General features: G+C 39.4%; 3 protein-coding genes and 2 long non-coding RNA genes across 11 annotated transcripts in view; 2 read left to right on the plus strand and 3 right to left on the minus strand.

Annotated features, from left to right (window-relative positions):
- Window positions 1–19,163, plus strand: part of LOC123514200 (ralBP1-associated Eps domain-containing protein 2-like) — a 34,006-nt gene extending 14,843 nt beyond the window's left edge. Inside the window, exons 2-16 of one of the 4 annotated variants that reach the window (XM_045271862.1) lie at window positions 4,492–4,666; window positions 6,013–6,101; window positions 6,947–7,142; window positions 7,682–7,910; window positions 8,823–8,958; window positions 9,827–9,976; window positions 10,278–10,370; window positions 10,631–10,904; window positions 11,552–11,621; window positions 12,021–12,160; window positions 13,203–13,261; window positions 13,801–13,954; window positions 14,770–14,854; window positions 15,389–15,491; window positions 17,169–19,163. In XM_045271862.1, the coding sequence (XP_045127797.1) occupies window positions 4,492–4,666; window positions 6,013–6,101; window positions 6,947–7,142; window positions 7,682–7,910; window positions 8,823–8,958; window positions 9,827–9,976; window positions 10,278–10,370; window positions 10,631–10,904; window positions 11,552–11,621; window positions 12,021–12,160; window positions 13,203–13,261; window positions 13,801–13,954; window positions 14,770–14,854; window positions 15,389–15,491; window positions 17,169–17,231 (2,016 nt within the window). In that variant the 3' untranslated portion in view covers window positions 17,232–19,163. The remainder of the gene's footprint in view (window positions 1–4,491; window positions 4,667–6,012; window positions 6,102–6,946; window positions 7,143–7,681; window positions 7,911–8,822; window positions 8,959–9,826; window positions 9,977–10,277; window positions 10,371–10,630; window positions 10,905–11,551; window positions 11,622–12,020; window positions 12,161–13,202; window positions 13,262–13,800; window positions 13,955–14,769; window positions 14,855–15,388; window positions 15,492–17,168) is intronic. The other 3 variants (XM_045271871.1, XM_045271882.1, XM_045271889.1) reach the window with 3 other exon arrangements.
- Window positions 19,164–25,885: 6,722 nt separating this feature from the next.
- LOC123514649 (putative nuclease HARBI1) lies at window positions 25,886–30,738 on the minus strand. Its single transcript, XM_045272667.1, has 2 exons — window positions 30,006–30,738; window positions 25,886–27,962 (listed from the first exon to the last, which is right to left on the minus strand). The coding sequence occupies exons 1-2, from the start codon at window positions 30,398–30,400 to the stop codon at window positions 27,935–27,937; spliced, it is 423 nt and encodes a 140-aa protein (XP_045128602.1). The 5' UTR covers window positions 30,401–30,738; the 3' UTR covers window positions 25,886–27,934.
- Window positions 30,739–36,941: 6,203 nt separating this feature from the next.
- On the plus strand, window positions 36,942–47,940 carry LOC123514701 (uncharacterized protein DDB_G0290587-like). The gene is made up of 6 exons (XM_045272761.1): window positions 36,942–37,256; window positions 41,854–42,004; window positions 42,600–42,697; window positions 42,795–42,903; window positions 43,976–44,497; window positions 45,685–47,940. Exons 1-6 carry the CDS (start codon window positions 37,074–37,076, stop codon window positions 46,812–46,814), a joined length of 2,193 nt encoding a protein of 730 aa, XP_045128696.1. The 5' UTR covers window positions 36,942–37,073; the 3' UTR covers window positions 46,815–47,940.
- Window positions 47,941–51,969: 4,029 nt separating this feature from the next.
- Window positions 51,970–58,508, minus strand: LOC123514495. 3 transcript variants are annotated; one of them, XR_006677623.1, is made up of 8 exons: window positions 58,383–58,508; window positions 57,233–57,320; window positions 55,768–55,885; window positions 54,201–54,331; window positions 53,910–54,064; window positions 53,375–53,515; window positions 52,952–53,156; window positions 51,970–52,813 (listed from the first exon to the last, which is right to left on the minus strand). It is a non-coding gene; the product is annotated as an uncharacterized LOC123514495 (long non-coding RNA). The 3 variants fall into 3 exon arrangements; XR_006677625.1 differs by having other exon boundaries at window positions 53,423–53,515; window positions 54,201–54,335; XR_006677619.1 differs by having other exon boundaries at window positions 54,201–54,335.
- Window positions 58,509–60,912: 2,404 nt separating this feature from the next.
- Window positions 60,913–61,803, minus strand: LOC123514515. Of its 2 annotated transcripts, none has more exons than XR_006677629.1 (3): window positions 61,779–61,803; window positions 61,308–61,512; window positions 60,913–61,169 (listed from the first exon to the last, which is right to left on the minus strand). It is a non-coding gene; the product is annotated as an uncharacterized LOC123514515 (long non-coding RNA). The 2 variants fall into 2 exon arrangements; XR_006677628.1 differs by having other exon boundaries at window positions 61,731–61,790.
- Between the last annotated feature and the right edge of the window lie 1,017 nt (window positions 61,804–62,820).

Raw genomic sequence — 62,820 nt, forward strand, 5'->3', positions numbered from 1 at the left:
ACGCGGCGAGGCAGGGAAGCGTGGCAACACCGCACCTCCAGACCACGCCGTCGCAGGTCCTCGACTTGTTTGGGGTTTAGTCTACCTTGGGATGTGACGGGGAGAGGTTGTCCGCCGCGTCTCTGCTGTGTTGATACCCCCTCCCTCGCCTCTTCCTCTTCACTTCTCTATTTGGATCTTTTGTTAGTAGTGGTGGTGGTGGTTTGTGGGTGTGTTTGTTTTGGTGTGTGTGTTTGGGTGTAGTGGAGGGAGGAAAAAGTGATAGAAAAATGTACGTTTGTGTTGAATTATTACTGTTACATTAGCTCATATGAAGTCTTTCCTGTACACACACACACACACACTTAAACACTGCGTCAATATACACTCTCTCTCTCTCTCTCTCTCTCTCTCTCTCTCTCTCTCTCTCTCTCTCTCTCTCTCTCTCTCTCTCATATCCTGCTTTGTATATCTACTTCCCCTCTTCCCAGCTCTCTCCCCTCTCCTCTCACTCTCTCTCCCCTCTCCTCAAATTATTGTAATGTGCTCCTTTGTTATTGCATGTTTTGGCTATGAGAGAGAGAGAGAGAGAGAGAGAGAGAGAGATGGTTCGTTTTTGCCAATTGTAATCAACACACACACACACACACACACACACACACACACACACACACACACACACACACACACACACACACACACACACAGATTGACAGCTCAAGGGCATTTCATTTTGTGTACTTGCCAACCAGAACAACAACAACAACAATAACAGTACTATCTATTTTCTTTCTTTTTTCTTCAGTACTGACAAAGAAAACGGTAGTGGACTTGAGGGGGGTCTGAAAATTTATATCGTGAGTTGAAATTGTTTATATTCACGTGTTTCGTAGTTCAGAATGCTTTATTTATAGTCCAGAATGCATTGTTTTTTACTTCAGAATGGTTTGTTTGTATTTCAGAATGTTTTGTTTATATTTACCACTACTTTAAGGGGCTCTATTTTGAAACGTTTCGCTCACCCATCGTTACTTTTTTTTGTTTCGTTCACTCGCCACTATTTTTTGAAGCCACAGAGGCGATTAGTAGAGTTTGCGGTTGTTTCTGTAATTGGGAACGTGGAAAATCTTGTTAACCCATCCAGTACCATGTCGCGTTTCCATATTCATTCTTCCTACTGTTTGGTGACTTATACAGATTCAGAAACTTATGTAGGGGGATTAAAATAGTGAAGACTGGCCGTTAATCTTCTGACCTCCATAGACCCTTCCTAATGTCAATAAGATGGTCTAATCATCTAATGGTACACAAATCTTAAGGTAAAAATGTGTTCCAGTACTGAAGAGGTTCATGTATCACTACTACCATAAAACACTTCTAATACCCATGTAACTTCAACTAGGCTGAAAATTGTGAAAAATAGAATATGAAAGAGACTACAATGAATAATGTGGAAAATCTCGTTAATATGATCATTAGTACCATAAGAGTGACGTAAATTTTGCAGTTTCTTCAATATACCTTATCTTATATTATTTTTCCCTATGTCTGTCTAACAAGCTTGGGGACCTGGGAAAGCGGGGTTTTGGCCTGGGGAAACCAAACCAAACCTAACCTAACCTAACCTAGATTCTGTCCTGAAGTTATTAATTTTCGATAGAGTAAAATGGGATTAGAAATGCTCGTAGACCTAACGTAACTTAACCTAAATTGTCCTGAAGTTGTTTTTCATTATCGATAGTGTAAAATGGGGTTAGAAATGCTTGTAGAAGTGTGATCTAGACCTTGATAATGTGTTTAGTTACGTATCGTGTATAAGTTCAAACTGCAATAATACCTACATGTTTGCTGGGCCTACATAAAGGAAGATTGTTAAAGGATACATAAATATATAAATACAATAACAAATAAACATTTTTGGTATTATTGCACCAAGTGATGCTCTGGAAAAAAATGAACGTCAGAAACAGTCCTGCGAGTTTTTCCGTGTTTACTTCTTGTGGGTGACATTAGAAGGGCATTGCGGGTCCTGGGTTGTTTATGGTGTATAGATCACGTGTCACGAGAGTACAATGAAAGCCCTCCATGTTGGGATTTACTTCAATGACGTATCACAGCTAAACCAACCATGGCACTTTGACTACAGGACGTCCAATGAGAGCCTGCCATGTAGTTACTTGCACTACTGCATTTGTTTCTACTGAGAGAGGGATAGAGGGTTAACCACGTCAGTTCGCACTATTTACCAAGCTGTTTTCACCATGGACGCCTACTTTTGACTGATACCAGACTTTTTTTTTTTTTTAGTTCTTTTATCGCTACACCGGAAACGCAGGAGATTTGTAGAACGTATGTGTGCATCGCGGGTTGATTCTACTGGCCAAAATTGCGAGTAATATCAGACACCAGACATTGTTGTGATTGCCTTGAAGGGACGCAGCGCACCACCAACATGCTAGGCTGTGGTGAGCTGTGTTGCCAATGCTTCGCTACGTTTTGTACATAGGTTGAAATTAGGTTAGGGGTTGGTTAGTAACGTAGCGGCGGTCTGAGGGAGCGTATTTATAATGTGAAGTTTGGTTGATTAATACATTCGAGTTTTCGTTAAATTGAGCAGATGCGGCCACTAATGTACCGAGTTTTCGTTAAGTTTAGCAGATGCAGCCACTAATGTATCGAATTGTTGCCAAATTTTTTGCTCAATGGTATTTTTCCCATAGACTTTTTGAAAATAGTGAATAATGGTCTATTTTAACTTCCTCCGCCTGAAAACATCTTGTTCTGACGTTTTCCAAGCTTGCTCTTTCTGTTCTTGGTGAGGGGATTGGTGATCATGGGAGGAATGACTTGTTAATGTTTACTAAAAGAATGTGGTAAATTTGCAGTTTCAACCAATATACCCTATCTTATATTTCTTTTTCCCTGTTTTTGTCTAACAAGCTTGGGGACCTCCTGGGAAAGCGGGGTTGTAGGATGGGGAAACCAAACCTAACCTAACCCAAATTCTGTTCTGAAGTTATTATTAATTTCCGATAGGGTGAAATGGAGTTAGAAATGCTCGTAGACCTAACTTAACCTAACCTAACCTAAAATCTTTCCTGAAGTTATTAATTTCTGATAGGGTAAAATGGGGTTAAATGCTCGTAGACCCAACCTAACCTAAATTCTGTCCTGAAATGGGGTTAGAAATGCTGGTAAAAGTGTGATCTAGACCATGAGAATGTGTATAGTGACTTGTGGTGTATTGGTTCAAACTGCAATAATAACAAAAATGTTTATTTGTTAATGTATTTATAGCTTTATGTATCCCTTAACAATCTTTCTTTATATGAGAGGAGCAAAGGAGTATTAGTGCGGTGTGTGTTGGGAGCATCGTTAGACTGTTTATCTCATGACTAAATGTTTTGACTGATAAAGAAGGTCACTTACTCATTTATAGCCTGGTCTGTTTTCTTACATCTTTACATCTCTCTTGCTCTCAGAATAGCTTTTTTTTTTCTAGTTTTTTTTTTTTTTTTTTTTTTTTTTAACTTCATATTTTCTGGATTCTTGCTTCTAATCAGTTTTTTCTTTTTTCCATTTTCATATCGGTTTCTCACTTTTTTGCTTTGCTCCCAGAATAACAATTTTTTTTCTAGTTTTGCTTCTTTGCTTCTCTTAACTACATATTTTCTGGACTTTAACTTCTAATTAGTGTATTTTTTTTTTTTCGTTTTCATATCTTTGCTTTTTGTTTTTCACTTCATTTATGTTTTGCTCCGAGAATAGCAATTTTTTTTTTTTCTAGTTTTGCTTCTTTGTTTCTCTCTCAACTTCATATTTTCTGGACTTTTGCTTCTAATTAGTTTTTTTTTTCATATTTTTGTTTTTCACTTAATTTGTTTTGCTCCCAAAATAGCTATTTTTCCTAGTTTTGTTTCTTTGCTCCTCTTAACTCCATATTTTCTGGACTGTTGCTTCTATTAAGTGTATTTATTTGCCCCTCTTCTTTTTAATCTCTCTTGTTTTATATTTTTTGCTTGAGTTTTTTTCTTGTAGTTTTAATTTCTGTTTCCTGAATGTCTTTTTGTTTACTTTTACACTTTTGTTTATTTTTTATTGATTGTCTGTCTCGTGAATCTCTATATTATTTTTATTTGTGAGTGTCTAGCACATTCTGACCTGACCTCTCCTCTCCTCTCCTCTCCTCTCCTCTCTCCTTTCTTCACTTCACTTAAACTAACCTAACCTCAGCTCACTTCATTTCACTTCACTTAATCTAACCTTACCTCACCTCACTTCAATTCTTTTTACTTCCCTTCAATTAACCTATCTTACCCTATCCATAGTTAACCAAACCTCAATGTAACCTAACCCAACCCAAGCCAACTCAACTCAACCTAACCTAACCTAACCTAACCTAACCCAACTCAACCCAACCCAACTCAACCTCAACCTAACCCAACCCAACCCAAAAACCTAACCTAATCTAATCTAACCAAAATAAATCTAACCTGAGCCTATTATCAACAGATTGGCCAGCTGTGTGGGGGAGTGGGCCAGGGTTGGTACGGGAGACGGGAGTTGTTTGTGGCCCTCAAGTTCGTGGCAGCGGCCCAGCGAGGACTGCCAGTGAGGGCCGAGTCTCTCTTCCTGGGTGTTGACTTGCCCCTGCCTCGCCTGCACACTAATAACAACACTCACTATGGTAGGTGGTGGTGGTGGTGGTGGTAGTGTTGCTGTTGTTGATAATGGTGATCTTATTCTTGTTGTTCTTCATCTTTGTAATTTTTCTTTCTTTCTTTCTTTCTTTCTTTCTTTCTTCTTCTTCTTCTTCTTCTTCTTCTTCTTCTTCTTCTTCTTCTTCTTCTTCTGCCTTCTTCTTTCCTTCTTCTACCTCCTCCTCTTATTCCCTTCTTATTCTACCTCCTCCTCTTCTTTCCTTATTCTACCTCCTCCTCTTCTTTCCTTCTTCTGCCTCCTCCTCTTCTTTCCTTCTTCTTTTGCCTCCGCATCTTCTTTCCTTCTTCTTGTTTATCATTTACTATCTTTCATTTTCCATTATTTTCCATTAGATTTATTTTTCCTGCACTTTTACTACAGTTTAGTCCTTTATTTACCTTCCTTACTAAATAAAAAAGAAAAACCTGGAAAACTACTACTACTACTACTACTACTACTACTACTACTACTACTACTACTACTACTACTACTACTACTACTACTACTACTACTGACCTTATGACCTCTGACTTCTGACCTCTGACCTCTTAATTGCCTTTATCTCACTTGTCTAATGTTTTATTTTATTTATTATTTTTATGAAACAATACCTCTCATTTCCTTTTCCTACACTCTCTCTCTCTCTCTCTCTCTCTCTCTCTCTCTCTCTCTCTCTGTTTAGCTCTATCATCATCTTTCCATCTTTATCTCCATTTTTGTCTATCTTTTTGTTTATTTTTATCAAATTTTTTTTGGGTTTATTTTTTTTCTTCCCACACTCACATATTAACTCTTTCTCTATTTCTATCTCTTATCTCTCTCTTTATCCATCTCTGTTAATTTCTGTATAGGTTTTCATTTCGTTTTATCTTGCTCTCTTCTCACACATACAAACTCTCTTTTTCTTTATTTCGTCTCTATCTGAGAGAGAGAGAGAGAGAGAGAGTAAAATATCAATTGTATATTTGTTGTCGTTTGTTACTTTCATTCATGAGTGAGGTGGATGTGGCAGGTAGGAAGGACACACACACACACACACACACACACACACACACACACACACACACACACACACACACACACACACACACACACACACACACACATCAATACCCACTGTGTGTCAGAGGAAGTCCCCACATGTTTACTCTCTCTCTCTCTCTCTCTCTCTCTCTCTCTCTCTCTCTCTCTCTCTTATTGTTTATTACTCTCATCATCGTAATTATCTCAGCAGGTGTTATGTTGTGTTTCCTTGTGTTGATTCCTTGTGTTTTCTGGTGTTGATTCCTGGTGTTGTGTTTCCTTGTGATGACTCTTTGTGTTGCCTTACAGAGAACAATGTTGCCTTCACCAACAAGGACAACTGCACCTCGAGTCCTGACCTAATCCAACTCAGCGATTCAGATTGTAACACTTCGCAGGTCAGTATCTCTCTCTCTCTCTCTCTCTCTCTCTCTCTCTCTCTCTCTCTCTCTCTCTCTCTCTCTCTCTCTCTCTCTCTCTCTCTCTCTCCTCATTGTTTATTTTTTTTCTTATTTGTTTATGTTATTTGCCGAAGAAGTGGAATGATATTGTGTGTTTATATTCTCTCTCTCTCTCTCTCTCTCTCTCTCTCTCTCTCTCTCTCTCTCTCTCTCTCTCTCTCTCTCTCTCGCTATCTCATGGTTTTATTTGTATTTATTTTGTTTCCATTTTTCCCTCCCTTGATAATCTTCCTCTTCCTCTTCATTCTCTTCCATTTTCTCTTCCTTATCTTTCTTCTCTTCTTCTGTATATGTATCATGAACCCCTTCAATACTGGGACACATTTTTACCTTGAGGTTTGTACAATTAGAACATTTTATTGACAGTAGTAAGGGTCAATGGAGATCAGAAGATTAATGGCCACAGTCTTCACTATTTTAATCCCCCACATAAGTGTCTGAAGCTGTATCAAGTCACCAAATAGTAAGCAGAATGAATATGGAAACTCATGTTTTTTAGGACATTTTAAGACAATATGGCATATTTTTTAAGGCATTTTAAGGGAGCTTAGCATGTTTTTCAGAGCAATTTAAGACAGTTTGGCTATGATAAGACTTAATGACATTAGGAAGGGTCTATGGAGGTCAGAAGATTAATGGCCAGAGTCTTCACATGAGTTTATGAAGCTTAAAATCACCAAATATTAACCAGAGTAAATATGGAAACACGTCATGGTACTCGAAGCTATTAAACATTGAAAGAAAACGATGGATAGATAGAGTAACTCCCCTTCAATCCCCAGCAGATGGTTGATGGTGGGTACCGGATGATGGAGAGTGAAGATGGGGAGGGCGGGGATGAGAGGATGAGTGACCCCTCTGGCAGGATGGTCTCTCACTCCACCTCTGTGTCCTCACCTGCCTCAGACTCACCCACACCCACCAACAGTGTGCACGAAAAGACCTGGAACCAGACGCACACACACTGGCATGGATTGAGTGAGTTTGTTTGTGTGTGTGTGTGTGTGTGTGTTATGAATTTTTTTTAATGATTTTTGCTCTTTGTTATATATATATATATATATATATATATATATATATATATATATATATATATATATATATATATATATATATATATATATATATATATATATATATATATATATATATATATATATATATATATATATATATATATATATATCTCTCTCTCTCTCTCTCTCTCTCTCTCTCTCTCTCTCTCTCTCTCTCTCTCTCTCTCTCTCTCTCTCTCTCTCTCTCTCTCAATTTGTAAGGAATTGAGTTTCCACTCAACTAGCTCATATCACACACACTTCCACCATCACTAGAATCACCAACAAATAACGCAACCATCACCACCACCAACAAAACACACACACACACACACACACACACACACACACACACACACACACACACCATAAAAATCACCAGTAACAACCACCACTCCATAAACACCACATCACCTGTAACAACCACCACCACCACCACCACTAACAGCCACACTCTTGCAGTAAACGATGAGCACCGTCAACTACTGGGAACAGAGGAGGACTCATCCGAGGGGCGTTCATCAGGGGAGGAGGAGTACAATGTGTGGAGCATCACCGAGGAACAGCGTCACTATTACACGGAACAGTTTCGCTCCATGCAGCCGGACCTCACTGCTCTCCTGTCCGGCAGTGTGGCCAAGGAGTTCTTTGAGAAGTCTAAACTGCCGGTGAATGAGCTGAGTAAGATCTGGTGAGTGTTATGAAGGATGTGGAAGGTGCAAGAAGTCATCTCTGTCCACTTCTCTTCTATATTTCCATCTTCCTACAACTTGAGTTCTTTTAAGAGGGAAGTTTAAAAACATTTGTCCCAGGTTTTTAGCTAACTCTCTTTATCTTTTGGGGAACTGGCAATCAACTGGGCCTTTTCTTTTTCTTTTTTGTTGCCCTTGGTCAGCTTCCCCTATTCCATAAAAAAAGGGTTAACTAGTTCTCAATCAATAATCATTACTCTTTCCACCTCTCTAATGCAAGAGTCTACCAGTACACTGTCATTCATCCCTACTCTGTCCATCTCTCTAATGCAAAGGTTAACTAGTTCTCTCAGTCATTCGTCTCTTCTCTGTCCAGCTCTCTAATGCAAGGGTTAACTGTTACTCTCAATCATTCATCCCTTTCTCTGGCACACTCTGAAACTCCCTGTCTGCTTCTGTATTTTATCCTCCTGTGACCTGAATTCATTGAAGAGGGAGGTTTTAAGACATTTATCTCATTCTTGTAGCTAACTCTCTTGGACATGCATGTGGTGTGGCTTTTAAGTGAGCCTTTTTCTTGATTTATTTTTATTTATTTATTTTTTTTTTTTTCTCCTGTCTTTATCTTCCGTTTCTCTATATACTACTGTCTGTCTTTCTTCCATTTTCTTTTTCTTTTGTCATTTTTCTTTATTTCATTCTTTAGTTTTTTTTGTTTCATATTTTTCTGTGTACATCACTTTTTTCGTTTGTTTTTGCATGTCTTCCATTTTATTTTTATTTTTGTCATATTCTTTTTTTGTTTCATTCTTTCTTTTCATATTTTTTTTCTATCCTTCTTTCTGCATCACTTTCTCCATTTATTTCTCCATGTGTTACTCACCCCATCCCCATTTTGCATCCTCCGTCAGGCAACTTTCTGACGTGACGCGGGATGGCTCTCTGTCACTGCAGGAGTTCTTCACCGCCATGCATCTCGTGGTACTGCGACGGAACAACATTGAGCTGCCCGAGACACTGCCACCCTCACTCTACCCTGAGCTGCTGGTGAGAGAGAGAGTAGTAGTAGCAGTAGTAGTGGTAATAGTAGTAGTATATAGTCTGTCTACTCTAAAGTGTCTCCTGGGTCTCAGTCTGAATGGTGGTTGTCAGATCTTGAGGAAAACCCTGAGCTATCCTTGTAATAAGTGCATTGATCAACAGAAAACAAGTATTATTTACATCAAATCAATTATGTTATCAATAAGCTATAGTGTGTTAAATCCAGGAGCCATTTTAGAGTTAACAGTCTAGTTGTGTAATATCTAAAAAAATGGTCATTGAATATTAGTTTCTGCTATCAGTGTCAGTATTTTGTGTCTAGTTCTTTGTATCTTTTTTTTTTTTTATTGGTGTATTGTTTGTAATTCTTATCATTTGTGTGCTTTTACCTGAGTATTTCATCATTAAGTCTAAAAACAGCTGTCTTGAATGTTAGTTTTGTATATTAATGTATTTTGTGTCATTATTCTTTTATCTTTTTATTGTTGCTGTGCCAGTAATTCTCGTCATTATGTGTACTTTTATCCGTTCATTATTCCTCTTACACTTCATCATTGTCTTGTATTTATTCTTGCCATTGTTGCTTGTGTCTTTTTGTTATTGCTGTTATCATTTTAATCTTTATGTGTATTTTTTTTATTGCCTCTATATGTCATCAGTTCTTGTATTTATCACCACTTTCTTATCATTACATTTTTTTATTATCATCTGTATGTTTTGTATTCCTTGTGTATTTCATCATTTCTTGTATTTATCTCCACTATTCCTTATTACTACTTGCATCCTTTTTTTTTTTATTCCTTGTGTATTTCATCATCATTTCTTGTATTTATCACCACTATTTCTCATTACTTGTGCCATTCTTCGCCTCCAGAGGAAAAGCAGCAGCAGCGGTGTGGAGGGCGGCAACTCTGGCGCCTCCGGGAACTCCTCTGTGGGGCCTGGAGGGGGAGCAGTGACGGAGGGGGAGGCGGGGGGGACCAAAGCAACCCCAGACCCCCTCTCACCCTCCAGGAACAAAGAGGTGGGGTTGGAATGCTAAGTTAGGTTTTATTGGGTTGGATTACATTAAGTTAGGTTTTAATTATAGTTTGGTTACTTTAGGTTAGTTTTAAGTTATTTTAGTGTTAATTTGATTGGGTTGAGTTATGTTCAGTTTACTTTGGGTTAGGTTTAAGTTAGGTTTTTCTATAGGTTTGGTTTGGTTGGGTTAACATTTCTTTTTATGCCTCTTGACTTAATCTCTTTTTGGGAGGGTGATGATTTTGTGTGGGGGTTTACTTTGATGAGATCCCTCTTGTTGATGATCTCCTTCTCTTCCACAGTGGACTAAGTTTGTGGACTCCCCGACCAGCACACTCTCCTCGCCGGGACTGAAGCCTGTCAACTTCGACTTCCAGAAATCAGTGTTGGAACAGGTGAGAGAGAGAGAGAAAGAGAGAAAGATCAGATAGAAGATAGTTTTCATGTGTGTTTTAAAGCAGAGGATTAGTAGCTATTGAGATGACTTTACATAATATTGCTTTTTATTTTTATTTTTACTAATTTTGTTGGTGATTTGAAGGATTTTTTAATCATTTCCATTTTTTTTAGATAGATTATTATTACTACTACTTTTATTTGTTTTATCAGTTTCATTATTATTATTATTATTTTTTCATGATTCTTTGCCTTTCAGGATCCCAAAATCCTTCACCCCAAGGCTGTGCGACTCACCCCAGAGTCAAAAAGGCTTGAGGTGGCAGACGTGGAGGGCCCAGCATCCTTCAGCCCTGAGTCAGCCATCACCTCTGACCTCACCTCCAGCGCCCCGGCCCCTGCCTCGGGAGACCTGCAACCTGCCCCCTCCACTGCCCCGACCGGCCCTGCAGCGTCCCAGGGCAGCCCCAAGAAGACACAGGAGGGGCAGGACATCAAGCCCATACAGAGACCGCTGCCCAGGAAACCCACCGGTGAGACTTTGTTCCCTGGTGTCTTGTATTCCTGAGTATATTCCACCTCAAAATGTTCCTCCAATTATTTTTGTACCTGTCTGTCCATCCATTCTTCTCCAGATGAGGTTGTTTCTGAAGTTGCTATTGATAAATTTAACGCAAAAATTAAGACTCTTGTTATATTGTTAAGTATTTATCTTATTTCTTATTTTTACCTTTTTTTTTAATTTCTTTTTTCATATCCGTGTTTGCTCATTTGGGGGAGAGGACCCTGCTTAGGCCTATATCTTTTCTTTGATTTTTCCCGTGATGCCTTCTCATGAATTTTAATAATAACAATAATTCTCTTTATCCTATACTAGACAGAAGTGCTTCCGTTTATTGTTACTTAATGTTCCCATCTTGCTTACTCCAATCCTCTCATTCTATTACATGTTTTCTCTTTACTCCAGAGCTTTACCCTTGTTTTCATGTGTTTTCATGGACTGACAAATGAGTGTGTGTCTCAGGGGAGTGTACTGTGCTGGGATACTCTACCTTAAAAAAAATGAGCACTAACTAGCTATATAGATATTGATGTTGAATTCTCTCTCTCTCTCTCTCTCTCTCTCTCTCTCTCTCTCTCTCTCTCTCTCTCTCTCTCTCTCTCTCTCTCTCTCTCTCAGCAGGTTCCACAACAGGAGTGCTACCACCTCCCCCCCAGTCTGCTGTTACCACCCCTCCCGATGACACAGGGTGAGTCAAGCTGCTGTATTGAGTCTTTAGTGAGAGGTGTCATTGTGTTGCTGTGTGTCTGTGTTTTATATTTTGAGTTGTGAGAGAAAGTGTCATTGTGTAGCTGTGTGTCTGTTTTATATTTTGAGTTGTGAGAAAGTGTTAGTGTTGCTGTCTGTGTTTTATATCTTGAGTTGTGAGAGAGAAAGTGTTATTGTGTTGCTGTCTGTGTTTTATATCTTGAGTTGTGAGAGAGAGTGTCATTGTGTTGCAGTCTCTCTGTAGTTATAATAGCAGCAATAATAAAAACAGTAGTAGTAGTAGTAGTAGTAGTAATAGTAATAGTAGATTTTTCAGACTTAAGAAACACATACTAACATACATACACACACATACTCATGCTCTGTGTTGCCTTTGCAGGATGTTTGGCCCCATCAGCCTGCCCAGCCTGCCCTCAGGACCCCTACCAGCTGGCACAAAGAAGGAAGCACCCCCACCACCCCCACCTCGCCCTGCCCGCACCCACACCCGCTCCTCCTCCCTCGACCTCAATAAATTTAGTGAGTTCTGTGGTCCCTTGTGTTGCTTGCGGGTTCTCAAACTTTTGTGAGCGACCCCATTTGGAACATTTAAGTCATTCACAACCCATAGTAAAGAAAAGAAAATGTACATACAGTGATATATTAACTATTTTTAGAGTAGAAATTAACAATAAAAGTAATGTTATGAATGATGATGAGTAAGAAAAATTGGGGAAAAATTCAACCTAGGAAGGAAGTAAATGATCAAATGCAGTTAACTCCTTTGATACTGGGACACATTTTTACATCAAGGTTTGTGTATGATTAGACCATTTTATTGACATCAGGAAGGAAGTGTGGTGGTCAAAAGATTAATGGCCACAGTCTTCATTATTTTATCCACATAAGTTCTGAAGGTGTATATAATCATCAAATAGTAAGCAGAATGAATATGGAAACATGTCATACACTCAAGGGGTTAATAGTATTTCTCTGGTAAGATCAAGATGAAGCAGGATAGGGGAGGGAGGGAGGCATGGCTAGTTTCTTGTTTTAATTTGTAAGTACAGGTAACTCTTGATTTATGCGTGTTTAATTTGTGTTTTTGTTAATACGCGACCAAAAAATTATTGATTAATTAAATTTGCGTGATTGGTTTGCTTATACACGATTTGGACGACATCCTGCATCCCCCCTATTATCTATTGTTTCTTATGAGAATTACAAGTTTGTTTACGCAAATTTTGAAATACACAATGCCTCTTGGAACGCATCTATCGTGTAAATCGAGAGTTACCTGTACACCATTATACATTGAAATTATAAGATTTTTTTCCTGCGACCCATCAAAAGTTATTCTGCGACCCACAGTTTGAGAACCTTTGAATTTAGGGGAAGGAGTAAAGAGTTAATGTAAATTGCATGGGGATCTCAATACTTAAAAGAAAGTGCTATGTTCTTTAAATGAGAATATATTTTTGTGTTTGTTATTAGTTTTTATTTTTTTATTTATTATTTATTTATTTTTTTTTTTTAGTTCATATTTGTGCTGATTTTCTTTCCTTTTATCTGACACAAACAGGTCGGAGCAGTTTCCTTGGTGCCCCTCCTGCCGTGCCTCCCCGGGCCTCTCCTGGAGCTGTGAGTAGAGAGTTGTTTGTCGTTGTTTTGTCCCAGATGTTCAAGTCATCCATACAAGAATTATTTGAATATCACCATTTTATTTATTTATTTATTTATTTTAATTAATTAATTAATTAATTAATTTATTTATTTATTTATTTTTTTTTTTTTTTTTGTCTTGGATTTTAAAGGCATCAATACATGAATAGTTTGGATATCAATGTTTATATTTTTTGTTTTTGATATTTTCATGTCCCAAATTTTGAAGTCATAACTACAGGAATAATATATCAGTATTGTGTAATTTTTTTTATTTTGCCATTTCCTTATCCTGGATTTTAAAGGCACCTATAGACGAATAATTTGAACATCAACATTTTGTAATTTTTTTCTTTGTCATTTCTTGTCCTACATTTAAAAGGCACAAGAATAATTTCAATATCAGCATTTTACTTTTTCATATCCTAGATTTTGAAGTCATTCATATAAGAATAGTTTTGAATATTAGCATACATATTATTTTTAGATTTTGAGGTCACAATTTACCCATCCCACAGACATCCCCCAAGAAGCTGATCTACCAGAGGAGTGACGGGGACATTGGAGTGGACGGGGGTGGGGGCGGGGATGCCATCTTCCCCCTCGACACCAGGCCACCAATGGAGCGAGCCAGAACATCAGCCTTTGAGGTGTACAGGAAGCCACATCAAGGTAGGGGGATGCTGGCTTACCATTATTGTTACTAGTTGTTGTTATTGTTGTATTTATTTAGTTAAGTCAGGTGAAGTTGGTTGGTTTGGTTTGGTTTGGTTAGATTAGGTTAGGTTAGGTTACATTTAGTGAGGTTTGGTTAGGTTAGGTCACAGTTAGGTTGTGTGGTTTATGGTTAACTAGATTTTACTTGATTTGATTTGGTTGGGTTAAAAAAATTAGGTTCCAATAGGTTAGGGTTAGTTTAAGTTAAGGTTTTATTAGGTTAGGTATCTCTAAGGTTTCATTAGGATAGGTTTGGATTAAAGTTAGTTAAATTTGGTTAGATTAGGTTAGTTAGTTAATTCTTTTATCATTTGATGTGGGATTTCATAAGTACTTTTTCTGTAACTATTATGTGCAAGAGAAGCACATCAAGGGTAAAAAGAAAATTAAGGAAAGACTTGCTAATTCTTTCTGAGGGAAAAGAAAAATTAACAATGGAACTTACTGAGGTGTGTTTTAAACTGTTCTGAGGCATTGACCAGGAGGTGAAGGCTTGGTATCCAGTAATGAACAGTTCAGCATAAAATGAGGCTATGTACAGTGTTTCTTTAGTATTAATTGAGAGATATCAGTATATAAATCTGTGCATCCGATTTAAGTTAATACTAAATACAGTGTGTGTGTGAGAGAGAGAGAGAGAGAGAGAGAGAGAGAGAGAGAGAGAGAGAGAGAGAGAGAGGCTTTCATTTCATGTCATTAACCTTCAGACTTATTACTTGTTACTTGATCATCATTGCTCTTTTTGTCTGACTCGTCTATCTTGTTTACAGAGTTTGGTTCAGCGTTTGAGCGAGTGAGTGGCCAGCGGGGCGGGGAGGAGGAGGAGAGATCCCGGCACCTGTCCACTGGAGCGAGGTAGGGGAGGCACTCATCTTGCCATTCTTTGTACTTTCTAAAATTTTCTCTAAAGCAAAAAATACATGAGTAGTGAACTGCTTTATGGCTAAGAGCACCACAGATCAAGGAGGAAGTGAGGTAGTAGACACTCTCATTTTAGCATCATTTGTACTTTTAAATTTTCTTCAAATCAAAAGATACTTGAAAGCTTTACGGCTAAGAATACCATTGTGATCAGGGATAGTGTGACAGGTGAAGGTAGCTGTCTCTTACTGTCCCTTTAGCTAGGTAGGGGACACTCGTTTTGGCATTCATTGTACTTTTTAATCTACAAATAAAAAAAAATACATGACAGCTTTATGACTAAGAGTACCACAAAGATCAAGGTAGCTGTCTCATACTGCCCCTTTAGCATGGTAGGAGAAAAACTCATTTGGCATCCTTTGTACTTTTTAATCTACAAATAAAAAAAAATACATGAGAGCTATAAGTGTGAAATGTTGCAAAATATGGCATTACTTGGGCTGCTGTACATGATTCCACACTTTGCAGACCCAAGGACAAGCGAGAACTCCAAGCCTCCATTAGGACCACCACAGAGAAGAACACAATCCTCACCAGGTTAAACTCTGAACTCAATCAGGAGCTGGCTGAAGTGAGTACACCATTGTAGTGCTTCGAGTCACCAACCTTCTCCTTATTTCTGTAGTCATGGCTTGTTGGGGTCGTAGTGCTGGTTTATCTTACTTTACCTAACCTATCCTGTTTGATATCTTCCTTTACCTGTTTTGTTTATCTAACTCTACCTATCTTGTTTGTTATCTTACTTTATTTAACCTATCTTTTTTGTTACCTTGCTTTATCTTAATTTTGTTTATCTTACTTTACCTAACCTACCGTATGTAATCTTATTTTATCTAACCTATTTTGTTTGTTATCTTACTTAAATATAACCTGTCTTGTTTATCTTTCTTTCTTTATTTTTTTTTTTTTTTTTTTGTCTTACTTTATCTAACCAATTTTCTTTATCTTCACCTAATCAATCATGTTTTTCATCTTATTTTATCTAACCAACCTTGTTTATCATCTTACTTTACCTGATATATCTTGTTTGTAATCTTAATTTACTTAACCTATCTTGTTTTATTATCTTTCTTTACAATTTCTTTGCATTCTTACTTCACCTAATCTATCTTAACATACCCAGCTTAATATTCTGATTGTTACCTTTATTTTTGTATATGGAAGGATAGATTACACTTTTTTAATTTCTGGAATGGGTTTTATTGTTGTATTTTACTGTAGCATGATCAATTTTTTTTACATTATTGCTGATTAAGCCTTTCTAGCTGTCAGTGGCCCCCTTGTGGAGAGACCTAAGCAGCTCTATGTGGAAGGAGGGTTTTGTCTTGTCCAAGGAGGTGTAGGAGTCAGTTAGTGGAAGGAATGCAGTTTGAAAGATGATGTATGATAGAAGTGTTTAGAGGAGTCAGTTAGTGGAAGGAGTGCAGTTTGAAAGATGATGTATGATAGACAGGAGTGTTTAGAGGAGTCAGTGGAAGGAGTACAGTTTGAAAGATGATGTATATAACAGATCATTCCTTTCATAACCATGCAATATTTTTCTGTCGTTTCCTTTGAAAAATATAAAACTGCAAGCACTGTACTATTATTGTGCTAGTTTGTCCTTACTACTGTGAAACTATCATGGCTTTCTTGACTAACTAACTATTCAACCCTTTCTCTTAACTCCTTCATTACTGGAACACATTTTTTTTTACTTTGAGTTTTAGTGTGACTAGACGATTCTATTGACGTTAGGAATGGTCAATGGAAGTTAAAGGATTGTTGGCAAGAGCTTTCACTATTTTAATCCCGCATAAGTTTCTGAAGCTGTATAAATTGAAATGGAAAGCAGAATGAATATGGAAATGTGTCATGATACTGAAGACATTGACCCCTTCAGTACCATGACGTGGTTCCATATTCATTCTACTTCCTAATTGGTCATTTTATAAACCTTCAGAAACTTATGTGGGAGATTGAAATACTGAAGATTGTGGCCACTAATCTTCTCACCTCCATAGAGCCTTCCTAATGTCAATAAAACGATCTAATCTCACAAATCTTAAGGTAAAAATGTGCCCCAGTTTGAAGGGGTTAATATGGTAACTCAATATTTTCAAGTACTCCACTAGTTTTTCCTTATCACTAGCATTTATTTTCCTAGCTCAGTGTTCTTTGTAGTTACCATCCTGTACACTTCTGCTATCTTCCCCCCACAGCTGATGATTGTGGGGAGAAGAGAAAATAAACAATCCCTCCATTTCAGGTGATGGAGGAAAGAATTGCATTGGAGATGCAGTTGGAACAGATGAAGCCCTTCTCGAGTTAGTCCCTATCTGTGCCAAGCTATCCAGGGCCTCGTCTTGTCCAGTGAAAGCCTCTCCTCCCTCGCTCTCCTGTGGTACGGCTGAGGGAGAAAGGCAGGTGGAAGGATGGAAGGAAAGTAGTGGTGGTGATTGTGGTGCAGTTGTTCAGTCTTTTTCCTCCTCTGACTTGTATCCTCCTTTTGTTTTTGAAGTCTTGTTTTTGTTTTGTTCCTAAGGTATCACTGCAGCTCCACGTTTTCTTTGCGTGGTGTTGGCTTTATGAACTGGTTTTGTTTTCATCCTCATCAGTTTTGGTTCATCTTTTGTTATTATCTCAGTTCTCTCTCTTGTTTTTTCTCACACATTGTTCATTATGTTATTGAACCATTTCTCTTCAAGCACACTGACATTAAGTCCTTGTGCTGCTATCGCCTCCCACTTCTCCATGGTGTTTTCTTACATTCCATCATCTTCACATCACTTTAATCTTTCCTATTAAGTTTCTGTTGGTGGCATTTCACTCCCAATCAGTTTTTTCATACATTTTATTTTATTTACTTATTGACTCAATATCACGGGCATTTCAGTGCATATTTGACATTTTATTATTTTCTGTGACATTCAATTTCCTCGGCATCCTATTTTCCTTCTTTCCGAACCATTCATGTCGGACACACAGCACATCATTATGCAAAGGAAGAATGACTTTGTACATAGCCCAGTGCTTAAGGAGCAGGGCCATTACCCCTGTACAGACTGCTGGGCATTGCATGGTGCCCACAGTAGCTGCTGCCTGACGGAAGCAGGTGAGGATGGCCATGCTATCCTTCTCTGGTGTTTGAGATCTCAGAGACTTGCTGATGGACAATTTTCTGTGATTACAAAGTCTTGAACATGTTGTGGAAACCTTTACCAGTGTTGTAGAAGTGAGGAAAGTTTTGTGCTTGGTGCAGATGCTACTGGGAGTACAAACTTGAGAGTGTGCTAGACTGAGGCTCAGAAATACTGCAGTTTAAAGATGGAGCATTGGCTGAAGTGCTCACAGATGTCTAGAGGAGGAGTCAGAGTGTGAGTGCAGTATGTGTCAAGTTTTGTAGAGTGGCTTGCCAGACTCAGATGATTTATGGTGGCTTTTGATAATGGCTTTACAGAATCTGGGCATTATCCTATTGCTCCTAAACAATTCACAAAAACTATACCATATTGGTACATGGATCACCTGAAGGAGTTTGATGCTTTGTGAAAAAGGTTTGCATCAGTGTGTGTGTGCGTGTGTGTAATAGAAAATGTGTCCTTTGGAAATTAGAGCATTGACTTGTTTGGTGGGAATGCAGAGGTTGGTGTTCTGAGTGCGACTTGAGGCTGTTCTTGTGGGAGATGTTTGCCCCTCGTGCGTTGACATTATAACTGACTTCCACTATCACTCTTGTTACAGTTAGTGTTTTATGCTGTATATTTAGGGAATTATTGTAGGGTGTGATGGTGATTCGTTATTTTGTGAGGAGATGATTGTAAGAGAATATTGAGTCTGTTGAGTTGAGAAATGATCAGAGTTTATTGTTGATTTAGTAAGGAGATAGCAGTGGTAATATATGTTGTTAGTTAAAAGACTGCTGGGAAAATATGTAAGAGAAAAACAGCTTACGAATACATGTAATACTGGTGATATGTACCCTTTAAGAATTACTGAATGAAATCTCATCTGAAATCATACTTTTAGAAATGAGCGTTCATGAATGTCATGCAGAAAATTGTGTACAAATGAATGGTAATGAGAAAGAAAAGTAAATTAGTTGGTTTTAAATAAAGGATAGAGATCAGTAATTGATCAGCATATGGAAGGCAAAGAAGACCAAGAGAGATTTGAAGATGTAGACTGTCTGTCATGAGCAAATCTCACTTATTGTAGGCATAGTAAGTAGTAGTTGTAGCAAAATGAATGTGAATTTTTTTAAGAAGGCTGTGATAACCCTTGAACATATGCCTCTGTAATTTGTCTTGATCCACTTAGAAGCAGCCAGTGTGGCCCAAAGGAAGCACAGATTAAGGAAAACTCATCATGCAGTCATGCAGTCAAGTGTTTAATGGTCTTTCATAAGCGAAGCCTGTCTGTGTACACCAGCATAGAGGCTCCTTGTGCAGAGAACCAGCCATGTATACTTGATTTCCAAAGAAGCTGTGCTCAAGCTAGTATAATGAGAGACTGAAGGAAATGATAGAGTTGGTGCATCTCAGGTTAGTTTGCTGCTGCAGAGAAATGGATTCCAATTGATGTGATCCATCAGAAAGGAAGTTTTTCCTGGAAGTGTTCTCTGACTTTTTCAAAGATTGACTCAACATTATACATCCTCCTTGGAGTGCTATGCTTTTCTCTGTCTTGCTGGCTGCTTTCCACACAAGCTGCCCTGCACCTTCCCTCCTGGGCCAAGAAGACATTCTTACCACTGGAGGAGTAAAGCCTCCCAAGCTTTAGGCATAGCAGGATCTGCTGAGGTCACTGCAAATTGTCTTTGTTGTTAGCTTTGCAGCAATCTCCCTGCAGGCTGTGCTTCAGGGGGCTTTTGGAGAGTGAGGGAATGCCTTCTCATCCTCCCAGACTTGCTCTGGGATCTTATGACTGAGGAAATATTTTGGGGGAGTATTTTCAAGTGCAAAATCTTCTCTTGATAGGTACCTCTGTTTTTTACTGCCCATACATCATTGTTGCCACTGACTGTGATCTCGAAATGCATCCCCATAAATGAATCCTCTGTACTGAATCCCGAGGGCAATCTTTAGACACAAGTTTTTTTGTGATATATGATGAAGCACCAAAAGGAATGAGTGTGGGCCCCAGGAAATGTTGAGTGGGTATTCTGTTGAGAGGAAAGTGAACAAATCTGGCTGAATCAAGTGGCTTCCTTTATTTGTGCATGTAGAGTGCATCTGTGATCCTTAAAGTGCTTGCTTCCTTGCTGTGCTGATGAAACTGTTGCAAATTACAGCCAAAGACATTCAACAGCAGTACATTGTCAGCAGATAAATTTCAATATTCACGAGACATGTCGGTCCTAATTTTATACATGCATATCCCATGACAACCGCACCGATCTGGAATGCACTGTTATGCGCTGCTGAGGAAATGATAAGTTAAGAGTTCTCTCGTAGTGCTTTATGATGCATCACTCAGCATGTCAGCATTTGGCGTGGTGTCTGTGTGATTGTTGCATTGTGATATTTAGCTGAGGGAGTGTTGCAGTGTTTTGGGTCGCTTGTGTACATGCAAAGTGAGGCATTGGGAGACTCCTTTTCCTGCGGGATGCAAGTAGTATGTACTAGCACACCAGGTTTAAGTCTTTAATTGTCACCAAATTGTGCATAATTATGATAATGTTAGTTTGGGGGGATCAAGTCAACATCCTGATTATTTGCATCAAAATTCCACTGCAATCAAAACCCTGGATTCCTTCACTAGCTATGTGCTGTTTTGATGAGCCATGTCTGCTTTCCCTGAGAGCCGAGCATTGACGCCCAGTGCTCCGGTGAGTGTGAGGCAAAAACAATTCTGTGATAACCAAGGACAAAAGATGTTATTCCATTGTCTGTTTGCCTTTCACTGCAAGTATTGTTGTATCTCCCTCTTTGAAAACTTGTATAGAAATATTTAATGTAGAATTGGATTTATATACATAGATATATGCATATATATAAATATATATAGTGTATGTATGCATGTGTATGTGTGTGAGAATGTTGTGTGTGTGTGTGCGTGCATGTTTTAATTATCATTACGTAGACTTGTTTCATCTCATTTAGGACAAAAAGGTGTAGCAAGAATCAGTGTTGGCATTGTGGAGACGTGTCAAGTAATGAATGTTCAAGTAGGTTAGAGTAATGATTGGAGTATTTGGAGTGTCTGGTTGGCAACTTGGTGTCACTACAAATGGTAACGTAACCTTCTCCTCACAGGAACAAAACATGCACAGCAAAATACCATTTGTACTTCATTATTTACCAGGTTACTGAATTTTATTTGTTTGTGTTCAATGTTTGTTAAATTTGGATTGTTTTGGGAAGTTGACTCTGCTGTATTGCATCAAAGTGTGTGAGCCACATTGTGAGGATTCAAGGAGTGCCATTCCATTAAGTTACTGAGCCAACAATGACCTTGTTTTGTAGTCCATGAGATGCTTTGGGTACCTCACCCCTGATACAACTAAGATTATATTAGCATAATGTTAGGGATATTTTTTTATGGGAAGAAATGCATCTTGTGGGCCACAAAATTTTATATAACTGAGGCTTTCAGGGACTTTTTTTTCTATGAAGAGTTTGTTGGAATGGTTATTTACTGTGCCATGCCAGAAGCAACTTGTCAGTTTGTGTTGTGACTTGTGAGCCTGGCAGGTATTGGTTTGGGCTTAATGTATTTGTACTGGAAAATGAGATTAGATACTACAATGAGCACTTAAATAGTGGTATGACCCTCCCCTCCCCCAGAAAAAAAAAAAAAACTTCCTTGAGAACTTGGACGTTGTAATCCCCATTCATAATCACTTTCTAGAGTCTATCATTCCCCACATTCCCACTGCAATAACCCCAGATCATTATGAAACATTCATATATCAATGTTTATCTGGGATTGTGCCAATTATGTCTGCTTATATTTGTGGAAATAAGTGCACATTTGCCTCCCTAGTGAAGGTTGGGCCCAGTACTTTCAGTGCTCACTGTATGAATAAATGTGAACTTTGGACATGGTAGGAGAAAGTTGAAGTTTCTTTATGATAATTTCTTTTCCGTTGGCAGCCAGCCTAACGTGAGGCATGGGATAGGGAACAACTCTTGAAGGAGTCTCCATAAGCAAGAAATGAATTCTTTGTATACAGGGATTTCTTGGATTATGTAAAGGATATATTCCTGAGGGGATTGCATAATGTAAAAATTGCATAATGAGAATATGATTACTAAAGTAACTGCACAGTAGAGTTGGGCAGGAAGCAATCAAAGAAGTGGTTCTGATGGTTCCGCCAGGGGCCAGTAAGAACTGGTCCCAATTCTCGGAGCTGGTTCTGCTTGAATACAGATCACAGATACGCATGCGTTACGAATCACTATACATATAGTGCTTTTTTAACATAAATATTAACAATATAAGAACTCTTGCAAATGCCGTTATCTACAGATGAATGAAGTAGAGTATATAATACAATCATATATACCTTGCATCCATTTTTCAAAGAAATTGCACAAATAAGTAAACACATTTACATTCATACACCAATTTAGTATCAAATCATAATAATTTCTTTGTACTCTTATTGGTTATTGTAAATAATCTGTGTAATAAGAACAAATTTCCTAGGTGTTTTTACTTCGTTACTCCAAAATTGAATATTCTAAAAACACAAGTTGAGAAACCCCTGTACTGTACTTCATAGGTGCCATTCCACACAAACAGTGTTACGGTGCCATAAATCAAATTGATCAATCAATATTTTATCTCACTTCAAGAGAATATTGCCTATCTTTACCTGGTGAGCTGTTCCAAAAGCACCATGACAGCAGAAAGTTCCTGTTTTAACTTACCTTTATTAAGGTCAGTTTGGCTGTAAAGTGAGGTAATGTCTAGAATTCCTCAATTTGGAACACATGAATCCTTTGTAACTTTAAACTTATTAAGCCAACCTAACTTGTTAATCTCAGCTGCTAGACTTGAGAAGGAGTTCCCCCTCAGGAGTCACTATTGCATGGTAAATGATTGGGACAGTGTTTCCTTTCAGTAGTAATGAAAACACTTGTGTTCATGAGTTAGACAATGGGTACTGAATATTGAAAGGGATTAATTATTAATGGAGGGCAACCTTTTGAAACAGGTGTGCATGTGCCAGTGTGCATGCAAACATGTTTCATTCATTCAGGTTGTGTGTGTGTGTGTGTGTGTGTGTGAGTGAGTGAGTGAGTGAGTGAGTGTGTGTGTGTGTGTGTGTGTGTGTGTGTGTGTGTGTGTGTGTGTGTGTGTGTGTGTGTGTGTGTGTGTGTGTGAGTGAGTGAGTGAGTGAGTGAGTGAGTGAGTGAGTGAGTGAGTGAGTGTGTGTGTGTGTGTGTGTGTGTGTTTCACTGTTTGTTTGATCTGCTGCAGTCTCTGACAAGACAGAAGGAACGAGCTCAGAGCTCATTATTTCCGATCTTCGATAGGCCTGAGGCCAGGCACACACCACACACCGGGACAACAAGGTCACAACTCCTCGATTTACATCCCGTACCTACTCACTGCTAGGTGAACAGGGGCTACACGTGAAAGGAGACACCCAAATATCTCCACCCTGCCGGGGAATCAAACCCCGGTCCTCTGGCTTGTGAAGCCAGCGCTCTAACCACTGAGCTACCGAGTGTGTGTGAAAGTGTGTGTGTGTGTGTGCGCGTGTGCGTGTGCGCTTCATTCATTGAGGTTGTGTGTGTGTACGCACGTGCGTGTTTGTATGTTTCATTCATTGAAGTTGTGTGTGTGTGTGTGTGTATGTTTCATTCATTGAGGTGTGTGTGTGTGTGTGTTTCACTGATCTGCTGCAGTCTCTGACGAGACAGCCAGACGTTACCCTACAGAGCAAGCTCAGAGCTCATTATTTCCGATCTTTGGATAAGCCTGAGACTAGGCACACACCACACACCGGGACAACAAGGTCACAACTCCTCAATTTACATCCCGTACCTACTCACTGCTAGGTGAACAGGGGCTACACGTGAAAGGAGACACACCCAAATATTTCCACCTGGCCGGGGAATCGAACCCCGGTCCTCTGGCTTGTGAAGCCAGCGCTCTAACCACTGAGCTACCGGGACGTGTGTGTGTGCTTCATTGATTGAGGTGTGTGTGTGTGTGTGTGTGTGTGTGTGTGTGTGTGTGTGTGTGTGTGTGTGTGTGTGTGTGTGTGTGTGTGAATGCATGCATTCATGCGTGTGCTTCATTCATTAAGGGATCTGATTCACTAGAGTAATATTTCTTCCCTAGGAGTAAAAGTGGACAGGGCATGTTGAAGGGCATGGAATAATCAATAACTTACTATATGATGTGCTGGTGAAGGGTATAGTCCCCAACACCTTCATGAGCATCACTCAGCATTTTCTGTGTGTTTATTGACTGCCGTGAGCCACACCACCTGATTAGATTCATACCTAACACATCCTGTTCAGTAACAATTAACTAGGAGTGTGATGAAGGGACTGGCAGGATTTGTTTTGGGGCTGAGTTGAAGCAGGTAGGTGCAGCGGCTCACAGCAGGCAATTCACACTGGCCGAGATGGATGTGGAAGTGGTGGGGATTATACAAAGTCAAGTGTAAAATGTCTCCAGTATTCTCAGTGTGTTTTCATCAATTAGGACTGTTCTGACAGGCCATAAAGATGCATTAGTTGGGTTTTCATGGATGTTCTTCCTCATTGATAATAATGCAGAATATTTGGTGAAGTCATTGATAAACTTTCACTACAATTATGACAACATCCTTGAAAACACAGTTACATCCAATGAGGTCTGTAAAAATTTGTCCAAATGGGATGTAGGAACATTTGAGAACACATCACTTGGGCTCAGACAGTGCCATCACTATCAGGTGTTTGCTTTCATCCACATTCACTAAATAGTCAAGAAGAGACATCACTACAGAATCATTGAACTGGTGCATCCTTCCAGCATCCCCCTCACTCCCCTTCATTCAGCTTGGCTCAGGTGGCAGTCTGACTACACCTCCCCATGCACCTGCAAGCCAATAGTGAGGGACAAGTGTTGTGTCAGCCTTAATACTCCCAGGCACATGGGGAAGAGGGTACAACAGCCTGCCACTACAACTAGCAAACATGTTAAAGTTTTCCTTCCTTTGCATTCACCCCAAGCTGCTGCTGCTGCTGCTGCTCCCTCATTGTGTCATGCTGACCCAACAATGTGATATGTTCTATTTATTTCCCCTGTACAGTACTTAAAAACATGCCACATACATATTCCCTCATGCATATCAGTGGCAGCAGAAGGTCTTGTGTAGCAGCAGCCTCAAGCAGTGCTACACTCATCTTCCAACTGCTATCCTGGGTAAAATGAATCCCCTGTTGATAGCTCCCACTTTATCACTCACCTACAGGCAGTGAGGAAGAAGCTGCTGCCTTGTGAAGATGCATTGTTGGTCTTGAATCAGGGATGTACACTCACTGAAGTGCATTTTACTTCACAAAATTCATGATAAACTAAGTAAGGAGAAAAAGGAGTAGAAATTAGTATGAGGCAGGGGATCATGTTACTCTGAGGCTCCCTGAAGTTGTTGTTGTGTACATAGTGAGCAGGTGTTGAGGTGTTGAGGCAGCAGTGTGTTCTGCTGCAGGTGTGGCAAACATGTATATTATTCCATTTTCTGGTTTTGTTCTAGGAGGCATGAATATGTAAATGTATATATGTATGTTAGTTAATGACGGTATCAGAGCTTGAATTTTTACTCATATTTATTGGTAGTCATAATACTTCAGGTCTCTCTGGATAGAAAATGATAGGATTTGTCAAGGTGGTCTGGAAGAGAGACAAACAATGAAGTCTGTTTAGGTATTTGTAAAATAAAGTTTATGACTTCCAGCCATTATTTATTCAACTACTTATATTCTATCTACCTGAACAGTTGACAAAGAAAATTAATATCTAGATTTCAGTAAAAAAAAAAAAAAAAAAAAAAAAAAATAATTTAGCATAAGATTAACATTTCACATTATAAAGGCTTATCCTGCATGTATCACCTGAATATGCAAACCTTTGAAGGTACTTTTGGATAATTTATTAGATGTGTATTTTTTGTAATTTTGTCATTTCTCACTATGCACAGATGACAAACTGGACTGGTGAAAGCAATTCACACAGTAAAAACAGAGGGTGACCTATGGCAATCTTAATATTTTCATGGTTAATGTGATTTTAATCATCAAAAGATAACCTACGTATCTCTAAGGAATGCAAATTTAGTTTGAGTAATCTCATCCCCTGCATCTTTTTTGACTTTCTCCTTTGCACTGATTCTATTAGACCTATATCCTTCCTATAATGTGGAAGGAAACCAGAACTGTACTGCACAATCTAGATGCAGTCTGACCAGCGTCAAATACAATTTTAATATTTTGAGACTTATGCTTTTTAAACTCCTAAAATTGCATCCTAGCACCCTATTAGCCTCTCTACGTTACTTTCTTCAACCAAGTTCAAAGCAAACCATAACTCCTAAATCTTTACCATATTTTGAACCTACCAAGGCCTCGTTACTTACTGTGTACCTATTGTGTAGATTTCCTCTAGACGTGCTAAGTACTTTGCATTGTTGAACATTAATAAATGCAAAGTATAGTGGTACCTCAAAATACAAGTTTAATTGGTTCTGTGATCGATCTCGTATCTAAATTTGCTCATAACTCAACAAATTTTTCCTTTTGAAATGAATTGATATGCCATTAATCTACTCCAATCTCCCAAAAAAAGCACCCCAATTTTTTCACATTTTTAGGGAAGAAAAAAAATTTATAAATAACAAATATTGTATAGAAACATAAAACAACAATAAATATAAATAGATAAACTGATTTTATAAGGTATATTTATCTCTGAGATCAGGGGTTTGTTCTACAGGATGTTACCCTGATGCATCCTGCCTCCCAACCTCCTCACTTGGGACTGTCAATTAACTGGAGTGTACAAATAGCAGGAGACTGGCTGCTCTACTGATTACAAATGAGCTTGTAAACATGATCAATAGAATTAATGAAGTTTTTTTTAAGTGTGGGAGAGAATAGAGGCTGTAGAAATCTACTTACAACATTGTTCCCCCTGGGGTGATTATATGTGGGTGGAGGAGGTAGGTGGAGATGGGGGAAGTTTGTTTTGCCGTTTCAGTTATTTGTTTGCCATAAACTCTGCTTAATATCTGGACTTAACTGTAGGTAGAGAAAATTCAACCCCACAATATGTATGTAGTAAACAAAGAAGCCCTGGTACCTTCAGAATATAAAAGATTTAGTAGGTATAGTTAGCTCTAATCTTGGTCTAAGAAAGCAATGCATAAACACTAGAAATATTTCAGCAAATAAGGTACATACTAGAATTAATTTAAATAATACATTAGAATCATATTTGGCACTGGTCAGACCACTTCTAGATTATAATTGATACACTTCTGGTCTCCATATTATAGGAAGGATATATCTATAGAATCAATGCAAAGGAGTATGTCTAAAAAGATGTGTAGGCCTGGCAGCCTCTTGCAGCTATCCTCATTTTCTTATGTTCTTATATTTTTAAGATTGCCATAGGTCACCTCTCCTGTGCACAGAGAGAAATGGCAAGTACAAAAAGTGAAGGTTTATAATTATTCAAAAATTATCCAAAATGTACCTTCACAGTTTTCAAGGTTCCAGCTCCAAATTATATCCATTTGAGACTCGGCATACTGTGACTCCCTAATGTCTTTAAGGTACGACAAAACTCAATATTTTCTTTTGAATAAAATTTGCTTATACAATATTTTAAAGATGCCGTGGAAAGTACTGCATCAGAGAGAAAGAGGAGGGAGGGGACACATCAACAATAGCCGAGGGGCAGTCTTCTAAACTTTTACAACTCACCTTCTCAAGATCCACAGGTCAAAAGGCCAGAAGCATTGTGGACTACAAAGCCAAGGTGCTGAAACTTTCCAGAAAGGTTCATTCTTCACTGCTCTTGAAAGGTTCATTCTTCACTGCTCTTGTATCTGCAACTAAAAAAACAATAAATGCATTAAAAAACTCTTAACTCATACATGACATCATGAAACAACGAAGAGAGAGAGAGAGAGAGAGAGAGAGTAGTGGTATCTGAAGCTTATTATTGTTATTATATTTTTTCCTGATGTAAAAGTATGATTGGCTTACTTCAATAAAAATTCTAAAGGAAACACAGAAGCAGGCAGAGAGTTAACGAGTGCACCAGAGAAAGCCATGAAATATTGAGAATACTGGTCAACTCTTGCAGTCAACCCAGTAATAAGACTCCCAACACCCACACTCATGGACATCCTGACACCCAACACACCCTTGCCACCAGCTTGTTATATTTGCATGTCTGTGTGGAGAGATAGACTGATTGACAGATAAGCAGGTAACTTGATTGGTAGATAGATAGAAAACAGATAGATTGATGAATTGGGAGCTAGATGGATTAATTTTGATGGACAAAATAGAGAAAATTTATTTATTCCTCTACTTACTATCAAATCACCTCGGTGTGTGTCAAAAACACACACACACGTATTAAGAATTGAGGTGATAGAAATAGAAAATAAAAGAAATTTCATATTCTGTCTTTCAGATACCTTTTTTTTTTTCTTTTCACGCGGGAGATGCAAACACTCGCTATAAAACTAGAAACAAAATATTTACTGCTTCGCCAAATAACCAGAGCTGGACATGATAACGAAAAGAAAGACAAATAACTAATTAATTGATGTGAAATTTGTATAAGTATATAAATCCTCATGAATAACAGATGTAGTACAGACTGACACTGGTAGTGGTGGGCTGTTCACTGTTCAGTCTCACCACACATCCCGACACACTAACAAAAAACACTCATATATCCAAAATACTCATTAACACACTGAAACACACCCAGAACCAAGCTAAATTTTACTACCTTCACCATGTCCTCTACAGTGCATTACATTCAAAACGGAGCCACTAGTGTAGCATTTCATATCCAGTGGCCGAATACTCCCGATACTGCAGGTAATTATTGTGGTCAGGTAATAAAGGTAATATAAGGCGCCAGCTGTTCTACTGACATTGCCTCCACGTGGCCTCCCGGGCCTGACTCAAGTTTTTTGGTTTAAATACTTTCCTAAAATTTTCTATCAATAATATTACACTTCCATGGTATGTTTTTTTGTTTTGATTTTTTATACACATTTCGCTGCATCTGAAGTGTGTTCCGCACCTTTGTTTGTTTAGTGGTGTTTTATGGCTAAGTATGAACCTTTTCAAAGGTCAAAATTTATGACTTTCCATTTAGGTTTTTTTTATCTTGATCTATCACAGGACCCTTATGATATCAAAGAATCACTAATACTCTTTTAAGTGAGAAATAAACCCATTGAGTCAAATATGTGGAATTTGGAATGGTGTTTTAGTCTTGTTAAACGTAAAATTCATACTTTATATTTGTTAAACGTAAAATTTATTCTTTATATTTTATTTGTTTACGTTTCTGTTTCAGGTCTAACTCATTGTAGAATGCCTTAAAAGATACCTCAGGCTCTAAAAAATGTGTTAAAATACTCTTGAAGTGAAAATGGCTGGGCTTTACAAATGTAGAGTTTTCAATCAGTTTTAATTTTTAATGTTTTTGTTTTACATAAATATTTTTTTTCATTCTTTCATTTATGGTTGTAGGTAGGTAAATGTTGGATGCCTGAGAAAAGACCTAATACTTTAATTCAGTTCTATTTAGTTAGTTACTTAAGTTTAATTTAACTTTTGTTTAATTTCATCCAATAAAATTTAATTTTGTTTAATTTAGTTTGGAATAATTTAGATTAGTTTAATTTAGTTTAGTTTAAATACATTTAATTTTAATGAATTTCAATTTAGTTTAGTTTATTAGATGAGTTGATTTCTGACAAGAAAACAGTACTGCATCTCTAAGCAAGGGTAATAAGTACAGTACTTAAACATTTATCAATTTAGTGAACATATATTGTAATGTATACAGTATACTGTATTGTACAGTACATTCAGAAAAATTGATAAGGATAAGTAGCACATACCTGAAATGAAGATTGGCAATGTAATCTCGAAATGGATGTCCGTTAGGGCCAGCCAGTCTACCAGGATTAGGAGGTATCTCTGCTTCACCTGGCTCTTCTTCATCTGCACCTATGTCCCCTTCAGCTGCATCGTCGAACAGTTCATCTTCCTCGTTGATAGGCAGTGGAATGTTAAACTGCTTACACATGTTGTGGAGCAAAGCACAGACATAGACGATTTTGCATGTCTTCTCTGGGGACAATCGTACTTCACCATGAAGTACATGGAACCGTCGCTTGAGCTGGCTAATCCCCCTCTCTACTACACAATGCGTCCTCTTGTGTGCTCTGCAATAATTGTTAACCATCATAAGGTGAGGTATTGCAGTATATACAGTAGCATCTATAAGCTGCATAGTGTTGAAGAGGAAATCTGTACTGAAGAGGAATTCTATACTGTATTGGTATTTTGGTTGTTACCACATTAAGTAATGACTACTACCTAGACTGGAGAGAACAATATCCCCTTTAAAATAAACTGTACTATATAGCATAAGACACATGATTTTATCTTACGTGTTATAGTTTGTCTGAACGCCAGCCAGGGGGTTTAGATAAGGCGTCAGCAACCACTCCTTGCAAGGATAGCTGCGGTGGCTAGTGGACGTGTTGTGTGTGCGCTCCGTCTTTGGCTGTGGTTTTTATAGTTAGCGAGTGGTGCTTGTGCTTGGTGTCTGTGTGTGGTGCTTTTGAGTGTTAGTGAAGTGAAAGTGTGTACTGCAAGTGTTAGATTAGAGTGAAATAGTGGTTAGAATCAGTGTTTGTGAGTTAAAAGTATTTTGGTAGAGCGAGGAGACTAGGCTTGTAACCGTCAAGTTGACCTTGAAAGAGGATTAGTTAACCTCACTTAGGCCCCCCCCCACCACCGCGGTTCCCCGACCCCGCCGTCACCAAGTATTTTTATTTGTTTGTGAGTTAACAAATTGTAAATTAGTATGGCGGTAGCTACTGAGGTATATCAGAGTGTGATTGAGTGCGTGAAAGAGAGTGTTGAGATGGGATTGGGAGAGTTTGTTGTGTGTGAGATGTGTGGGCATGACAGGAAGGTCGTTGACTTTTCTGAGTGTATGGTGTGTAGGCTCAAGAGCGAGAATTTAGTTCTTTCTCTTGAGCACCGAGAATTGCGAGAGGAAATCAGAAAGCTAAGTGAGGGGAAAAGTGCGAACAAAGTTCTCATCTTTGAGTTGAAGGAGGAGGTTAAGAGGCTTGGGGAGGCAGTGGAAAAAATTAGGCAGGAGATCAGTGTTAGGCCGAAGGTTGGACCTTCTGAGGGCGACAGGGTGGCTTGGCCCTCTGTCGGGAAGAGCAGAGTGGGGAAGAGGGAGCAGGCGAGCCAGACTGGGAAAGATAGTAGTCAGGATGGGCAGAGATGGCAGGTTGCGAGGGGAAGGAAAGCGGAGGCAGTTAGGGAGGATAGGACTAAACCTGTTGAGTGTGAAAATAGGTTCGGTTTGTTGGAGGGGGAGGGGGAGGGGGAGAGTGAGAGTGAGAGTGGAGTGAATGAAGTGGTTGTGGTGAGTGAAAGGAGAAAGAAGGGGGTAGAGGAGAGGAGGAGGATGGTTGTGCCTAGCACACCTCAGGTGTGTGTGGTGGGTGACTCTCAGGTTAGGTATTTAGATAGCACTTTCTGTGGGAAAGACAGGGATAGGAGGACGAACGTGTGTATGCCTGGTGCAGGTGTGAAGGCAGTGAGTGAGGAGGTGCAGAAGAGGTTGGGGGATGGAGAGGGGGGTGTAGTAGTTTTGCACGTAGGTGGGAACGATGTCAGAGCAGGTGGGTCGGAGGAGTTAGTGGCAAGATTTCGGGAAATGTTAGGCAAGATAAGGGAGAGTGGTAGGAGGTGTGTAGTGTCAGGAATCTTGCCTCGTGTGTATGTTAGCAGGAATGGTTGTCTAGAGCCATTGGTGTGAATGATCAGGTAAAAGGGATGTGTAAGGATGTGGGTGTCAGCTTTGTGGATGTATGGGATAGGTTCTATGGGCGAAGGGATTTGTATGCTAGGGATGGTGTGCATCTGAGTAGGAAGGGTGTGGATGTGCTGAGTGGATGTCTGGAGGGGAGTTGGGATGGAGTGTAGGGGGTGAGGTAGCAAATGCATTCCAGAAGAAAGATGCTAGACATAAATTAGATAGGATAAACAGAGATAGTGAAAAGATTAGGAAAGATTTCCAGGTGCAAATAGGAGAGAATAAGATTAGGATTCCAAATAAGGAGACAGCATCTAGGAAGGTAGCAGGACTTAAATGTTTTTATGTAAATGCCAGGAGTCTTAGGAACAAGAAGGACGAGTTATCTAGTTATATAGTTGAGGAGGACTTAGATGTTGTATGTGTCACAGAGGCATGGGTAAATGAGGAAAAGTTTAGGAAAATAGGAAAGAATATGAAGTAGATGGATACATTATGTATTTACACCAGAGAATTGGTAGGATAGGTGGAGGAGTAGTTATTTATGTAAAAATCCTTCATTTCCAGTCAGGTTAATGGTATTAAGGTAGATAACAGAGTAGAGTCCTTATGGCTGGATGTTAGAGTAAACAAAAGTAAGGTTATTAGAGTAGGAGCTTTTATAGACCACCTAACCAGTCAGCAGATGTAGACAACCTTATGGTAGATGAGATAAATAGGGGTGTACTAGTCAGACAATTATCTTAGGGATTTTAATCTTAAGTCAGTAAACTGGGAGAGGATGGTAGGAGATGCTAGTGAAAATAAGTTTATGGAAAGTTTTCAGGATAACTATTTAGTGCAGATGGTAGATAAACCTACTAGGGGGAGGAAGGTTTTAGACATAGTACTAACAAATATTGAGCATTGTTTAAAGGAAGTTGAGGTACGAGACTTTAGCAAACAGTGACCATCATATAATTAGATTTATCATTAATTCCAGTAGGGATAATATAGTGAATAAGACTAGAGTCCCAAACTATCAGAAAGGCAATTATGGTAGGTTACGTCAGTTATTAGGAGAGGTAAACTGGGAAGATAGTTTTGGAAATAAAACTGCACAGGAGATGTGGGATATTTTTAAGGTTGTAGTAAAGGGTATAGTGATGCAGTGTATCCCTTACAAAGATATAAGGCAGAGAAACAGGAAGCCATTATGGTGGACTCATGAGATAGGTAGCCAGATCAGAGAGAAGAAGAGGGCATACAGAGAGTTGCAGAAAAGTGGGAAGATGTAGATTTGATTAGGTACAGACAGGTCAGAGATGATTTGAGTAAGGTTATAAAAAAAGTAAAAGGCAGGCAGAGATAAAACTAGCTAGAGCTGGGAGTAAAGATCCCAAAAATTATATAGTTATTACAAGGTCAGTGATAAAAGAAATAAGGATAGGATTGGACCACTCAGAAAAGATGGTGTAGTAGTGGATCAAAATGAAGACATAGTAGAATTATTGAATGAACAATTTTCTTCAGTATTTACTAGGAAAGAATAGGAAATCCTGTTACAAACAGTGCGACGAGTAGTTTAAGAGCTTTAGAAAATATTGATATAAAACCGGGAATTATTAGGAAATTTATTCTTGAACTAGACGATAGGAAAGCTAGTGGTCCTGATGAGCTACATGCCAGAGTACTTAGGGAGGGTGTAGACAGTATTTCTGAAGCACTTAAGTTAATCTTTGAAAGATCACTTAGGTTTGCTGAGATACCTCAGGACTGGAAGTTAGCTAATGTTACTCCAATATTTAAAAAGGTAGGAAGGATGATGCGAATAATTATAGACCGATCAGTTTAACTAGTATAGTATGTAAGATACTAGAGAAAATCATTAAGGGTAGTATTTGGGAGCATTTAAATGAGAATAGATTAATTAGAGATACCCAACATGGCTTTAGATCAGGGAGGTCCTGTCTTACAAATTTGCTCGATATCTTAGAATATATTACCAAGGAGTTAGATGATGGAAATAGCATAGATGTTATATATCTAGATTTTAGCAAGGCGTTTGATAAGGTACCGCATAGGAGGCTAGTGTACAAATTGAGACTACATGGGATAGGGGTAGGTTAGTTGATTGGATTAGTGAATGGCTTTCTGATAGGAAACAGAGAGTAGTATTAAATGGGGCAATGTCTGAGTGGAAGGAAGTGGTTAGTGGGGTACCCCAAGGATCAGTGCTAGGACCTCTTCTTTTCTTGGTGTACATTAACGATTTAGATATAGGAATTAGTAGCAAAGTATCAAAGTTTGCAGATGATACTAAGATAGCATGTGCAGTACAGGGTGAAAAGGACAATTACAGAATACAACGAGACCTGGACAGGCTGATAGCATGGGCAGACAGGTGGCAGATGGAGTTTAATTCTAAAAGTGTCAGGTTATGCATTTAGGTAAAGACAACACAAACTTTAACTATGAGATGGAGGGATGTTGGCTAGAGGCAGTAGAGGAAGGAAAGGATTTAGGAGTAGTGATAGACAGGACTATGAAATTTTCAAAGCAATGTTTAGAAGCAAGAAATAGGGCAAATAGGATCCTGGGTTTTATAAATAGAAATGTTAGTTATAAAAGTAAGGAAGTGGTGCGTAGCTTATATAATTCCTATGTTAGGCCCCATTTAGAGTATTGCATACAGGCCTGGTCACCCCACTATAGGCAGGATATCAACATGTTAGAAGCAGTTCAGAGAAGAGCAACTAGGATGATACCAGCATTAAAGCGCCTGGAGTATAGAGATAGATTAAAGGAATTAAACATGTTTTCATTTGAGAGGAGATGTATAAGAGGTGATATGATAGAGTTATTTAAAATGTTCTCAGATACAAACTACATAGATGTGAGATCTTTCTTTACCTTAGAGGAGGGAAATAGGACTAGAAATCATGGCAGGAAGATTAGAAAGCAAGGCTGCAGGTTAGATATAAGAAAGTATTTCTTTAGTCATAGGGTGGTAGACTTCTGGAATGCATTGCCAGAGAGGGTTGTAAATAGCACTAGTTTAAAAACAAATTAGATAAGCACTTAAATTTATTAGATTTATAATTATGTATAGCACTGCATGATAGTTTTTATAAGAAATTTACTATAGTTAAACAAGACATGATCCCCATGTATGGGGACCACAGATTGTAGAGGATTTCACTGCAGGACTTAGCCTTGTTAATGGGCCAAATATTTAGAATTAGTATATAATGTATTGTGTGCTTGTAAGTGTATCTTTAAGTACTGATGATGAGGTCGCTGTGCGACTGATACAGGATAACCTAGATGGGCCCTGGTGGCCCTTTGTTATCCTATTATTTATGTTAGGTTATGTTCTGTTTCCTAGCAGGTAGCATCCTGCTGGGACATAATTTTGTTCAAAAAGTGCCTTCAAGCCAGACTCGTCCAATATCCTGGTATCATGTACTGAGCCAGGCCACCTTGCCAAAACATCAAGTATCCAGTACTTGGCATCGAATACGACTTGCACGTTGATGCTGTGGTATCGTTTTCTATTTACATATAAATGTTCATCAACACTGGGAGCCACAATTCTAATGTGTGTGCCATCTATGGTACCCACAACACCGGGAAACCTATAGTCCTCCATGAACTCTTTTTGTTTCACTTGCACTTCTTAGCGAGTCAATGGGAATTTTACAAATTGAGTTACAATATCTGGTTCTGACAGTGCATCAATTGTCTGAGTAATGACACGGCTGATTGTTGCTTGCGAGGTCCCAAAGTCGTCACAGCTGCAGTGCTGTATTTTACCTGTGGCCAAATATCTTAGGGTAATTGCCACCTTCGTCTCAGGACTCAGTGGTCGATTCCGTTCTGTTTGGGATTGAAGTTTGTCCCTCACTAAATCAGCCACTGTTATTATACCAGCACGGTTCATCCTGAAGCGTTTGATGAGTTCGTCGTCATTGTACTCGTTAAATATGTCCCGTCGCTGTTGTCTTTGTAGTTGTTGTTGCTCCACCATCTTTTCTACTAACAGGAATTTGCTAAGAGCTTAATAGTCCTCCACAACAATTTTATCTTAAAAGTACTTTTGTTTTAATACCCTAACAAGTTTTCTGTATCCACTGTTAGTGCTTAATAGCTAAATGTTAACCTTAACAGGAATTTATTACCCTTAACAGCTATTTGTTAGTGCTAACAAGTTTTGTGTATACGGGCCCAGATATCATTCCAGGGAAAATGAGCATAATACCTCCTCAGGTCCCCCAACTGGCAGAGGCAAAACGCCAGCGGCACCTCCGCCTTGGGGATCCTGAGGAGTGATTGGAGAAATAGGACATGATACAGAAATGAGATTGTGATCAGAGGAGCCCAAGAGATCATAGGGTGACAGCTTATTAAGCAGGATTAGAGGTAAGGAAGATATCGAGAACGTTGGGCATTTCCAAGACGGTCAGGAATACGAGTAGGGTGTTGCACCAGTTGCTCTAGGTCATGGAGGATAGGAAAGTTCTGTCAGTTGCCTCAGACAGCTGTGCTTCGGTGAGGAAAAGAAGGTAAGGTTTAGTAAAGGAGAGGTGGTGTTCCACAGATTGAAAATTAGAACTAAGACCGCGAATGTTGCAGAAGTTAATGTAGAAAAAGTTGAGGGAGGTGTAAAGACATTTTGGTTCGCATCAAGAGAGGAGGAGTCCGACCCGGGGACATCATTCCCCAGAACGGGACTCCGAGGCTGGGTTTGGCGTCGCCATTTTCTAATATTGAATTTTAAGTGAAGGGTGTATGTGTGGTAAGTGCATGTAGTTTTGCGTGAAGGAGAGTTGTCCTTTACTTTATTTTGTCTTTATTTTATTTTTTTTTTTTCTTCCATATTTTGATCATATATTCGTTCCTTTTTTTTCAGTTTCATCAGCAGATAAAGTTCCGAACACTAATATATTTGCCATTATATTGTATTTAATTTGGTTCTCTGTATTTTGTAGGGATGTTTGTTTTTTTTGTAATATGTGAAGCGTGAAGGTGCCGTTACAAAGAGGCAAACCCGCGACACAGACTCCACCAATATAGCGGACGCCAAAGTAATCAAACTCAAACTCTTATCATTAATTTTGTTCCACCTGAGCCTTGGCGGAACATGGGAAGGTCACGACACTGTTTTATCCCACAATGCAAAGCCTCGTCCATCACATCGCCTCACAAGAGGTTCCTCACGGTGCCCAGAAACATTGAGCTGAGGAAGCTGTGGTTCCGGGCAGCTCAGCGCCAGGGCGAGGAGGTGTGCCGCAGCTCCTTCTGGTGCTGTCCAGACCACTTCAATGTGAGTGTTCGGCATGATAACATAACCTAACATAAATAATAGGATAACAAAGGGCCACCAGGGCCCATCTAGGTTATCCTGTATCAGTCGCACAGCGACCTCGTCATCAGTACTTAAAGATACACTTACAAGTACACAATACATTATATACTAATTCTAAATATTTGGCCCATTAACAGGGCTAAGTCCTGCAGTAAAATCCTCTACAATTTGTGGTCCCCATACATGGGGATCATGTCTTGTTTAACTATAGTAAATTTCTTATAAAAACTATCATGCAGTTCTATACATAATTATAAATCTAATAAATTTAAGTGCTTATCTAATCTGTTTTTAAACATTGTCAAACTAGTGCTATTTACAACCGTCTCTGGCAATGCATTCCAGAAGTCTACCACTCTATGGCTAAAGAAATACTTTCTTATATCTAACCTGCAGCCTTGCTTTCTAATCTTCCTGCCATGATTTCTAGTCCTACTTCCCTCCTCTAAGGTAAAGAAAGATCTCACATCTATGTAGTTTGTATCTGAGAACATTTTAAATAACTCTATCATATACCCTCTTATACATCTCCTCTCATATGAAAACATGTTTAATTCCTTTAATCTATCTCTATACTCCAGGCGCTTTAATGCTGGTATCATCCTAGTTGCTCTTCTCTGAACTGCTTCTAACATGTTGATATCCTGCCTATAGTGGGGTGACCAGGCCTGTATGCAATACTCTAAATGGGGCCTAACATAGGAATTATATAAGCTACGCACCACTTCCTTACTTTTATAACTAACATTTCTATTTATAAAACCCAGGATCCTATTTGCCCTATTTCTTGCTTCTAAACATTGCTTTGAAAATTTCATAGTCCTGTCTATCACTACTCCTAAATCCTTTCCTTCCTCTACTGCCTCTAGCCAACATCCCTCCATCTCATAGTTAAAGTTTGTGTTGTCTTTACCTAAATGCATAACCTGACACTTTAGAATTAAACTCCATCTGCCACCTGTCTGCCCATGCTATCAGCCTGTCCAGGTCTCGTTGTATTCTGTAATTGTCCTTTTCACCCTGTACTGCACATGCTATCTTAGTATCATCTGCAAACTTTGATACTTTGCTACTAATTCCTATATCTAAATCGTTAATGTACACCAAGAAAAGAAGAGGTCCTAGCACTGATCCTTGGGGTACCCCACTAACCACTTCCTTCCACTCAGACATTGCCCCATTTAATACTACTCTCTGTTTTCTATCAGAAAGCCATTCACTAATCCAATTAACTAACCTACCCCCTATCCCATGTAGTCTCAATTTGTACACTAGCCTCCTATGCGGTACCTTATCAAACGCCTTGCTAAAATCTAGATATATAGCATCTATGCTATTTCCATCATCTAACTCCTTGGTAATATATTCTAAGATATCGAGCAAATTTGTAAGACAGGACCTCCCTGATCTAAAGCCATGTTGGGTATCTCTAATTAATCTATTCTCATTTAAATGCTCCCAAATAATGATTTTCTCTAGTATCTTACATACTATACTAGTTAAACTGATCGGTCTATAATTATTTGCATCATCCTTCCTACCTTTTTTAAATATTGGAGTAACATTAGCTAACTTCCAGTCCTGAGGTATCTCAGCAAACCTAAGTGATCTTTCAAAGATTAACTTAAGTGCTTCAGAAATACTGTCTACACCCTCCCTAAGTACTCTGGCATGTAGCTCATCAGGACCACTAGCTTTCCTATCGTCTAGTTCAAGAATAAATTTCCTAATAATTCCCGGTTTTATATCAATATTTTCTAAAGCTTTTAAACTACTAGTCGCACTGTTTGTAACAGGATTTCCTATTCTTTCCTAGTAAATACTGAAGAAAATTGTTCATTCAATAATTCTACTATGTCTTCATTTTGATCCACTACTACACCATCTTTTCTGAGTGGTCCAATCCTATCCTTATTTCTTTTATCACTGACCTTGTAATAACTATATAATTTTTGGGATCTTTACTCCCAGCTCTAGCTAGTTTTATCTCTGCCTGCCTTTTACTTTTTTTATAACCTTACTCAAATCATCCCTGACCTGTCTGTACCTAATCAAATCTACATCTTCCCCACTTTTCTGCAACTCTCTGTATGCCCTCTTCTTCTCTCTGATCTGGCTACCTATCTCATGAGTCCACCATAATGGCTTCCTGTTTCTCTGCCTTATATCTTTGTAAGGGATACACTGCATCACTATACCCTTTACTACAACCTTAAAAATATCCCACATCTCCTGTGCAGTTTTATTTCCTAAACTATCTTCCCAGTTTACCTCTCCTAATAACTGACGTAACCTACCATAATTTCCTTTCTGATAGTTTGGGACTCTAGTCTTATTCACTATATTATCCCTACTGGAATTAATGATAAATCTAATTATATGGTGAGGCATATCGTTTGTTGGCAATGAAAGGAAGCTGTCAGATCTACTCTATAATTACTCTTGTTTACACTATGAGTAAAAATGTGTGATTGAATTTACATGTATGTTTTTTCCTTTTTCAAATTGAATTACAAATATATTCAGTAATTGGGAATAATTAAACAGTCTGAAACAGACTGCTAGGGAAGTGTCCAGATCTCCCTGGACTACCCCTTGGATTTGCCACAGCAGAGAGCTGGGAGCTGAGTTAGGTTAAGTTCCTGATCCAGATCCCCTGGAGCCACACTCAGTATCCGCCACTGATAAGTGTCTTGAAATCTTCCTCTTCAATGAGTTCAGGTCACAGGAAGATGGAAATATACAAGCAGACTGGCAGTTTGAGAGTGGGTGCTCTCTTAATACACACGTCCCGCATGCTTTTCTTGATTCTCGGCTCTCCCTTCACAGCTCCTCCACCCAGTTGATTTGACATCACATATACAAAGCCACACTATTGATCAACAAACACACACACACAGGTGGCCATATGGCAATGTCCTAGTATCCTCCTATTCCTCTATTCAGTATTCATTTTTCTTGCTACCTCTTGTTTTGTTCCCATTTCTTCCATTATTATTTTCTTTCTATCCTGTTTTATTTCCATTTCATCCATTTATTATCCATATCCTTTTTATCTCCTGTTTTAATCCCATTTCCATTTATAATATTTTTTTTTCTCTTTCCCTTGTTGACCAATAGCATGGCTTCTTACATATGTGACATCAAATCAGCTGGGTAGAGGAGCTGTGAAGGGGGAAGCCGGGAATCAAGGAGAGCAGAAGAGACATGTATATTAAGAGAGTCCTCCAGAGTGCATCAGAGAAAGGACTGAATAACTGAGAATATTGGTTAACACTTGCTATTGTCTGTATGGTAAAATTTTGGTAAATGTGCAGTCGTTGGCCATACTCTCACTTCAGGATGAAACTATTTTTTTCTAGTAGTTTTCAACCCATTATGAATTAATCTGCACATACAGTAGTTTCCGTCACAAATCAGTACTTTTTTATATTCCTCCTAAAACACGGTCGATGCTCTCAGAAAGAAGTGTATTGCGATGAACATGAAAAAAAGATAAATATAAAACATACCAAAATGTACCGGAAGAAAATATTTTAGTTTTCACAACGTAGCAGAAAAGTAACAGTCCAAAAGTTTGACTTATTGCTGTGGAGAATACTTACTGCCACTGTTGCTCACCCTTGGCTACATCAACCTACTGAAACTTATTTATTATTTAACTAAACCTAACTTTAACCTAACCCAACATAGCTACTGAACCTACTTGAGGTGACATTGACACGCACAACTGATACAGCTTTCTCAGAGTAAATTAACTTTATCTAACAAAATTAAACTGATCTAACCAAAGCAAACTAACCTAACCTGACCAGCAATGCTAAGTAATTAACATGAAGTCGTTATGTTATTTCTCTTTGGAAAATCTGATAATACAATGGAAATAATTGAGGCGACACCCTGCCCGTTCAAACATCTTCCATAGACTGATTGAAATCAAGTCACTTCTCTCCACAAACCACTCTTATTGGCTAGATTTATTATGTATTGTTTTTATTGGTGAGTGGCTGCATGCTCAAACAAACGAACCAATAACCACGATTTATATCATGAGTGTGCAAATAATGTAATAATATGCACACACGAATTAACACACCTAACGGCTTTCCTCACCCTCCCTCAGGGCCTCAGTGCCTGTCAGTCCATCATATATGCAGGTGTGATGCATTACCTCATTCTCTTCACAAAAAATGGTGAATATTTAAAAATTGTTGTCAATGTTAAACAATTTGTGACGGGTATGTTTGGGTTAAAATTACTCCAAATGAGAAGCTCTACATGATGAGAAGAGTAAGTAAAACCATGTCGATTATGGCAAAAGACAAAATACCTGAATTTTGGTAAAATATCAAATTCCATGCCTGTTTCAAATTAAGGGACATGGTAATTTTTTTGCTCTTTCACCTAACTTAATCTCCAGTGAATATCAAAACTGTATTCATATATTGTCTTTCCTCAATTCTTCAGTGACTACAGATTGTATATTATTTTCTTCAGTTTAGGCAATCTTCTGTGTGTTGGGTATCCAAGTAATTTATTCCTTTTACTTCTCCAGCTGAAGGAGGACTTAGACAATTATAAGAACTACATAACTATTGGGAGCCCAGCAAAGTTCAAGCCGGGTGTTGTGCCTCATAAGTTTGACTGTCGGAAGAAACGTCACAAGAATAACGACCAGCAGTGTACTACTTTTGCAATAAAGACAGGTAATCATTCATTTCAGCCACATCCTCTATTTTTTTGTTTGGTATTTTCAGATTCTTTGCTCTTAAGTAATCTGATATGTTTTCAATAAGGAAGTACAATTTTTTATTTATTCTGCTGATCCTCACAAAGGAAAATATATTAAATTCCCAGAAAAAAAAACTTTAAAAACACGACATAATTTATCTGAAAATAGTTTCTTACTTTTAGATCACAAACCATATTACAAATTTCATTTAGCTTATGTTGATCACCCTAACCTAACTAACAAGCCTAATTAACATGTTTTACAATAAACAGAATATTCCATAATGTGGGGAATTAGGATGCTTATAATGCAATCTGTGTCACACCTCACGCTTGGTCTTGTTTCAAAGGAAAAGCAGCATGTTGGCCAACCATGGCACGCTGTCACATCGGGGATCATTGTTCTCCGTGGCACACAATGCACACAAAATCACTCTGTGGAGCCTTACTCTTCCTCCTAACAGTACTCCAACACATTGAAGAAGTGCACCTTGTAACCCTTACTAACTATAAGGTGGAGGCTACAGACCCTTCCATTAACATCTTGTATACCTCCATCATTTGTTACAGACATTGACAGTGACACACCACCACCAGCGGAGGCGATGAGTGAAGATAGTGATCCTGTCAACCACCCACAGTCTGCTGCTGAACTAATGAATGTCCAGGTACAGATAGTCATTGTGGTGCCAAGTGTTAATAAGGTGCTTTCATTGCCTGTAGGATGGAGTAGGACAAGTTATAACATTTATTTGATATGCCTAGGTGGCTGCTGCTCTCTCTACCAAGAAACTTCCAAGACTGAGACGCATCCTACCTAGGGTCTTGCCAGAAGAAGAGCCAGCACAAAAGCCAGCACAAGAGCCAGCACAAGGTATGTAAGCATAATATGTACCAAACATTCAAGGGACCTTCATTCAAATGGTATAAACACCAAAACTATTTGGTTACAAGTTGTAGTGTGGTGACGTTATCAGAGTCGAGTGGTATTGTGTGCACGCGGTACAAGTGACAAAAAAGGCAAAGAAGAAATGGTTGGGGATCTTTTTAGATGAGGTGCCTCTACAATATATACATTTTTTTTTATGTATTTTTTAGACTTATTGCAGTTAAGTTTATTTTTCATGGATTACTAAATAATTTCTCTTTTACTTTTGTGTGACTCAAGTATTTATTTACTTTTATTTCATTCTTGATATCTTTTTCATTACTTTTATTTCACTTTCTTTAGAGAACAGGTAACCTTCTAAATATGTAAAGGCAAGAAAAAAGGAGACCAGCACGGATGATACTCAATGGAGGCTGATGCACATAATACAATAAATAAATAAGGAGTAGGTCAAGTAGTCTGCTGAAGTGGTGGGTGGGTGGGTGGGAAGGAGCATCTCCTGTGTCAGTATTGTGCCAGAATAACAAAGTGTATCAGTTTGAAGAGTGTATGGTATGGTGAGAAGGTAGGCACCAAGAGCCCCAACACCATGGGTCTAGAAGCAGAAAGAGAGATGAAGTCCCTAGGGATGTAGGAAATGTGTGGGAAGAATGGAGACAGTAAACATGCAATGGTAAAATGTGAGGACTGATGTGGGATTTCGATGGATGTCCTGGCCTACAGCACCTGCAGGTAACTCGAAAAGTATTGCAAGCGCTGTTCAGCTTCCATCCATTAGTGTCGCAGGCAATTTTATTTATAGTGGTACCCATATTAGGGCCCATATCACCACCCAAGCACATCTTTGGTGTAACCACCTAGAATCTAGGTATCATGGTGACTTGTAAGTAACTTTAAACCACTTAACAAATGGCAAAGCATCAAGGTGATACTTGGTGGGATTTGAACATACATGTAGACGTCTGCCCAATCCCACACTCACCACCTTATCCATTATGCATTAAGAGTACCCAGCCTTCCCATCTTTCTCTTGTGTAATCTTTGGTCATATCCTCAGAAGTCCCTGGCAGGCAGAACAAGAGAATGATGAAGGATCTGAGTCTGCAGGAGAAGATGGAAATCTTGAAGAGGTGTGATGCTGGTGCCATAGGGAGAGATATATGTGCAGAGTTCAATATCAAGTTAAAAACCTTGTATAACATTAAAAAGAGTGCCAAGAAGATCCGTGCTGATGCCCGGGAGATGCAGCACTTAATGGCTGCCATGACAGCCAAGAAGAACAAGAGTGGACCGAGCAGCCGCGCAGTGCTGGACTCCCGAGTGTTCCGCTGGTACCAGCAGAAGTGTGCCTCCGGCATGCACATCACTGTTGATGAGCTTCAGAATGCAGCCACAAGGTTGGCCAAACAACTTCATATCAAAAACTTCAAGGCAAATGCTTGGTGGCTGGTCAAGTTCCAATCACGATACAACCTGACTGAATTAAGAGATGCTGAGGAAAGTGACGGTGCTAATGAAATGGCCGTGTTGCCCTCGGAGGAGCTGGATCAAGACATGGCGTTTTCATCGACACAGCATGGTAGGTGGTGTTCCTGATCTTATCTTACAAGCACGCAGATGATGGTCAAAGGTCTTGATGGATATTTTGCATTAACTGTAATTTCTAAAGTTGGATATTTTGCATTAACTGTAATTTCTAAAGTTGGCTATGGCAAAGTCAACTTATAGAGGCTTCACTGTGATGTATGTATCAGGTGTTCATAAATTTTGTACAACTGATAATACACTACTTTTTACTCTACACATTTGCCTGCCTCAATATACGTATTTGCCATTCACTTTTGATTACCAATATATATCAGCTACTTTTGTTTGACTATCATAATGTTTGTCAGTTTTCATGTGATATCTATTTCACATCACAGCTTCTTATTGTATCTATGAACTCTCTTACCAGATCCATTAACCATCCCCTACGGCGCTGTTTTTAATTACATGTACCTTCACTGTGGCTGGGTTTGAGCTAATTGTTTTTATGGTGGAAATGGAATCCTTGTGGTCCAAAACCAAAGAAAAATGGGTTCTAAGTACCTATTGTATATGTAAAGTTTTGCATTATCAGCCCAAACCTGTCTCAGCCAAGACTTTTCTATGCCCACTGTGGTGAGTGGTAAGTACTGGGTGGTGATGTTGCCATACTGGTCACCATTTATTTTTTACTTTGTCTACTGCATGTATATAATGTTTTAGTACGTCAGATTGTTAAGGTGTTTGTAATAATTATATGCAAATGCAAAAGTAATAAAAGACAAAGATAAATGTGATGACAAAATGTTCACGAGTGGTGAGCCATGAGGCAAGCCATGTCTTAGGCGTGCACTCACATAAAGCACGGGCAGCCTTCAGGGACGACTCGGTCAAAGTTTGAGCGCTCGGTAACGCATTGGGAATATTCTATGAATATTTTAATTTGCCGATGCATAATGTGCATCACCTGCAGTTTTGAGAATTTTTTTTACTGACAATAATGTGTCGTCACCCTCAGGGGACAGGTTAAAATGGCAACCAAAGACAAAATTTAAAGATTTTTATAACTAAATTCCCTTGGGAACTTAATCTGCACACTGTCTGGCTTCCTTCCCATTCCACAGAATTCTCATGAACCTTATCTTACCATTCTTTGTAACCTGAACCAATCCCATCCTTCCTCCACAAAGATAACTGGCATTCCTCCCTTCCCTCCTAATTCTGTGCTTCTCCCCACAGAAGAGCTCACCGACCCCCTCGCACCCACAGAAGCTGTGTTCATCGTGGAGAAACAGACAGCAGGAGGAGCAATGGAAAATGAATATGTACAACTAAAAGACAACGACTCATGGCATGTCAACACACCCACACAAGACCCACACACCACACCACTTGTGTACACCACACCCACTCAAAGTGTACACACCACACCAGTAGTGTACACCACACCCACCCAGACCGTACACACCACACCAGTAGTGTACACCACACCCACCCAGAATGTAGATACCACACCACTTGTGTACACCACATCTATCCAGAATGTGCACACCACATCCACCCAAAGTGTACGTACCACACCACTTGTGCACACCACACTCACCCAGAATGTACACACCACACCACTTGCACACACCACACCCACCCAGAGTGTACACACCACACCCAACATGAGTGTACACAATCAAACCAGCAATAATGTACACAGCACACCCAGCCAGAGTATACACATTCCAACCAGCAAGAGTTTACACAATCAACCAAGGCAGAGTGTACACAGCACACCTGGGCAGAATATACACTGGATATCCATTCAACCCAGGCAGAGTGTACACAATCCAGCCAGTAATAAAGCACATAATCAGCGCCGGCAGAATGTACACAGCACATCCAGCCAGAGTGTACAAAGCAAACCCAGACAAAATGTACACACCACGTCAAGCCACAGTGTACAAAACCAAGAAGTCATTGATCTTGAGCCCAGTGAAACCAATGGAGAAAGCAACACCTGTGAGCCACTGCCACCGCCGCCACCACCACCACCACAACCGCTACCACCACCACAACAACCACTACCACCACCACAACAACCACTACCACCACCACAACAACCACAACAACCAGTACCACCACAACAACCACAACCACAATCACTCCAACTACCACTAACACTAGCACTACCACCAGCACCAGCACCAGCATCGGAGCAGGACGCAGCCTTGCAACGGGAGATAAGGCAGGAGCTCAGGGAGATGAGACAGTTTATGAGGGACATGAGCTCTTCCATGCGATCCATTAAAAACTCAACCAAAGACATTGCCGAAACACTGAAGACCGTGGCTGCTGCTTTTTGCAACGGTATTAGATAATCATCATTTTGTTTGTATGTAAATGTTAGCAGAGAGAGAGAGAGAGAGAGAGAGAGAGAGAGACTGAATCGAAGTTATTACCACGTCAAGTTTCATGTCTGGTATTCTAAAAATCATCCTCGAGTGCTTCATTCTGTATGGTGTGCAGTATTAACTTCATGGTGGTCCTTCTAAACTGAACCCTGATAAATTGATAGCAAACTTATTTCCAAGAGATATTTAGATCCCAACCAGGCTGTGCGATTTGACTGCACAGCCCAATCCTAGCAATGGGCCCAATCGTAACGATGGTATTTTTATATAATCATGCATACAAAGAGAGGTAAAGTACAGCTGTTGTGGGGCACTATCTCCACTTCCTGTGTACTGAGTTTTCCTTAATATTAAGTTTTCTGATTTTTTACACATTATTTACCATGTTTTGTAATGGAACTGCCTGCAAACCAGAGGACTTAATAATTGAAGTGGGAAAACCAAAACAGATGGAAGCGAGTGGGAATGTTGGCACTTATAATGGAAGCTGTACCCTGTGTGTTGTGTACCTGGAGACTGTGTTGGTTTTGTGAGGTTTTTAGCAGGTAACTGGATTTGGTCTTGAGAGAAAAGAAGCAAAGTAATGATAGTGTTATTACTGGATTCAAGGCAACATTTGCACATTTCTGGAAACACTAGATATTTTAAGTTTGTCCTTGTGTTAATAAAGTTAATGAGTTCTTATTTGACATTTGTTCATGTGAGGCAGAAATATGACTTTCCTATAATAAACTGAAAAGTGTATCCTGTACTATTGTAAGTTAAGTTATACCTTGATTGTTACTAAATATTGGATTGGTATTGTGAATGGATTTTATTTTTTGAAGAGGTGGGATAAGAAAAATGGGTTTTTGTGAGTTAAAATTAAAATAAAGTAAAAGATTCTCAAGTTCATGATGATAAATGTATAGATGAAAGTGCAGAGTTTAAAAAGAGACCTGTATTGTTATGTTATTTTGTACCATGAGAGAGCAGAGTTTAAAAAGAGCTTTAGTGTTTTGTTTGCACTAGACTGGTGAAAAATATGTACATTTTGCTCTGAGTCAGATTTCTCAAGCAGTATTTTCTCAATAAATTTTTAAAGGAAAACAAATATGTACCCTTTCATTGTACCTATTCCATCCTGCTTGATATACAGTGTGATGGAAATGATAAATAAGAATAATAAATGAAGCTTGAATGAAGAAAAAAAAGAAAAGAAAATATGAGATTACTATGTGATGAAAGTAATGAATCAAACTGAAAGATGAAAAAAGTGATAAATATAAATGAAACTAAGACATAGAAAGAGAAAGAATATGAAAGCCTAGAGTGTGACAAAAATAATGAATAAAAACTAAGATGAGGTTAAAGAAACAGAACATGTAAGAATAAAAAGTGACAATACAAAACCACCTACAGTACTTGGAAGTGATAAACAGTCCGCCACACTCACTCATCCTGCGGTTCTGTAGAGATGTACCGGTGTATTGGTATCAGTATCGGTATTGGCAGTATCAGCCCATTTAAGAAGTGTCCGTATCGGTATCGGTTATTTTCTACCGATGCTTAAAAGAATTCACTACGTCGCGTACCTCACTCTGCAAGGTATTTTGTTAAGTAGAATTTGGATGTTCATAAAGATAAAAATAGAGATGAAATTTTCTCCATTAACTAAAAAAAATCATTAACTCTTCGTCCATTAAATCAAAACCAGAACAATTAAAGCTGGCAGAGAGATTAAGCTTACTGATGGCACAAGAAAAAGCATCTGTTTGAGACTAAGCTGGCAGAGAGAAAGCTTAAAAAAGAATTCACTACGTCGCTTATCTCACTCTGCAAGGTATTTTGGTAAGCAGAATTTGGATGATGATAAGGACAAAAATTGAATGATGATAGTGCCAAATTATTTAGAAAGATACAGCAAATTGAGTCCATGGTGATGAGTAATTGAATATAATGTTTGCTAATGAGTCACCACTGCTACCGTGCATGGACGAGACGGGTGGGTAGTGGGCTCGTGACATTGCTACATCCATAACCTCAGAGAGAGAGAGAGAGAGAGAGAGAGAGAATCTGATTTGATTAATTTATTACGCCGTGAGTGTCAAACAAGTATACAAAATTTGTGGTATACAATAATTTGGAGGCAAATGGACAGAATAGTGATGCGAGTGTTACATTGAAAATAAGATATCCAATAGGTAGCACACACACACACACACAAACACACACACACACACACACACACACACACACACACACACACACACACTCAAAAGCATAGAAACAAATTCCTTCATTACCCACCTAAGTGTGGATATTGTACAAGAATCTGAGAGAGAGAGAGAGAGAGAGAGAGAGAGAGAGAGAGAGAGAGAGAGAGAGAGAGAGAGAGAGAGAGAGAGACTTGTGCATTTATCTATTTTTTTTTATTTTATGTGTGTGTGTGTGTGTGTGTGTGTGTGTGTGTGTGTGTGTGTGTGTGTGTGTGTGTGTGTGTGTGTGTGTGTGTGTGCTCCATTTGGCCGAATTTCTGCGCACTGTGGGTGTCTTTCGCTTACGTGGTAACACTGCACTGAAAATGTTGCTGAAATGCATACGATGTCCTAATGTCATTAATCTAACCTAACCTAACTTAACCTCATCTAATCTAACTTCACAACTATCCTATAATCTAAATGAATAATGATAAAAAAAATAATACAGATAATAATAATAATAATAATAATAATAATAATAATAATAAATAAAAAAAACAATAATAATAATAAAAATGTCAAACATAAAAAAACACATACGATTCTGGGCAACAATCTTATACACTGATTTCCACTGCAGTGTTATCAGTATCAATAGTAACATCGGTATCGGTATGTAGTAATATCGGTATCGGCCAAATTTTGTGGTTCGGTATCGGTTCAAATTCTGGTATAACCCAACTGGTTTTGAGTTTCTCTGCAATTGGGTTCAAAATTGTAAAAATACTCGCGCCCATCCAAGACAACACTGAACTTGCATCGCGACAATGCCACGCTGCCCGTCCACACACACACACACACGATGGTTGGTGAGTTGTGTATCATTCCTTTGAGGTGACGCCGAAAGACCGACAAATGGCGGATCAAACCCGTTGCGTAACTTTGTATCAAATTTCGACACGCAACGGTGCAACGCTATCCCGTCCACACTGCTACGTAACGATGATACGATACGTGGAGATGCAACAAGTGTGTACCCGCCTTAATGGACAAAAAAATATTCATATACAGTGTTTCACCCACAACCCCTACCGCCGCCGCGCCACCGCTCGTCTGGTACCTTGGGGTGGCCAGCCAGCCAGCCAAGGTGACTCTGGGCGGCGGACTAACCTTCCTTCAAGACGTGTTTGTTTTCGTGGTGGAGGGAGGAACTGATGGTGGTGGTGGTGGAGGTGGTGGTAGAGGACAGCTTACGGCAAAATAACCTCCAACCACCATCGTCAAGTGTGGACACCTTTGCGGACAGTCTGCAGACTTTCCTGGGTAATGTTGCGCAGTGCGCACACATACACCGCGTAGTGTAGTGGTTAGCATGCTCGACTCATAATCGAGTTTCGGCGCGTCGAGGCAAATGGGCAAGCCTCTTAATGTATGGCCCCTGTTCACCTAGCAATAAATAGGTACGGGATGTAACTCGAGGGGTTGTGGCCTTGCTTTCCCGGTGTGTGGAGTGTGTTGTGGTCTCAGTCTTACCCGAAGATGAGTCTATGAGCTCAGAGCTCGCTCCGTAATGGGGAAGACTGGCTGGGTGACCAGCATGCGACCGTGGTGAATTACACACAGGTCGATCGTGTGGACGTGTCATAACACCTACAGTACATAACCACCCTCTCCACGCATTATAACTACCATGCGCCTAATTAACTACCTTAACTACCCTCCACCAGCTAATTGTCCACATGTGACTCCTTCAGTGGTCGACACACCTTCCTGGTACATCCTGTCCATCCCTTCACTGTCCCATCACCGTCCCATCACTTTGTGGTGGAGGTGTGCAGTTGCCAAATGAAAATATTCTACGTCACCAGATCCACCTTGAAAAGTCGCTAAAAGATCGGTAAATCATTGTATGTAAACATCTCCACCAGCAGGACAGAAAGGTGTCATCTATTTCTTCGCCAACCTCTGCCTATATACCGTGTTCTGTCGCCTATATCGACTTTGTTGGCATGCCTACCCCTCCCGATCTCACTACATGCTCATCAACCCACCTAGTACGGGCGTGGACGTGGGTGGAAGCGTAGGCGAGTTCTATTTGGTGTTACACACTTATCGGATACCCCTCGTATCTTGCTTTTTTTTTTTTTTTTTTTTTTTTTTCTTTCACAGGTTCTCTATATATTTGCCAGATCGCTAAACGTGCACACTCACGTACAGCAACACGTGCCTGGCCACGCACACCACACACCTACACAACTTCTTAGTTAGTTAGACAGTCAGTCAGTCAGTCAGTCAATCTATCAGTGAGAGTATCAGATGATAGTATACAAGTGAGTGAGTGAGTGAGAGTGAAAAGGAAGAGAAGAACACGAAAGAATAGAAGGAATTAAGAGTATAACAAACTATCTCATCAAAACACCCAGTTTTCAGAAGAGGATATTAGTTGACATTGTGCAAGCTGAATGCTATACAATATACAGGAATGAACCTAGAGAGAAGACACTTGGTGTGGTCCACCAATAGACAGACACCACATACAGAGACAATTTAATGGTGTCATTTGTTTTAATGGAGTGGTGGCCACACGAAGGCCTGCATAGCTCGTTCTTGCAGATTTCCTCTCTATGTTCTCTCATCTGTGCTTCCTTCTCTTTCTCCTCCTCATATCATAACTCTTTATCTTGGAAAAGTGCCATGGGAAAGAGGCGACGGCGATAGCGAGTGGTGAGGTAAGCAGCAACACCACCACACTGGCATGCATTCAGTTTACACATTACTACTAGTATTTCCATGCAACTATATTGTGACATCATATCACCTCTGACGCTGTGGCGACATGCAACAAATTGTTGACTAATTTCACTTCACTTGCAAACCAGATATTGTTTTGAATCTCTTTCAACTGATAGGAAAACAGGTCGATACATTATGCATTTTATTATATCAAGAGATATTGTGTTGCCTTAGAAATATACAGGAGTATCATTCACAAAATAATGCCATATCAATAGGTATGAAAAATAAATACAAGTAACAAAAACTGCACCACGTGGTAACACATTGGCCAGAAACTTAAATTAAGTATTGCATTGAAAGACTCACAAAACATCATCTTCGGAAACACGTTACGTAACAATACCTTTGTGCTTCACCCCAGAAAACAAAAAGGACACTTTTGTGGTCTATCTTCGAGACACAAGAAGGAACAGGTTGTTGTGATCACTACAGACAGAGCCACGTCTACATCACACCTTGCAAGAGGGTGAGAAGCACTCCACTACTACTACTACTACTACTACCCTTACCAACTATTACTTGGTACTAATTTTCTGTCATGGCCTGGCAGCAAGACACAGCTGTTGATGTGTGACTAGCCAGTAGCCAGCATGCTCGCTACACTCCCTCATTAAGAAGATGGCGTCTCCTAACAAGGAACGCTATCTTCATTCACTACGTGTTTCTCCATGGTGAACTCCAGCATGGAGTGAACACGTTGAGTGAAAACGTTGGTCATTTGGTCCTTAAGGCATAAACGATAGCTGTCTACAAAATCTACAAATCTATCCACCCACTCTACAAATGGTCAATGAAATACACTACACTAGTGATGAAGATTTGTGGCCAACCTTCAGAACTTCATTGGCACCTCTCTAAGAATCACCATCTTCTTCTTCCTCCTCCTCCTGCTCTTCTTGTTCGTTTGGCAACACCAGCAGTAGCAGTCTGGTGTCTGTTGTATGTCTTTCACGTTCACTCCAAACCCTTTGGTGTTAGTAGTTCTGAATCCTGGAACAAGAGATGGAACAATATTGAAATGGCGTCAACAGTAATAAGTTCTGAAAAAAAATAAGAAGAAAAAGTTCAAAACCTTTTAAAATGAGACACGTGGAGATTAAAGTATAATGTGCAAACCATAATACTCACATCATTGTCACTAAACACTTTATTCTGGGCTTTCTTCGCTGTAGTCATACTCCTGTGGGACGAATATAATGTCGTCCCGTTCAGGTGTGCATGCAGCCGCTCGCTCCCGTCCTCCTCAGTGCCTGTCGTCTTGTGGAACACTGGGTGGGTTGGGGAAGCTTGCGTGGATAACACATCGACGCATCTTCAGAAACCCGACAAACATCTGTACAGACAAAATGTTGCAGATGAGATGAAAAGAAAGGTATAAAGTATGAGTCGGCTAACTATACAGTATTGGAATATTCTCAGTGTGTCAAAAACTATTTAGAAGTGTTTAAAGTTTGGTACAATCTCACCCACTACTTAATTACGCCATCTTAGCCACAGCACATTGACAACAAGACCCCACAGCATAAAGAAGTGAAAAACTATTTTACTTACACCAACAGCTAGGCAAAAAACCCCAAGAGAGCCCAGCACAACACCCACCACCATGCCAGCTTGGGGACTTGATACTTCAATGACCGTCTTCTCCTGACCGTTGCTGGAGAGGATCTGGCGTCTCCACGCACTCGTCAACGTCTGAGGGTGGAGAATTACACTCTCAGAAACACAGATTTAGTAGAAAGTAAGGATAGAGGTTAAAAAAGAGGAGGTAACGACAGATTTACACGCATTTCAGGGACACAGATTCAGCAATACGTTAAGGAAAACTACATAAATTATATCAGTACTTATGAGAAATGCATATGGCAAGATAGAATTATACTTAATCATAAAGAACAACCTATCCGCAAATCGCTGATCTTAGTCATACTCGTGAGAAAAATGCATGTTCATGCATGCCAAGAATAACAAAAGTACCCTAGAATAGCACACTAACTTCTTTAGGCTGCTACTAAATGTAGAGATGAAGGGCTGACAAGTTTAAGAAGACAGACCGTAGGGTGACAGTGTCAGTATAGGCAGGACTCACCTTCACAGTTGAACTTCCTGACGAGTCTGTATTCTGCATGTCCGGCACTGGCAGTAGTAGCAGTATGACTCTCGAGTGTTGATGCACAGGTGCTCACACACACCGACATTCTTCTCCTGGCACTCGTCAATGCCACACAGCTGCACAAACTCATCCTGCCACAAGGAAGGCATTTGCTTCAGTACTGTCAAGTTGACATTTTGTTATACTGTATACAATGTAAGAAAACCTGCAACTTTTATATGAAACAATGGAGTTGAGGCCACGAGTTAAGCAAGGCCTTCTCCTCACCTCTCCGTTACTGCAGTCACTGAAGCCGTCACACATGCGCTGCTTCGGGATGCCACTGACACCGCCCTAGGAGAACTGACTGTCTGAGGCACGTAAGTCGTTGCTCTTCCGTGCGGTGGTCGTCTGTAGGTCTGTCTGCCAACATTGTATTGTGTGAGTGAGATGCTGGCTTTCTATTTTAACACCACTATTATTCATGACTTAGACTATGTTAAGGTCAATTTAGATGGAATAGATGGTGTTTTATGAGAGAAAGAATCCCTAGCAATAAGTTACATCAATCCTGTTCATCACAGTCCTCCATCTTTCCTTTAGACACAAATAACAGATAGACAACAAAACTACACCCCCACACAGACAGTCTAAAGGTTCACATCACTGTTGCCTACAATAAGAAAGGGAACCAAGGTCATTCACCTCTATGTATATTGCGAAACAAATTAACTATTTGTCATTATTTTCATCTTATTGTTCTCCAGCTTATGTACTGTGAATTAACCCCACCCACACATAAACCTACCGACTCAGTGATCACTTACAAATTCATGCTCGTGCTTACAAAATACTAAAACCATTGTTCAGTTTACTGTACGTATCAATTTGGAACATTCTGCTGAACCTGTTATATTGGTCAAGAATTTGAAATTCTTCAACGTAGCTTTGTCACATCCCCTTGGATACTGCCACCATGCAACACCTCAAAGTACCAACAAATGCACTTACAATTCACTAGATATACACTAATACCAACACCACACCACAAAACACACCCTATACACACCCACACACACAAAAACCATTTTAATCACTCAAAGCTAACCCAAAACACCCTGCAACACCTCAAAATACAAAAAGCTCACTCAAAACACACCAGAGACACCCAAGTTACAAGTATCTTCTATACACACACACACACACACACACAACCCCTGGTTTACACAAAAACTACTTAAAGCACTCAATTTTATCCGAAAACACAGCAAAATTACCATGAAACACTTCAAAATGACTCCAAACACACATTACTCTAGACACCCATTTTATAAAGAAATCATCCTAATATGCACTAAAACCACTTGAAATACTCAAAACTACCCCAAACCCCTAAAAAAACTCTGCAACACCTCAAAATGCCGGAAAACACAGCCAAAACTCACTAGAAACACCCAGTACACACAAAAAACACATGACACTCAAACACACCCTAGACACACTCAAAACAGCCTACAACACCTGAAAATGCTACAAAAAACACCCAAAACTCACTAGACACACCCAGTACACTCAAAAATCACTGGAAACACTAAAAACTACCGCAAAACACACTCAAAACACCATGCAACACCCTCAAAACACTGAACACATACCAATACTTATACACGCCTCTACACCACGCTCAAAGCACGTCAAATACACCTAAGGGACCTAAAACACACTGAAAACATACGAAATGCACCCAAAAACACACTTATAACACCTCAAAACACACTGCAACACACGTAAAACACCCCAAATGCGTACCAAAAACCAGCAAAATACATTATAAAGAATTAAAAGGGGCACTTACCTAAATATTACACCTTGGCACCTTCTTCTATTCCGCCTCTATTTCTCGTTTCTTCTTGGTCTTCCTCCTTTATTTCTCTTTCTTCTTCCTTCAATTGCTTCCATCTACACGTCTGAGCCTAGAAACACATCAGAACATTAGATATTAGGCAAAATATTAAGGATGTGGAGGGAGACTGTGTTGTGACTTGGCTTCTCCTCCTTTTCTCTTTCCTTCTTCCTTATTCTCCTTTATTTCTCCTTTCTTCCTCCTTCTGCTACTAATATCTACATACTTGAACCCAGAAACACATGAATACACGCAGGAATCACTAGATATTAGCCAAAATATTGGCGAACTGCGGGTTTGAAAAAGAGGCGGCAGCCTGGGGCTATGTTGGGTCACCACCTAGACTGTGGCCATCACAGAGAACGGGAGCGGAGGTGACTCGGCTAAATTACGTAAATCATTTCATTTCAAAAATGACTTTTCGAAAAAACGAAGCCACCGCCGAATAACTATTATTTTATGACGTGATAAATAGTAAAACTAATTTTCAAAATAACAAAACAACTCCAGCTTAACTAGTTTCTAAAAAATGTCTAAATTAAGTATGCTAAATATAAAAAAACATTCAAACTCATAAATTTGATGAAACGCCCTGCAAAGTCAAGCCATTTTCACTTGGCGAGTATTTTACCATATTTCACGGAATCTGCGCTATCTTTTAGGGCATTCTACAGCGAGTTACACCGAGAAGCACAAACATGACCAAATAAAATAAAGAAAAATAAGACACTTTTTCAACACCACCAAACACCATTTCAAAGTCCACATATTTCACTCAATAGATTGATTTCACGCTTAAAAGAGAACAGGCGATCCTGTGATGCCTCAAAGGCCCACTTATACCTTTAAATAAAAAAGCTCATAAATCGAAAGGGAAAATTTTGACCGTTAAAAAGCCTTTAACATACGCCACAAAACACCACTAAATGCCACATATTTATCCAACACAGGCGCGGAATACACTTCAAACACAACGAAACATTTATAGAAACCATAAAATCATACCATGGAAGCGTAATATTAACGTCAGGAAATATATAAAAAAAGTAATCACTCTCACCCGCCAGAAGGCTGGCGGGGGTAGAGGGATGGCTGGGGGACCTAGAGGGGAGGCGGACCTGAGGCAACACCGGGAAAGATGGCGGCGGGACCTCCATATTTAGCCTTTATCATCTCACCTAGCCAAAATTAAGCCATACAGACAACTTTTAACTATGGTATATGAAATGGCAGACAAATGGTTCCATTCTGACACATGTTTGGCTTACGGTAAGTAAAGGAAGCAAATATCAGCGGCTAATACAAACGACTTGCTCTTTTTAATGCTCGCTATATCATCACTTTTCAATATTTGACTACTGTTTTCACTCTCATATGTAAAGTTAACCTAGCAGTAAGTGAATGGCCTTATATATACCTTTAATTGATGAAGATAAGGCAGTGTGGGAGCTTGTGGTGAAGCCTTGGACTGCTTGTCTTCCTTGGTGATTCCCGCTGCTTGAAAACTGTTGGTAACAGAGCAACACTTCACTTCACTTATATGTGTGTGTGTTTGGGCATACATAGGCATGTTTTGGATGTGTGTGGGGGTGTTTTGAGTGTGTTTATGAGAGTTTTCAGTATATAAGAGTGTCTTTTGAGTGTCCATGGCTGTGTGTGTGCTTGGGTAGGCATGTTTTGGATGTGTATGGAGGTGTTTTGAGTGTGCTTACGAGTGTTTTCCGTATATAAGAGTGTCTTTTGAGAGTTTATGGCTATGTGCGTGTGGGTGTGTGTGTACGGGACAGTATAACAACCGGCAGCACCACCACACTTACCGTCACCACGACCACTAGACAACTACTGTCGCCCCACTCGCAGCAGAAGGTGTCTGTGAAGGGAGCACGCGTGTACAAATGTTTATGATAACTATCTGTTACTAAATCTCTTGTTAATGAGACACTCTACTTGTACAAACACCACATAAGGATTTACTGGCTATTGTGACATCTCCCTTTGTTATTGTGTTCAAGATTTGGTTATTTGGCAAAGAGGAAATATTAAATTGTATTTTGTTGTACAGGGAGTCTTGGCATCTCCAGCTGGGCTTAAAAGGCAGACTATGTTATTTCTCATTCTCTATTTCCATCGCCTGATTATACGAGTGTTTCTGGTAATAAATAAGGGTGAAGTGATGATAAATAAAGGAATATAAACATTTTTCTATCTCCCTACACATCTAACTTGTTAATCATCTACGAATTCATGGACTTATCTATATGCCTACCTATCCATCTATATGTTTGTTTATCCAACTATCCATTTACATACCTATCAACACATCAAATTATCCGCTTATCTATCTATATTTCTGTAATTCTAATGACACAGTAACAAGTTTTCTGCAATATCAACACGAGAAATACTCTTTTAAAATTCCAGCATGTGACGGGACTGTATCAAAACGACAAGGATACACCCAACTCATTTTTGAGTTTCTCTGCAATTGGGTTCAAAATTGTACAAAATACTCGTGCCCGTCCAAGACAACACTGAACATTGAGCAAAACTTAAATAACATACGACACCTGAGAGAAGTAAGTCTTTGGCGGAGCTCACTTCGCCGCCACCAGTCCACCACCATCCACACCACCTCTACCAGTCCCAGTCTGCTTCTGCCATGCACCACCGTCAGGTGAACCAAGTAAACCTCAAAGTTTCATATTCTCGGTTTACATGAACCCTGGCTGCTTCATGGTAGTTCTCTCATACATACAACAGCTTTTACGCAAAATTACTCTTTACATTAATCCAATGTAGTTATCTGGTACATCTACAACAATCATTAGTCTACCAAGAGTTCCCTATCACACGGGACTGTATCAAAACGACAAGGATACACCCAACTCATTTTTGAGTTTCTCTGCAATTGGGTTCAAAATTGTAAAAATACTCGTGCCCGTCCAAGACAACACTGAACTTGCATCGCGACAATGCCACCCTGCCAGTCCACACACACACACACACACACACACACACACACGAGGGTTGGTGAGTTGTGTATCATTCCTTTGAGGTGACGCCGAAAGACCGACAAATGGGGGATCGAACCCGTTGCGTAACTATGTATCATATTTCGACACCCAACTGTGCAACGCTATTCCGTCTACATTGCTACGTAACGATGATACGATACGTGGAAATGCAACAAGTGTGTACCCGCCTTAATGCACAAAAAATATTCATATACAGTGTTTCACCCTTAACCCCGACCGCCGCCGCGCCACCGCTCGTCTACAGTAGTACCGTGGGGTGGCCAGCCAGCCAGCCGAGGTGACTCTGGGCGGCGGACTAACCTTCCTTCAAGACGTGTTTATTATGTCCGTGGTGGAGGGAGGAACTGATGGTGGTTGTTGTGGTGGAGGTGTGCAGTTGCCAAATGAAAATATTCTACGTCACCAGATCCACCTTGAAAAGTCGCTAAAAGATCGGTAAATCATTGTATGTAAACATCTCCACCAGCAGGACAGAAAGGTGTCATCTATTTCTTCGCCAACCTCTGCCTATATACCGTGTTCTGTCGCCTATATCGACTTTGTTGGCATGCCTACCCCTCCCGATCTCACTACATGCTCATCAACCCACCTAGTACGGGCGTGGACGTGGGTGGAAGCGTAGGCGAGTTCTATTTGGTGTTACACACTTATCGGATACCCCTCGTATCTTGCTTTTTTTTTTTTTTTTTTTTTTTTTTTTTTGTCTTTCACAGGTTCTCTATATATTTGCCAGATCGCTAAACGTGCACACTCACGTACAGCAACACGTGCCTGGCCACGCACACCACACACCTACACAACTTCTTAGTTAGTTAGACAGTCAGTCAGTCAGTCAGTCAATCTATCAGTGAGAGTATCAGATGATAGTATACAAGTGAGTGAGTGAGTGAGAGTGAAAAGGAAGAGAAGAACACGAAAGAATAGAAGGAATTAAGAGTATAACAAACTATCTCATCAAAACACCCAGTTTTCAGAAGAGGATATTAGTTGACATTGTGCAAGCTGAATGCTATACAATATACAGGAATGAACCTAGAGAGAAGACACTTGGTGTGGTCCACCAATAGACAGACACCACATACAGAGACAATTTAATGGTGTCATTTGTTTTAATGGAGTGGTGGCCACACGAAGGCCTGCATAGCTCGTTCTTGCAGATTTCCCTCTCTATGTTCTCTCATCTGTGCTTCCTTCTCTTTTCTCCCTCCTCATATCATAACTCTTTATCTTGGAAAAGTGCCATGGGAAAGAGGCGACGGCGATAGCGAGTGGTGAGGTAAGCAGCAACACCACCACACTGGCATGCATTCAGTTTACACATTACTACTAGTATTTCCATGCAACTATATTGTGACATCATATCACCTCTGACGCTGTGGCGACATGCAACAAATTGTTGACTAATTTCACTTCACTTGCAAACCAGATATTGTTTTGAATCTCTTTCAACTGATAGGAAAACAGGTCGATACATTATGCATTTTATTATATCAAGAGATATTGTGTTGCCTTAGAAATATACAGGAGTATCATTCACAAAATAATGCCATATCAATAGGTATGAAAAATAAATACAAGTAACAAAAACTGCACCACGTGATAACACATTGGCCAGAAACTTAAATTAAGTATTGCATTGAAAGACTCACAAAACATCATCTTCGGAAACACGTAACAATACCTTTGTGCTTCACCCCAGAAAACAAAAAGGACACTTTTGTGGTCTATCTTCGAGACACAAGAAGGAACAGGTTGTTGTGATCACTACAGACAGAGCCACGTCTACATCACACCTTGCAAGAGGGTGAGAAGCACTCCACTACTACTACTACTACCCTTACCAACTATTACTTGGTACTAATTTTCTGTCATGGCCTGGCAGCAAGACACAGCTGTTGATGTGTGACTAGCCAGTAGCCAGCATGCTCGCTACACTCCCTCATTAAGAAGATGGCGTCTCCTAACAAGGAACGCTATCTTCATTCACTACGTGTTTCTCCATGGTGAACTCCAGCATGGAGTGAACACGTTGAGTGAAAACGTTGGTCATTTGGTCCTTAAGGCATAAACGATAGCTGTCTACAAAATCTACAAATCTATCCACCCACTCTACAAATGGTCAATGAAATACACTACACTAGTGATGAAGATTTGTGGCCAACCTTCAGAACTTCATTGGCACCTCTCTAAGAATCACCATCTTCTTCTTCCTCCTCCTCCTCTTCTTGTTCGTTTGGCAACACCAGCAGTAGCAGTCTGGTGTCTGTTGTATGTCTTTCACGTTCACTCCAAACCCTTTGGTGTTAGTAGTTCTGAATCCTGGAACAAGAGATGGAACAATATTGAAATGGCGTCAACAGTAATAAGTTCTGAAAAAAAATAAGAAGAAAAAGTTCAAAACCTTTTAAAATGAGACACGTGGAGATTAAAGTATAATGTGCAAACCATAATACTCACATCATTGTCACTAAACACTTTATTCTGGGCTTTCTTCGCTGTAGTCATACTCCTGTGGGACGAATATAATGTCGTCCCGTTCAGGTGTGCATGCAGCCGCTCGCTCCCGTCCTCCTCAGTGCCTGTCGTCTTGTGGAACACTGGGTGGGTTGGGGAAGCTTGCGTGGATAACACATCGACGCATCTTCAGAAACCCGACAAACATCTGTACAGACAAAATGTTGCAGATGAGATGAAAAGAAAGGTATAAAGTATGAGTCGGCTAACTATACAGTATTGGAATATTCTCAGTGTGTCAAAAACTATTTAGAAGTGTTTAAAGTTTGGTACAATCTCACCCACTACTTAATTACGCCATCTTAGCCACAGCACATTGACAACAAGACCCCACAGCATAAAGAAGTGAAAAACTATTTTACTTACACCAACAGCTAGGCAAAGAACCCCAAGGGAGCCCAGCACAACACCCACCACCATGCCAGCTTGGGGACTTGATGCTTCAAAGTAAGGTTATTAGAGTAGGAGCTTTTTATAGACCACCTAACCAGTCAGCAGATGTAGACAACCTTATGGTAGATGAGATAAATAAGGGGTGTACTAGTCAGACAATTATCTTAGGGGATTTTAATCTTAAGTCACTAAACTGGGAGAGGATGGTAGGAGATGGTAGTGAAAATAAGTTTATGGAAAGTTTTCAGGATAACTATTTAGTGCACATGGTAGATAAACCTACTAGGGGGAGGAAGGTATTAGGCATAGCACTAACAAATATTGAGCATTGTTTAAAGGAAGCTGAGGTAGGAGAGACTTTAGCAAACAGTGACCATCATATAATTAGATTTATCATTAATTCCAGTAGGGATAATATAGTGAATAAGACTAGAGTCCCAAACTATCAGAAAGGAAATTATGGTAGGTTACGTCAGTTATTAGGAGAGGTAAACTGGGAAGATAGTTTTGGAAATAAAACTGCACAGGAGATGTGGGATATTTTTAAGGTTGTAGTAAAGGGTATAGTGATGCAGTGTATCCCTTACAAAGATATAAGGCAGAGAAACAGGAAGCCATTATGGTGGACTCACGAGATAGATAGACAATTCAGAGAGAAGAAGAGGGCATACAGAGAGTTGCAGAAAAGTGGGGAAGATGTAGATTTGATTAGGTACAGACAGGTCAGGGATGATTTGAATAAGGTTATAAAAAAAAGTAAAAGGCAGGCAGAGATAAAACTAGCTAGAGCTGGGAGTAAAGATCCAAAAAAATTATATAGTTATTACAAGGTCAGTGATAAAAAAAATAAGGATAGGATTGGACCACTCAGAAAAGATGGTGTATTAGTGGAGCAAAATAAAGACATAGTAGAATTATTGAATGAACAATTTTCTTCAGTATTTACTAGGGAAAGAATAGGAAATCCTGTTACAAACAGTGCGACGAGTAGTTTAAGAGCTTTAGAAAATATTGATATAAAACCGGGAATTATTAGGAAATTTATTCTTGAACTAGACGATAG

The sequence above is a fragment of the Portunus trituberculatus genome, chromosome 5, assembly GCF_017591435.1.
Source record: "Portunus trituberculatus isolate SZX2019 chromosome 5, ASM1759143v1, whole genome shotgun sequence".
Lineage (NCBI taxonomy): Eukaryota > Metazoa > Arthropoda > Malacostraca > Decapoda > Portunidae > Portunus > Portunus trituberculatus.

Excerpts from the sequence above, each read along its gene's own strand:
- LOC123514649 (XM_045272667.1), bottom strand. The coding sequence starts at position 30,400 with ATGCAGCTTATAGATGCTACTGTATATACTGCAATACCTCACCTTATG. Across the intron at positions 27,963-30,005 it reads ATTGCCAATCTTCATTTCAG|TTGCAGATACAAGAGCAGTG; the intron begins GTATGTGCTACT and ends TTGTTTTTTTAG.
- LOC123514701 (XM_045272761.1), top strand. The coding sequence starts at position 37,074 with ATGGGAAGGTCACGACACTGTTTTATCCCACAATGCAAAGCCTCGTCC. Across the intron at positions 37,257-41,853 it reads GCTGTCCAGACCACTTCAAT|CTGAAGGAGGACTTAGACAA; the intron begins GTGAGTGTTCGG and ends TTACTTCTCCAG. Across the intron at positions 42,698-42,794 it reads CTGAACTAATGAATGTCCAG|GTGGCTGCTGCTCTCTCTAC; the intron begins GTACAGATAGTC and ends TGATATGCCTAG.